The sequence below is a fragment of the Podarcis cretensis genome (assembly GCF_951804945.1).
Source record: "Podarcis cretensis genome assembly, chromosome: 7".
Taxonomy (NCBI): domain Eukaryota; kingdom Metazoa; phylum Chordata; class Lepidosauria; order Squamata; family Lacertidae; genus Podarcis; species Podarcis cretensis.
In genome coordinates, this window is record NC_137176.1 from 74,309,630 (window position 1) to 74,381,718 (window position 72,089).

A 72,089-nucleotide genomic window follows, 5' to 3' on the forward strand; every position below is an offset into this window, starting at 1 on the left:
ACATAAAAATGTTCACTTGTGGCCTAATTGAAGTTTCTTTAAGAATAATAATGAACACACCAAGCTTGTTTTGAAAATTTATATGTTTCATAGTAAAACAATATAACATTATTATTGTTATTATTATTGCTACTACTATTATATTTCCTTCATTTATGAATTGCATCCCATGAGGCAATTTACAACTTAATACTTATATAAAACAGCTGCATTTGTATAAAATAAATAAAACTGCATATAATTATAAAAACAGATTAAAACCATAGCAGCACATATATAAGATCAGATCAGATCCAAGTCAGAGACTAATTGCAATGAAAATTTTAGAAGGTAAAAAGAAAAAGGAACATTTTTAGCATGTGTCAAAAAGACAACAGAGGGACTTCCAAATGGTAGCTGGCCCTACTGTAAAGTCCTAATTCTGACACAATGCAGAACTGAAAGGCTAGCTTGTCTAGAGTGCCCTCTCCTGTAGAACATGGTGACTGATTGAGGATGAGACAATCTTTCAGGTATCTTGCTCCCAAGCACCTTGAACCTACCTGGGTAGCTAAATGACAGCCAGCACAACTTATGGCAGTGCAGTTTGAAATAGTGATATAACATTGATCAACTGATACCCATCATTCACTTACATTATAGTTGTTTCCAAAGTAAATAAACCATGACAGTTCTTACGTGGTTCCACCAAAATTGTGGCAAAATAAGTTGCTTAATTAGCCAAAGACCTGGAAGACTCTCCAAGAAGAGGAGTGTTTTTGTCTGGTGCCTAAAGATATGTTACAAAGGTGCCAGCTGAGCTTCTCCAGGGAGAGCACTCCACAATGTGTTTGGGGTCAACACATGTAAGTTGAAGGGAGGGAGGGGTGGGGTGTGCCTAGAAGCAGGACTTTTTTCCAGCTGGAACCTGTCAGCACTCAGTTCCGGCATCTCTTAGGTGGGTGCCATTGTTTTTATAAGAGAACAAGGAAGGCATTCATGGCGAGTTCCAGCACCTCTTCTTCTAGAAAAATAGTGCTTTCTGTGTTGAAAAGGATGAGCTGACAGGAGATTCTAAGCCATGTTTCAACAAATGTGCTTGGGACATGTAGGCAGGAGGGTGCTTGCCCAAACACCCCTGCCCTTTTCAAACTTTTAGTTCACAAACATTCACACAAACGCCTGAATAGGTCTATGTATGTGTGGGAGGTGTAATTTGCCAGAACCTTTTGCAAGTTACTCTCCTGTTACTGAAATTCTCAAATTAAAATCAGAGGAGGAGACAGAAATGAACCAAGACACTACAGGAAATTGTCTTCTAAAATTATCCCTGTGTCTTGTTTGCCAAAGTGGTGCTGATGCACTGGAAAGCCTCCTTGTTGTTGTTGTTTATTTTTCAAAAGGTGTACAGAGGCTTGTGCAAAAGAAGTGTGCTTAAGTTTTGCATTCCTTCAGTTCATTTGTACCTGCCTCTCACGATCTGAATTATAGATATGCATGTATTCACTGATAAAAGCTTCCTCCCCCAAAAAAGCAACATAAGGGATTGTATGTTCAGCTATAGCAAGTCTCATTTTATTTGATGTTTTACCAATGTGTAGCCCTGTTCAGTTATTTGCTACCCACAGGCAATAGATGAACGAAGACGCTCTCTAAAATGCTCCTGGCTAGTCCCTAGGCTATGGAGAAGGGCCGTCGCTCAGCAGCAGAGCATCCGCCTTGTGTGAAGAAGGTTCCAAATTCAATCCCCATCATCTCCAAGCTGGGAGAGATTCCCATCTGAATACCTGGAGAGCTGCTGCCAGTCAGTGTAGGCAATATTGAGCTAAATGGGCCAATGATCTGAGCCACTATAATGCCACTTCCTATGATACTATATTTTTGGGAGAAAAGCAATGACAAACCTAGACAGCATCTTAAAAAGTAGAGACATCACCTTGCCAACAAAGGTCCGTATATTAAAAGCTATGGTTTTCCCAGTAGTGATGTACGGAAGTGAAAGCTGGACCATAAAGAAGGCTGATCGCCGGAGAATTGATGCTTTTGAATTATGGTGCTGGAGGAGACTCTTGAGAGTCCCATGGACTGCAAGAAGAACAAACCTATCCATTCTTAAGGAAATCAGCCCTGAGTGCTCACTGGAAGGACAGATTGTGAAGCTGAGGCTCTAATACTTTGGCCACCTCATGAGAAGAGAAGACTCTCTGGAAAAGACCCTGATGTTGGGAAAGATGGAGGGCACAAGGAGAAGGGGATCACAGAGGACGAGATGGTTGGATAGTGTTCTCGAAGCTACTAGCATGAGTTTGACCAAACTGCGGGAGGCAGTGGAAGACAGGAGTGCCTGGCGTGCTCTGGTCCAGGGGGTCACGAAGAGTCGGACACAACTAAATGACTAAAGAACAACAACAACATAATACTATATGCTGACGCACAAGCCAGTGTCAAACTGATTTTTCAACAGGAATCAATTTAATGGGGTGTTATGTTCATATGGATTATAGGTGTAGAGCTTCCTCGGCAGGGAGAAGAACCCTGATAAAGCACTTATAGAGCCCCAGCTCTACAATTCTGTGATTCTTTGTGTTTGGGAGCAGGAATAGCTGGGCGTGTAAGAGCTGCTTGATGGTGGAACAGACTCCCTCAGAAGGTGGTGGACAGTTCCTTGAGACTGACCCAAAAACTCCAGCGCATGCAGAATGCCGCAGCAAGACTCCTTACGGGGTCCTCGCCGTGGGATCACATTCACCCGGTGCTATACCAGCTGCAATGGTTCCTGGTGAAGTACAGGATCAGGTTTAAGGTGCTGGTTTTAATCTTTAAAGCTCTATACAGCCTAGGACCCTCATACCTACGGGACTGCCACTCCTGGTATGTCCCACAAAGGACCTTATGGTCTTCAAATAAAAACATCTTGGAGATCCCAGGCTACAGGGAGGTTAGACTGGCCTCAGCCAGAGCCAAGGCTTTTTTGGCCCTGGCCCTGGCCTGATGAAATGCTCTGTCACAAGAGATGGAATGCTCACAAGAGACTAGGGCCCTGCAGGACATCTTTTTGCAGGGCCTGCAAGATGGAGCTGTTCCACCAGGCCTTTGGCCAAGGCACAGTCTGACCCCCTCTCTCCTTCTGTAATCCTCATAGAACTCTAGCGCAATGGTTGCCATTAATTTGATTCTAAATTGATTTTAGAATATATTTTAATTAATTGACTGTGATTTTATGTACACTGTGCTATTTTTACTTGTTATTAGCTGATCTGAGCCTGGCTTTGGCCTGGGAGGGCGGGATATAAATATATTATTATTATTATTATTATTATTATTATTATTATTATTATTTAGAGGTTGAATGGCTATACTTTAGCTGAGATTCCTGCATTGAAGAGGGTTGGACCAGATGACCCTCAGGTTACCTTCTAAATCTGCAATTCTATGATCCTGTCTTTTAGAGCAAGTGTGAGGAACTGTTGGCCCTCCAGCGGTTGCTGAACTACATACAACTTCCACTGACCCTGGCCATTCACAGTGCAGAAATGAAATTTAAAAATAAGGCATATAGTGATTTATTGACTTATTTTTGCGGCATCCGTGTGCCTAAAGGAAGGAAAAGTAGAGACAAACTGAAGGAACCACAACAGGTTCTGTGGGATTTCAGATGAAGCATGCATAGGATTGGATCATAAGCATACCTGAAATTAATTGCAAAGATTGTAACATGTATTATTATTATTATTATTATTATTATTATTATTATTATCTGGTAGTCTGAAATGTGCTGTAATAATTGATTCTAAATGAAAATGGAATTAAATTGTGGTGTGTGTGTTTTAAAAAGAAACACACAAAAATAGCAAATAGCAAAAATAAATAGGAGTTTTTGTCACCTTGTCCATGTCTCAAAACCTTATGCTCCTTGTTCAGTTTGAAACTGACTTACATCTCTTGGGTTAATCCAATCTTCCTGACTCTAGATGAACTTCAGCAGGTTTTTTTTTTCCCCATAGTCTAGTGTCACTCAAATCCACTTCAGGTGAAACAACAAAATTCTATTTTTAAAGAGTGCCATCTGTAACAGCTCCATTTTGAGAGTCAGCAATCCGCTGATACTGCAGGTTTAAAATGAATGAGACCTGACATACTACAAACCATCCGCTTTCTGTCTTGGATAAAAGTGCCCTTTATTCATAGAGCAAGCAGCTGCGGAGGGGGTTGCTCCTCTCCAATTGTTGTTGTTGTTTAAAATGCCTTTTTTATACCCTTTCATGCTGCAAATACTGGTACTTAGGCGCTGTCAAATCTATGGAATGTTATTGAGGAATTATCCCAAGAATATTATTGGAATTGTCAGATCAACTTCAGACACAGATCATTTCTGAATTACACAGTCCAATTCTCTAGGTTTCCCGTGCAGGAACTTTCCAATATGTCACATTTCAACAGCAGGAAACCATCAGGTGTCCTATACCTCTTAAACAAAGAGCGACTTCACACATTATAGACTTCCCCAGATGGAAGCCACTTCCATCTAAGGAGCAGAGTAAAAATGTGCTTCGACTGCAGACAGGTTTTTATCACTGCTTGCTGTTAACACTCGGCACAGCTAACTGTGAATAGGCACACCAATGTGCATGTATGTGCAGTCACAAATTACAAGGCATTTCATACCCATTGTTACATAAATACATATTGTCCACCACATGTGAAACAAGCCTCAGTTAAAGAGGCACCAGTATCTCCTGATTGCCTGGAGATGTCAACTAAAGCACAGTCAAGCCGTACATTTAAATCTCTATGATACTACTTTGAACAGTGATGGCTTTCCCCAAAGAATTCTAGGACCTGTAGTGTGTAGTGCAGAGCTATCATTCTCAGGGTTTCCTGGGATGAATTTTTAGTGTGTGGTGTTGTATTGTGTTTTTACTATTTTTGTTGGGAGCTGTCTGGAGTGGCTGGGGCAACCCAGTCAGATGTGCGGCATATAAATAATAATAATATAGTAGTAGTGGTAGTAGTAGCAGGGATTCTTCAGTTTGAATAAGAACACTTAAAAATGAAACTTAAAAATGGAAAGCGTAATGCTGGTGGTCAACAAAAGAGGTTCAAAGACTCTCAAGGCAAATCTAAGAAACTGTAGTATAAATACCAAAAACTGGGAAACACTGACCAGTGAGCGCTCCAGTTGGAGAACAGCCAGATGTAAACCAAAGGTGTCATGGGCTTTGAAGACGCTTGAACTCAGGATGAAAGGGAGAAACACGCCAAGAGGAAGGCATGCTTGGCAAACCCTCACCATGATCAACTCCCGCCTGGAAACCTATGTCCGCACTATGGAAGGATGTGTGGATCCAGAATTGGCCTCCACAGTCACTTACGGACTCACTGTTAAAACTGTGTTTATGGAAGACAATCTTACTTGGCTACGAGCGATCGCCAAAGAAGAAGAAAGAAGAAGATTAGGGATTGATTGCCAAACAACTCTGAAATTATAACTCTATGAAAAGCTGTTTAAACAAAAACAAACAAACAAAAACCAAGAAATTATCAGTAAAAAACAGTTTAAAACTATCTAAAATCTATCATAGAATCTTAGAGTTGGAAGGGACCCAAGGATCATCTAGTCCAGTGATGGCCGAACTTGGCCCACCAGCTGTTTTGGGACTACAATTCCCACCATCCCTGACCACAGCTCCTGCTAGCTAGGGGTGATGGGAGTTGTAGTCCCAAAGCAGCTGGAAGGCCACGTTTGGCCATCAATTTTCTAGTCCAACCCCCTGCAATGCAGCTATCTCAGCTAAATCATCCATGACAGATGGCCATCCAACCTCTGTTTAAAAACAGTCCACTCCCTTTCATGGGAGTCTGTTCCACTGCCAAACAGCTCTTACTGTCAGAAAGTATTTCCGAATGTATGAGACAGCCTTTATGATATTTGAAGATGGCTATCATATCTCCTCTCAGTCTCCTTTTTTCCAGGCTAAACATACCCAGCTCCTTCAAGTGCTCCTCGTAAGGCTTAGGTTCAATCAATTAGAATCAATGATACGCCAATAAAGCAGGTTAAAACACATGTCAAGATTCTGCATGTCTGGATAGGATTGCCTAAACAATGTTTCTACCAGGCATCGAAAAGAGTAGAATGAAGGCACCTGCCTGATGTCAATACGCAGGGAGTTCCAAAGTGAAGGTCCTGACACACTAAAATATTAATTTCTTAAGAATGTGGAAACAAGGATTATGTTGCACCTGTAAAAGTGCCAGTACCTCAGACCAGAACAGCAAGTGGGCATATATGGGGCAAGGCGATCTCACAGGTAGACTGGTCCCAGGGTAAACTGGTTTCAATTTCCAGACATATGGGAAAGTGAAAGTGGAATCCTATGCACACTCCCTAGACTAGGGGTCAGCAAACTTTTTCAGCAGGGGGCCAGTCCACTGTCCCTCAGACCATGTGGCGGGCCGGACTATATTTTGAAAAATAAAAAATAAAAAATGAACGAATTCCTATGCCCCACAAATAACCCAGAGATGCATTTTAAATAAAAGCACACATTCTACTCATGTAAAAACACACTGATTCCCAGACTGTCTGTGGGCCGGATTTAGAAGGCGATTGGGCTGGATCCAGCCCCCGGGCCTTAGTTTGCCTACCCATGCCCTAGACAGTGAACCCCACTGAACACTTACTGCTGAATAAACACAGACCAAAGTACAGCGATGTATATGAGGTGAAGCTCTACATTATTCCGCCTGCATTTCCTAGTTGTGGCAACTCCTGATGCCCCAGGAGAAGTGATGAAAAATATCATCTGTCCCTTTTTTCCTGCTTTCTAAAGTTTACCATTATTTCTCCACATCCTTCCCGCTCTAATCTCCCGGCTAAGGGAAATGGTAATCATCATTTATTTCTTTAATAATTCAGACGTAAAGATTTTCATAATGCATTCACAAAGTAACGTGGCAATATCTGCTCACTGCTTTGTAAAGCAATGAATCCCTGTAGTATTACAATTCCCTGTTCAGAAAAAATGCAATTGTCTCTGGTCTTAAAATTTTTATTATCTGCTGCTTATCAAAATGTGTGTGGAAATTGCCAACAAGCTTCAAAATGACACGTTCTGAAGAACCTGAAAGTTACTGAAACAAATATTTACTGGAAACAGACGTCAGTAATTCAGTGAGGCGACACAAGAATAAAGACCTTTTCCTACCACCAGAAATGTACACATCATTTAAAAAAAACAACAACCAAAAAACCCCAAGATGGAACAAGGGAACCTTTGCATGAAACAGAAAGGATTAGCTTCCAACCATGATTTTGAGTAAATATGGAGACTAGGATTCAGCATAGAAATAAAACCAATGGATCTATATATGGCATTAAATGTGAAAGGATCAACTTTTTAAAAACAAACAAACAGAAGAGATGAGGAAACTTTCTTCACTAATTTTGACCTGGCTACATATGCTTCAGTCTATACTTCAGTTGATACTTCAAATGCCTTGGACTAGGATATCTCCAGGATCTATTCCTATATGAGCCTGTCCATAAGGCTTTTACTTTCCTTATGTTCTTATTTAAAACACGTCAAAAGAAATAGAAGAATACAGTTCACGGCAGGCAATCCTGTGTGTGAGTTCTCAAAAGCCATATGTTAGTAGTGGGGGTGGGTAGATATAAACAGGAACCATGAGAGGACAAGCTGAGAGATGTATGGAGTGCGTAGGAGGTGTTGTCAGTGTTTGTGGTGCCGAATGACAGTTAACAGAGAAAACACAGTTCTGGTGGAGAATTGGAAAGCAGGTGGAGAGAGAGAGAGAGAGAGAGAGAGAGGGAGAGATGTTGGTTGGTCAGAGTGTTATTGGATGCCAAGTGGCTGACCCTAACTAGAATTATCAACTCAACTTTAGGGCAATTGAGAAATGCCTGCTGCAAATATGCAAGCACTTCATTGCTTCTTAATATATACAAGCTGTCTGTCTAAAAAGACATACGAAGCTAGAAGAACCCTCAACAAACCCTGAATAATTTTTCAGCTTCCTTTTGTCCATTATCATAGCACAAAGGGATCTCATACAGGTGCAAGGGAATACCTCAAAATAGGATAAAAGAGCAGGCAGTGAGAAGAAAACCTCTTGATGTACTGTTCTGAAGCTTTAGCTGGTACAGTTTAGTAGGGTTGGGTCTGCTGGAGTGCAGAACACCAGCACTCCATAGTCTTCCTAGGCTTCCATTCATTCTTGTTACACAATTCAAGATGTTGGGTAGTAGCCCTTAGAAAAGGCGTGAAGAACCTGTGACCTTCCACAGCCCATCATCCCTGACCATTGGCCATGCTGGTTTCAGCTGATGAGAGCTGGAGTCCAACAAGATCTGGAGGGCCACAGGTTCCTCATCCTTATTGAAAATGCTGTGGTGTGGGATGCCCAGGTCCTGCATAACACTTGAAAACAGGAATGGGAGCCTGTGGTCCTCCAGTAGTAGCTGAACTCTAGCTCATGTTGGAAGCTATCGAATAAGACCATTGGCCCCTCAGCTCAATACTGTCTGCACTGACTGGTAGTACCTTTCCAAGGTTTCAGACAAGAGTCTCTCCCAGTCCTACATGGAGAGATTGAACTTGGAGAGTTTGACCTTGGAGATCTTCTGTATGCAAACTAGATGCCCTACCACAGAACTACAGCCCTGCCTCATTTTCCCTGACTGTCCATGCGGACCAGGGCTGATGGGAATTGGAGTCCAACAAAAGATTGAGAGACACATGTATTTTAGAGCCCTTAAACTTCTGACACCAACATGGCATATTGTATCTGTGATGTATCACAGGGTAAGTCAAGAGTACATTATTGGCACACAAGAGGCAAAATCACAGTCCATAGACAGTGGTCCCCGTCATAAAATGAAATGGCTTTCCTTCATAGATTGGTCAAGGTGTTCTGAACTTATGTTTTGGTTCTAGTGTGGAGTGAAGGATCAGCTCAGTGAAGCAGGAGAAAAAGAGAGAGATGCCATTGTCGACTTGCCTTAATGCTCTGCTGCCGCCAACCGCTTTGCATCCTTCAACTCAACAGGGAGAACAGGGAAGGACCATGACAGAATCAAGTGCACACTTCATCAGCATGTGAAATGGCACAGAGAGGCTGACCTAAATAACTTTGTTCTGGAGTAAGTGCACGTGCATGATACAATCCTGTTTACTATGTGAAAATGATGACGCAGACATTTGGGTCAAAGATCCCTACTGTGATATCCCCCCCCCTCTCTCACTCTCTCTCTCACACACACTGCAAAGAAGCACTGAAGTAAACTTGGAAATAGCCCAGCTTATTACTAATCTGATTTCCAAACCCACACCAACCTTATGGATCATCCCTGTCAGCCCCTGAGACTTGTATTTCCAAGCTCATAAATACTAATACTAGTGGGGCATAGTGACTAGAGTGCTGGACTGAGGCCAGGGTTCAAATATCCACCCAGCCATGAAGTTCACTGGGTGAACTTGGGCCAGACACTCATTCTCAGACTAACAAGATAAAAGGGGAAAAAGTATGTATGGCACATGAAGCTTTTTGAAGAAAAGGTATGATGTAACCAGGATTTAGCTCAGATGGTATAGCATGAGGCTCTTCATCTCAGGGTTGTGAGTTCAAGCCCCACGTTGGGCAAAAGATACCTGCATTGCAGGGGGTTGGACTAGATGACCCTCGGGGTCCCTTCCAACTCTACAATTCTATGTTTTTATGAAATGCAGTAAACAAAATAAAAACAATAACATCACCACCACCACCACCACCACCACCTTCATTATTATGCTTCGCATATGGCAGAAGAAATGGAAGCCCTATCTGAATCTTTGGAGTCTCCCCAGGCCACACACACGAGGCTACAACAGCCCTCATTGGCTCTGCTTTTCACCCCCCACAAGTATTTTTACCTGGCTGGGCTCCTTAGACTCTGATGGTGCCCCTTGCTTGCCTGGATGGAGGATCAAGGAAGGGATGTGAACGTGCATAGAAATTAACTTATACTGTGGAAAGGTAAAATTTATATTTGTTGTTCCACCCACTTTAACCTCTGACCCTGCCCATCACGGGCATGTGGCCCCTGGAAGGTTGCCCAGGAGGGAATATGGCCCTCAGGATGAAAATATTACTTCATCTCTGCAATAAACAGTTAGTTAAAATGTCATTGTGAGAGAAGGCTTTGGATGTAGCCCAATCTAGATACAGGATAAAAAGTTGAAATTCTGCAGGGAAAGCTGTCATGGTCTTGGGCTTCCATTGAAAACAGCCTGCTGCTAATACTGGCTGCTTAACTAACAAGCCCATTTCCAAGCGAATTCAAGTGGATTTCAGTGAACTGTGTCCAACTGGCTTTTGTGAGAACAGTATGAAAGTACTCCAGGTGAACTCATTTGTGGATCAGGCTGAGACCCTTGTTTTGTTTTCTTTTCAAGGAGCTGTCGCTACATCAAAATTTTATGGTAATCGGTATAGGTTTGCAGTGCAGAAAACTGGAAGCTATGTGAAAATAACTGCTTTTTTCTTCTTCTTCTTCTGTCCTTTGCTTTTTATTACTCAGCAGGCTCTTTTTGAAGAAATCGCAGTCCCTCTGATCACTTTCTTCCAGTACATTAGTTTGCTAATTGGCAACATGCCTTCCAGTTACAGAGCTGGTATGTGAACAAGGTGAAAACACCAGCAAGATAGAGATATTTGTCAAGAGGTACAGCAATAACGTTTCACAAAAGAGCCAGGTGTCAAAGGCTTTAGGTGCTATTTTTTCTAGAAAAAGAGGTGCTGAAACTCACCATGAATGCCTCCCTTGTTTTCTTATAATGGCAATGGCACCCACCAGCGAGGTGCCGGAACTGAGTTCTGATGAGTTCCAGCTGGAATAAAGACCCTGTTAAGACCTTCATCTTATGTTACCATTTCTGAAAATATGTGTTTGCACCACCAGAGATTGCCTCAGGAATGTAGTCAATATATTTTGATTGGGAGGAGTTGTATCTGGCAGGGGTAGAGAACTGGATCCAGCCTGCCTACACCTTCTGTAGTCCATGCATGTCAGTCATTTGACACCACAGTGAAATGGTGTGATCCTTCCCACCACCACCACCAGTTTAAACTTGTGGGCTATGGTGCAATGCTTTCCAAGCCCTGATCATCAGCTAACTAGGCTCACATGGTCCCTAACCCTAACCCTTCACCACTAACCCTAACAATGGGTTTGATTCAATCTGGTAAGGAGTAAAGTTTCACTCCTGCTGAAGAAGGAAGGGTTCATCCTCAGAGGTAATTTTGCAGAATCCTTATTTTTGTGGGAAACCCCTCTGGAACAAGCTGGGAGGGGCTTGGAATGGTATTTTTGGCACAGCGGGGGAATAATCCCACAAGCAACTCTTCCCATCCTTGGTAGTAGATGATACAATAATAATATTTTTTTTTAAAAAAAAATTGCTCTCCTATCAGTTCAACTGCTGAGATGGCTGCCTCATTATGGCAAATGCTATAGCCATTAAGAAAGAGGAATTGGTGAAAGTTTCTATTCTGTTCCTCCAGCAGGGGACTTCAGCTGGATTCCAGATCTCTCTGCAAACAAATCCCTACTTCTCCTATTCATGGAGGGGCAATGCTGGATCCAACCCAAGATTTATGAAATTTGCAATCATTTTCATTAGTTTATTTATTAGATTTTTTCAGGCTGCCAATAAGTGACTCTTGTCAGCAAACTGGGTGCCAGTCTCCTTTTCTGAACATACAGAGTGCATTGAAATAACTCAAACAATGGCCATTTGATAGCACTCTACAATAAAATAGTGATTTCTAGGAAGCAGCTGTCAAAATCAATGCTGGCTGATATAGAAAGGTAAGGCTACCTCCCCGTCCCCATGAGTGATGAATTGGTATAAATGGGATAACAAAATAAATGAAATCATAACCATTCAGTATTCATGGCCTTGGTTTTGTCACAAGCTGAACAGAATGGGCTCTGTTGGGTCCTATGTCATTCATAGGGAAATAAATGCACAACTCAGGATACAAACCCTAATTTGAAGTAGGTCCTGCTTGAAGAGGCTGGATCCAACATGAATTGGAGTTAAATTGCTGGGGGGTGGGGAAGGTTCACATTCAGAAAACCACCCATTTAAAAACTATACCATCATTAACTATAATGCATGGGCAGGTTTTCACCCACAGTATTTTAATGTCCTATCAGAGAGTTAGATATGCAATCACGAGTTGTGGAGTTTTTTTTGCTGCCTGGGATTGTTATTCTTGTAAGCAGTGCCATAATTAGGTCACTGTATCAACATTAACATGCATTATATTCATTTTGATCTGAAGGACACACAGACAACAAATCTTGTTCTGCTATTCTTGTCATATGCGATTCTTTTTTGAATATAATGCAATCTGTTATGCCAAAGGCCTGATCTTCAAAATGGTATATTGGGAGCTACAGAGAGAAATCATCCCTCTCCGCTGGTTAGCCTCTGCAGACCACACAATTCCTAAGAGAAAACACTTCAAACATGCCTGATCATTATTTAAACTTATCTGAGACAGTCGTCGATCTCCAAAGGATACAAATTGTTAGTTACTGTGTTAATTAAATTCTTGTAGCTCTTTTCTCTACATTTGATCCTTAAATGTGAGTGGAAGTAAATAACTGAAAAAGAAATGTATAATTAGAAGGACAGAATTCAATGTTTACTAAAATATTTATTTATGTATTGAATGTATACATCAACACCCCTTTCAGGGCAAGGTTCTCCAAGCAGAATTGAATGTCTCAAGTAAAATAAAAATGAACAAGGAAACTCTAGCTAGAACTGATTTCAGTTTAAAACTTTTTGGAATAAGTGTGGGTGAAGTGGTTAGTGTGGTGGACTAGGATGTGAGAGACCAGGGTTCAAAACTCAACTCAACCATGAAGCACACCAGGTGACCTAAGGCCATTCACCACCTCTCAGACTATTCTATCTCACAGGGTTGTTTTGAGGATGACGCTGGAAAGGGGAGAACCCTGTATGCCACTTTGCCTTTGCTGGAGGAAAGATGATAATGATGATAGTAAAAAATGAAGCCTATCTTCAATTAAGGTGCCATCACTGGAAATGCTTGTCAAGATCCATAGCTTGGACCTTGACTCTGATCCGTATAAAGAGGGACAACCAGGTGAGCTAAACCAGCAGTGCTGGAGGCATAGGTGCTGTACACCTGTTGATACTGTCCCAGGGTCACATGCTCTGATTAGCCCCCCCTCTCTCTGTGTAGCTGAGCTTGAGAAGGCATCCATGTGATCTGGAACCTTGATCCCTTTGTGTGTACATCTTTTTGTTCAATAGACCCATCTATCCACCTCACTGACCCACGGCTCTTTTAACAACTATTAGCACCCTTAACAAACTACACTTCCCATGATTAAGAGGATGTGGCCATTGATTCAATTTGTGAGCCAGATTTGGCTAAAGTGGACCCTTCTGAGAGCTCTCCAAGGTCCTGTAACTCTGGTTTCCCTCTGCTATATGTGCTGCCACTTGAGGTCAGGCCGAGTAGGAGGATCAGGGATGGGGAACCTCAGGTCAAGGAATGGAAATGCAACATTCCAAGCCTCCCCATTTGTCTCCAGGAGTCTCCCCAGACCACACCCTCTCAAAGAGGCCACGCCCTTAGTACTTTTCTCTTGCTTGAATGTCTCCTAAAAACTGTGATAATGCCTTTTGTTTGCCTAAAAGGCAGACAAAGTTGTGTGCTTCTATTTGGAAATCCCTGCCTTTTTCAAGGCTAGAATATAACAAAGTTAAGTGCCATATCCATTCATCTACCCATTTCCACATCTGCCTCCACCAACCGTAGTATTCGGTCTTCAAAAGGTTGCTCACAAGTCTTAGATGTACACTGGAGGGGATAAGGAGAGAGGCATTGTTTCAAGTAACTATTACATCAAATAATCTGGATTGCCTTGACTCTGTTAGCTAGGAATGCCTGGCAGAACGCCTTCCAGGGCTAATTTAAATGTGTCTGAGTTTCAGAAAGATAACGGGCATTTACCTCGCTATCAAATTTAGCATTTAATGATGGAAGGAAAAGGCAGAGACCTTTCAGCACTGAAGATAAGATGAAATAAAAATGCTAAGTGATTCCCATCTAAATATATGCAAAAGCTTTGTTTAAGTCTTTCACCATACTGACAGAATTGTACCAAAAATATCAGGCAGGCAAATGAAATAAAACTTACTGAAAAGAAGGGAAAGTAGCAGTGGGGGTAGGGTGAAGAGGAAGACCGGCTATGCTTCATTGTTCCTGTGATTGAATTGAATTTTCTGGTTTAAAATGTCAAAATGTGAAACCAGACGCTTTATTTAGAATGCACATCACTTAATTAAACTTGTTCTACATTGTTGGATCCTCAAAACCCCTTGCCTTTTCTGAAGCTAATAAATTGTGCTTGGCTTGGGCTATGAGTGAGATAGAAAAGACTGCAAATTGTGTGACAAGACCTCATACATTTCTGGTTTAATGGATTTTCTTTTCAAAAGCTTTTCTTTTCACTGAAGAAAAAGAAAACATGCTGTTTGAATTGTATGGCCAGCAAAGCAGAGATGCGAAACCACCTGTTCTTGATGAACTTGGGGGAGAAGGCAATCCCAGTTTAATATTTACTTAGTTGGATGTTTAGTCTACCAATACCAGAAGGATAACCCTAAGAGACCAGAAACTATTGAAACAGGCACTGTAGAGGTGAGACCCGTGTCTTAATTTTCACAACCATCTTGGCTTGGAGAAAGAGATGGTAGTCTATATTCTGCTGTACTGTATTGCCACCAGTGTAGATGACCACAGAAGGCTCTGTAGCTGCCACCTCAGTAGGGATCAGGTGACTTCAGGGGCCAATAAGGTTCTACCTGATCTTATAAGAGAGAGAATCTGCTTCAATGCATTAGGAAAAGATTGAGCTGCACTTGGATCACTCATCTCTGCTCTCCTGTTTGACCCCCCAGCTTGTTCTAGACTACACATTTTAAAAAAGAATAACATTAAAGGTTAGTATAAAATGCTTATGAAAAAACACAATGCAAAATTGCAGTGTATTTATTTAACCCCAGCACTTATAAGATGTCACAGCCAGTTTTGATGAAAATGTGTTATGTTATAATCAAACTTGCACCTATAATTACCTTTATTCAAATTCAAGTCATAAAGGAAACCATCAGTAAATATGTCCTGTGCTGCATGCAAGCAAGCTACATAACAGTAAGCAAGTCTAAACTATGCATTAAAACAGATTTTCTGCATTTAAAATACATTCAAGATTCTGTGATGAGAAATAAGTATGCAGAAGGGCAATTATATGTTTCATTTTACGTGGATGCAGCACAACAATTTCTATTATCACAGCATCTGTCACAACTGGGTTTTTCTCCCCAAACACACTTCTGGCTGAATCTGTGACCACATCTTCCTGCATGTGCTTTGCACAGATGATGTCAGGAACAATATGTATTGCATATACTTCTCTTTTTCTCTAAATCTCTATCTCACTTGACAGAGAGCAGAACCACCCCAAATGTGGCCTTCTCTTTCTTAATATAGTTTATATTCAGGAGATAACTATACAGTGGTACCTTGGTTTATGAACTTAATCTGTTCCGGAAGTCTGTTCTTAAACCAAAGCTGTTCTTAAACTGAGGTGTGCTTTCCCTAACGAGGCCTTCCACTGCTGGTGCCCTTCTACTATTCAGCTTCTGTTCGTAGACCAAGGTAAAGTTCGCTAACCAGAACACTACTTCCCATTTTGCAGAGTTCGCATACCGAATAGTTCATAAACAGGGCTGTTCTTAAACCGAGGTACCACTGTATCTGAAAGGTTTTCTCTGTTCAGCTTGATTTCTGGAAAGCTAACAATATATATGTAACAGTCCAGCTCCCAATTTTCTCATTTAAACATCTGGTCTCTTTAAACTGTTGTTGTGTCCTCCATGTTCAATTCTCTCCATTTAAATGATCTGGAATTATTAGGAACACAGGAAGTTCAGTTTTGTCTATACTGGCTGATTGTGACTTTCCAGGGTTGCAGGCAGTGGACATTCCTAGCCCTACCTTGAGATGGTGGGGATTGAACCCTTCTGCATGCAAAAAAAATTACTACTGAACTACAGCCCTTCCCCAAAGGTTCATCCATATCCTGTCACATGCAATATACTATCGGCTTTAATTTTTTTATTGCCACTTAAAGAGGCAAGATCAGGAGCCCTCAAGATGACACATACTGTACAATGTAAATGAACTAGAACAACAATAACAAAAAGTCTCAATTTTTGGATCCAAATGACATAGTGGTCAAAGTGCTGAACTAGGACCTGGGAAACCAGGGTTCAAATCTCTGCTCTGCCATGAAGCTCACTGGCTGATCTTGGACCAGTCATGGTCTCTCAGCTGAACCTACTTCACAGGGTTTTTGTAAGGATAAGCTAGGGAATAGGGAAACCATGTTAGACACCTTGAACTTCCTGGAAGAGAGGTTACCTCATCCTCATCCTTTAGGAACAGATTGGTATCTGTAGTCACCTGTAGACTCTGTAGTCTAGGGCCAGAACTAGATGGACCATGAACTAGGGATAATTCTCCATTAAGATGCACTTGTTTCCTACCTCCAGTATAAGTATTCTGCCTTATGCATTTTCTACTGAGTTGTAAAGGATAAATAGTTGAGTTTTTATAAGATGTCTAGTGTACGCTGCTGCTCTCACATATACAACAGCTTTCCTTCAGACAAAGGTCTTATATCTGGCAATGCTGGAGATTGAACCTGCAACCTTTTGCACACAAAACAAGTGCACTACAGCTGAACTGCAGCCTCCCTTTCCCTCTGTAGAGGAAATTTTATTGAATAAAGGAGCATTCAGTTCTGAAAGCTCTCACTTGAAGTCAAAAAAAGATACATTCTAGACAGACACTCACTTCACCAGCGAGCGCTATGCCACAGACACTCCAATAAATCACAAAATCTTAGAATCTACTTTTATTTGTCCTCTTTACATTTTATCTTAATTTCTATTTGATCAGCTGCCTTCTTGCCTCTCTACCATGCTCCAGGTGGCTTGCACTTCATAAAACTATGAGCATCGCATTATAAACCAAACATGGCAGCAACCTAATACAACTTGAAAAGCTTAGCGACATTCATAGCCAATAAAACCACCCAAACTGCTTTCTCTCTCAGGTCATTTGCTTTTTGAAATGAAAAGCATTTTGGGTTGGGGACAAATATACAACTGGTTGGACTGCCCAGGGGTTTTTTCCTCGTGACTTTGCAGCCCCCTCACACATTCTTCGAATACATGTGAGAGTTCATTGGAACCCCACTTTTATGTCTCCCCATCACACATCACTGGCTGCCCAGATGAGGAAACATGCACAAGACAATATCAGGAAATGGATAAGTTTTATTGCATGTTATGGAAGAGAAGAGTAGGAAATCAACTCAGGAATACTAGGAGATTATTAACCCCTTTTTCTTTTAAACCTGACAAAACTTCCTTTATTCCCTTTCAGATGTTAGAACCTAAATGAAGCTTCAGTCAGTAGGATCACAATGGGTGACTCTGTGCAGTTGAACATATCACAATTGTTAGTAGCATAATCAGTATAACCCAACACATCCTGACAAATAATATCAGGAAAGTTGGAAACACTAAATTATTTTTCCATTTTCTGCCTACACATTTATTGCTTTCTATGTGACAGCGATCTTGTAAATAATGAATAACACTATTTGCTTCCTGTACTCCTCTGAATTAACTAGCAACTGAATTTTCCCTTTGCCAATATACTTGTTGAATGTAAAATCTCTGTAAAGCTCGTTCCCATTAGAGATGCCACTAAGGTTCATAATTACTCTGATCCAGAATATGAATTTGCTCAGCTTATATGCTCAGTTGTATTACCAACCAAGCAGCATTTCTTCCCATAGTTCAGCTCAGAATTTAAAGTGAGATTCTGTGTAGGGGGAGTTGACACTCAGAAGAAGTCAACTCCCAATGCTTTGTAGGTAGGTTCATGGACAAAGCGGTCTTCTTCTTCTTCTTCTTCTTCTTCTTCTTCTTCTTCTTCTTCTTCCATGCTAAATCCATTTAGATCTGCTGAAATTTGCATTGATTGCTCTGAAATTTTAGGTTGGCTTAGATAAATGAGATGCAGGGATGTATGTGTCACCCTTGTGCCCCTGCTGCTGGCTATACCTCAGCTTCCCTTGAAATGCATGTTTGGCAGTGATGAGATGGGCCCCTATATCCAGATCCCTCCCCTACAAAAGACAGCATGTATCAGGGATGAAGGCAGGTATAGTCCAACAACATCTAGAGAGCCACAGGTTCCCCATCCTTTGTGTAAAGTAAGTACTGCATACATTGCAGTGCATGGAGCTGTGTTTATTTTCAGAATGGTATGTAGTCACACATTTATAATGGGTCAGCAGCCCGCATTCTTTAATATCTTGGCGATGGGTGCAAGTGAACAAGCTGAAGTTTAAGACAAAGGAACTGTGGTTTGGAAGGTCTGATGAAAGTCTGCAACAGGTCTTGGATGGAGCTGTACCTCCCCTGATGGACCAAATTTTCAGATTTCAGATTCACCTGGACACAATGCAGTAGTGACTAGGAATACGCCAGCTGCAAACCCACCCATGTATTATTGATATCCAGGCTAGACTGCTGCAATACACTTTTGCAGGGCCGTCTTAACCATAGGCTCCAGGGTTGCGGGGCACCTGGGCTCAGGCTCTCAGGGGCACCAGGCCCAAGAGTTGGAGTCTTGGGAAGAGTCTGCCCATTGGTTGGAGTGCCGCGACGGGCTCTTCTGCTGCGGGCGGCTCTGCAGCATGAGTTTAGCAGCAAGCGAGGCAGCGAGGCGGCGTGGTGTCAGCTTCCAAAAAAAGGTCGACAACCCTGGGGGACCTTTCCTGTAAAAAGGTCAACAACTTCAGGGTCCCCCCCCCTAAAAAAAGGTCAACAACTACTCTGGGCAACCTGGGGGGGGTGCTGGGTGGATCTTTGCACCCCGGTGCCACATATGCTTAAGATGGCCCTGCACTTTTGATGACCACTTCAAAACTTCAGCTGGTGCAAAATTTGGCTGCCTGAATGTTTGTAGGGTCATGTGACACCAATATTGCACCAGTTGAAATGATTACTACTGCGTTAGTAGATGGAAATGGTTTGGGACCAAGTTGTTTAAAGGATCGCTTTTACTCATATTAGCCCACCCACATCTTGAGATCAGCTTGAGTTCCTGCTTGGATTGCTACCAGTGAGAGCAATTAAGCCAGTTGTGGAATACTATCCCATATGAAATACATATTAAGTCATGAATTCAGGCCTTCCAGTGGTCTCCAAAGATGCATTTCTTTGAAATCACTTAGGTATTGGGTGCTGGTTTTTTGTTTTTTAAAAAAATGGCTTTACAATAGCTGGGAATAGATTTAAATATTTTAAGGTTGTTATAGTGCCTTGCTATCATTCTTTATAGTTTTGTTGTCATCAGTAGAGTTTCATGATGCTGTGTTATGATAGTTTGCTATGTTTTGACGTTAATGTTTTGATGTTTAGTTGTTTAGTCGTGTCCGACTCTTCGTGACCCCATGGACCAGAGTACGCCAGGCACTCCTGTCTTCCACTGCCTCCCGCAGTTTGGTCAAATTCATGTTAGTGGCTTCGAGAACACTGTCCAACCACCTCGTCCTCTGTCATCCCCTTCTCCTTGTGCCCTCCATCTTTCCCAACATCAGGGTCTTTTCCAGGGAGTCTTCTCTTCTCACGAGGAGGCCAAAGTATTAGAGCCTCAGCTTCAGGATCTGTCCTTCCAGTGAGCACTCGGGGCTGATTTCCTTAAGAATGGAGAGGTTTGATCTTCTTGCAGTCCATGGGACTCTCAAGAGTCTCCTCCAACACCATAATTCAGAGCATCAATTCTTCAGCAATCAGCCTTCTTTATGGTCCAGCTCTCACTTCCACACATTACTACTGGGAAAACCATAGCTTTAACTATACAGACCTTTGCTGGCAAGGTGATGTCTCAGGCATATCCAATCACTTCACTTGCTTTCCAGAGGGTGAAAATATGCTTCACTTGGTTTTGGAGACTATGTACAAAATGGCAAGTTCTTCTTGGTTCAGTGGGGAAAATCTTCTTTCTCTTGAAACATTGAAAGTAAATAAGGTACAAGTTACATATGAAATGGAAATTCAGCTTGTAATTTTCAAAGGTCACATCCACAAAGAGAAATAATCAGCTTCTTAAAATGAGAAGACTCTGTTTGTACAAGCGTCCAAAGAATGAAAAGCAATCTGTGTCTAATTGCTGCCCCCTGTGACTCTGGTTATTCATGAGAGTAATTCTGTGCTTGATAAACATGACACTTGATCTGTTTTTAAGAATAAAGTATATTCTTAATGATGTATAGAAAGAAAGATAATGTGCCGATGACTAATGCATCAAGCACAATGGCAGTAACAGATTAATACAGCGGTTGCATTCCAGTTTACCCAAGAGTAAATCATATTGAAGTCTGTGGGGCTTACTTCTGAGAAAGGATGGGCAGATCAGCCTGTTTTGGTTCTGTGTCAGTTTTGCACATGCTCAATCTGGACTTTTTTGTTTTTTGTTTTAAAAAGACAAATTAAAGGGCTGTATCAGAGCCAGCCTAACTCAGAGCAGACACATTAAAATGAATAGACTTGACAGACTTACGTCATTGATTTCAGTGGTCCTCTCTGAGTAAAATGCATTTGGGTGCAACCCTAAATAACAAAATATCTTTTAAAAATGAATCTAATATAAATCCAAAACATTGAGTACAGTAATGTAGAAAAGCTGTGTACAAGTACAAAAGGAAACAGATAATAATAATAATAATAATAATAATAATAATAATAATTATTATTATTTATACCCCGCCCATCTGGCTGGGCCTCCCCAGCAACTCTGGGCGGCTTCCATAGAAACCAAAAATACAGTAAAATCACATGTTAAAAACTTCCCTGAACAGGGCTGCCTTAAGATGTCTTCTGAATGTCAGGTAGTTGTTTATCACTTTGACATCTGCTGGAAGGGCGTTCCACAGGGCGGGCGCCACTACCGAGAAGGCCCTCTGCCTGGTTCCCTGTAGCTTTGCTTCTCGCAATGAGGGAACTGCCAGAAGGCCCTCGGCGCTGGACCTCAGCGTCCGGGCAGAATGATGGGGGTGGAGACGCTCCTTCAGGTATATTCAGATACCTGAATATACCTGAAGGAGCGTATATCCTTCAGATATTCAGATAAATCGGTGACCTTTTTTAAAAAAAATCAGCCCAATAATTTTGGGACAAATGGACCTGAGTGAAAGAGGGAAGGAGGGAAAACTGTTAGACTTTGGAGAATGGGCAGCATTCTTAAAAAAGAAGGAAGGGAAGGAGTAATTAGGAAAAGGCACTCTCTATGGTTCCTCCCCTACAGCGTTCTTCTCATGAAATTGCATGCACATTTGCTTTTTTGGCATGGCAAAGCAAAAGAGATTGTAGGTTGTGTCCAGCAATGACCACATTCACACACACATTCAAATCGCTATGATAACACCTTCTTCTCCCAAAGAATTCTGGGAGCTGCAGTTGGTTGACCGTGCTAAGAGCCCCTGGGTTGTTCCTCTCACGTAGCTACAATTCCAAGAGTGTTTTAGAGTGGTTTGACAAGCCATCCCTTTTTCACAGGAAATACTGGGAATTGTATCTCTGTAAGAGGGAATAGGGAATATGCTTCCTGTAGAAATGGATCTCAGGTGGGGTATGTTGTCCCCTGGTTAGCCTAGGGCTGCTTGTCCTGGTTGGAGCACCCAAGGATGGAGCCACGGAGCAGATCTGCAGGGGTGGGGAGTGTGTATTCACAGCCCTAGTAATATAAATACATTAAAATAAATATGATGATGATGATGATGATGATGATAATAATGATAATAATGATAATAATAATAATAATAATAATAATAATTTATTTATTTATTTCCCAGCCACTCTGGGCGGCTTCCAACAAAAGCTTCAGATGTCTTCTAAAAGTCTGGTAGTTGTTTTTCTCTTTGACATCTGGTGGGAGGGTGTTCCACAGGGTGGGTGCCACTACTGAGAAGGCCCTCTGCCTGGTTCCCTGTAACTTGGCTTCTCGCAGTGAGGGAACCGCCAAAAGGCCCTCGGCACTGGATCTCAGTGTCTGCGCAGAACCATGGGGGTGGAGACATTCCTTCAGGTAAACTGAACCAAGGCCATTTAGGGTTTATTATTTTTTTTAAAAAAGTTATTTATTTATTTATTTTTTAACAGAAAAGAGAAAAAATAAAGAATAAAAAAGCATCAGGAAAATACAAAATGACATAATCAATCACATACATAGATCCAATAAGAAAAAAGAAGTTAAACAAAAAAAACCTCCAATTTTTAAATTCGTATTTACATAGCTTACTTTCTTGACCTCCTCACACCTCCCTTTTTTGTGTTCCTCTTTGTTCAATCAAATACAGCAAATCCTTACCCTTTTTCAAAACTAGTTTCCAATTATTAAAATCGCTTCTATTATGTCTCCAATCTTTTCTCTTTATGTTTAAACACCTTTAACATATTATTTACTTTGACATAATATAACTTTGATTTTTCGCCATTTTTCTATTACATTTTAGCATACTTCTTAACACTATATCCCTTGTGCCATATTGTTTATATATCCAACATCATTTTAACATTCATAAACTTTGCAGTGTTTCTGCAGATAGGTCTTAAACTTTTTCCAATCCTCTTCCACTACCTCTTCTCCCAGGTCTCAAATTTAGGGTTTAAAGGTCAGGACCAACACTTTGAATTGTGTTCAGAAACGTACTGGGAGCCAATGTAGATCTTTCAAGACCTGTGTTATGTGGTTTTGGCAGCCACTCCCAGTCACCAGTCTAGCTGCCACATTCTGGATTGGTTGTAGTTTCTGAGTCACCTTCAAAGGTAGCTCCACATAGAGCACATTGCAGTAGTCCAAGTGAGAGATAACCAGAGCATGTACCAATCTGGTGAGACAGTCCGCGGGAAGGTAGGGTCTCAGCCTGCATACCAGATGGAGCTGGTAAACAGCTGCCCTGGACACAGATTTGACCTGTGCCTCCATGGACAGCTGTGAGTCCAAAATGACTCCCAGGCTGCGCACCTGGTCCTTCAGGGGCACAGTTACCCCATTCAGGACCAGGGCGTCCTCCACATCTGCCCGCCTCCTGTCCCCCAAAAACAGTACTTCTGTCTTGCAGGATTCAACCTCAATCTGTTAGCCACCATCCATCCTCCAACCGCCTCTAGACACTCACACAGGACCGTCACCGCCTTCACTGGTTCTGATTTGAAAGAGAGGTGGAGTTAAATAATAGAAAGCATCTAAGATTCAGGGAGATTGAACCCTGTCCTCCATCATCTAATGCTCTAATTTCTCTACCACACTGGCTCTTTCTTCTCCTGCCCTTCATTGTGTTTTGACATTAATATTATCTTGGCGGTGGGGGGGGGGGGGAGATACTACAGATATAACCAAGATTATAAAATGGCAAACTTTTCTTTGCCATGGTTGCATCTACACTGAGCAGCAAAGGCTCCCTATTATCATTCTCACAGAAAGTCAAAGACGGTGATTCATACAGGAACAGGAGAGGAAAAAGGGAGGGGGGCAGTCAGCAAGTTCTGTTTGGTAGAAGTTGCCTCCTGGGGTCTCCGAGGGAGTAGAAAGACCTGCTGCTTTTCAAAGGTTTGCTCTTTTCCCCAGTGTGCTCAGTCCAGGTAACCTAGTCTGTCCACGTAGCAAGACTCCTGAATGAGAAATTGCTAATCTCGGAGCTGTTGCTATGAATCATGCTGTCATCTCTGTGCAGGAATTGTCATTCCGGAGCTGCTCTCAGCATGCAGAAACACAGACTTGACTGTATTAACTATCAACTTTGCAGAGAGAAAAGGGGGAGGGGGGGGGAGAAGAAATCTCTGCCGTGTGAGATGTTCATGTTTAGCATGTACCAATAGATGCCACCATTGCACTGCAGCAACTGCCTTGTCTCCAAGCATAAACAAGGACAGCCTCTGTTATGTTTTGTTAAATGCTTTTTTCCCCCTGAAACAAGAAACACTTATTTTCACCCATTGGAAAAGGCAATTTGAAGGCAAGAGTGTTACAACATTGATGTTTCTTTGGAACTTTATGAAGCCTTCTGAACACAAGCATCAGGAGGGTATCTGTAAAGTATCTGAAGAGTCTGTAAAGGATGGTGGAGGAAGAACATGCTGTGGTTAAGAGAAGTAGAGAAAACCACAAAATTATCTGCCTGTGTTAATTTTCTGTTCTTTTAAAGACCAATAGCCCTGAGCCTTTGCTTAGATGGTATTTAATTTTGATGTTTCAGTTTTAAGGTACCTGATGAAACTAGCTTTTTATGAAGGTGCCGGAATGCTGTTCTGGAGAGTTCCTGCTAAAAAAGAAAAAAAGAGCCATGACCTCATATTATTTTAAGAAAATGGCTGGGGGGAGCCTTGGCAAAGCAACAAAAACCCTTCTGCTGTCATAGTATCATAGTGAGGTACCTACTGAATCGGTAGGTTACAAAGAAGAGAGAGAGAGAGAGAGAGAGAGAGAGAGAGAGAGAGAGAGAAAGAGAGAGGTTGAAGGGTCACCATAAAAACCATTTAGCATCACTATATCACAGCATGAGGCACATCCTTTGGTCTGAAGAGTGTGTGTTTAGTTGTGTGTGTGTGTGTGTGTGTTTAAGTGTGTTAATCTGGGAGACGGCTTGAGGACACGACAAAGCTTTTGGCATTGTAGCATTACAGTGGGGGACCCGTATAAATAAATCAATAAATAAATCCCTCGTTTTATTTATAATGAAGAAATGGGGATATTGGAGGGTATATGTCTGCACTCACATATGCGTCCACCAAATGTATGAACCTATTATTCACTGCATAGTGGAATGGGATTTTTTGCATGGTATCAGGATGTGCATCTGTTAAATATTGTGTGTATATCTTTTACCCTTATGCCTATTTTTTTTAAAAAAAAAAACTTGTCACAGCAGGATGTAGAAAAAAGGACTAATTTATTACACAGGAATGAAAGACAGAGAGTATATGGGTGCTGCTTTGGACAGCAGACTTACAATTATGCAGGCAGCAAATATTATTAGCATTCACATCTCATAATCCTAAAGAATAGAAGAGTCCCTAGCTACCCAAAAGCCTAGAGAGGGAGCGAAGCACTTTGCCACAGCCTCATGTTGAAAAGAAAAGCAAGAAAACTAGGGGGTGGGTATACCTGATCTTGGAGCAAGCAGAGCACAGTCACGAGACCATTTCCCCCCCCCAAACCACGCCCACACCTGATTACAGTTCCTGCAGAAAGCTGGATAGAAGTCTGGTCACCACCCACCACCTGATCAGTGGTAGCTCAAGTCTTTTGTAACAGATGCTCAAGGGGAACTCAGTCATGTAGCTGAGCTCTATAGGAAGCAGGGTTGAATCACTGCCTATTTGCTGATGGAGGGTGAGTTCAGCCCTGATGGATCAGATGGGCAGCCAAGTTCCCCATGGCGAATTGGGTCATGCAGCTGATTCCTTCAGAAAACTACTTTGCCCACCATTGCTTGGTGCTTTCCCAAACTGCAGTTCTTGAGAGCTCAACAACCAGCCGGCAGTCACACACCTGGGAAAGGTTGCACAAAAGGCCTTGACAACAACCCACCTGTCAACAATCCAATGTCATGGTGGCATCAGGTGATTGGCAGCTGTGTTGTCTACCCGCCTGTCAAAGTTGCCCTGTGGAAGTGGACAAATAAAATGATTTGGCTCCCAACTTTGCCTTACAGAAATAAACCTTCATATTGCAGAGCCATACCATCTTCTCAGCATTTCACAAATGCTGCAATAATCCTCAGGACACACACACAAACACACACACACACATTTGCGATTTACTCCAAACTAATTCTTCACAAATAACCGAAACAAGAAACTGTTGCACAACTTTTCAATATTGTCTTTCTTCAGACATCAGGCTCTGATCTTTCTTGAGGACTTCAGATTTTATTCTTATTGCTAACTCCCATTTCTATGGAAATATTACAATCATTTCTGAAGATAAGGATATGTCAGATCAGATCACCAGAAAGCACTGACATACTTTTGAAAAGGAAGGAAACACAGTAATATATTGAAACATAATATGCACAGAGGGCTGCTCCTCCTGGGCAGATGTCTTACACAAATATTTGAATGACTACTGTATAAATTATATTTTGGGGTATTTTTATGTTGTTGCTAAGCCAGCTGTCACATCAGATGATAATCAGGCTGTGAAGAAAAGAAAATCCACCCTGTTTTCAGTACTATCCACTGCTGTTTTTTTATGATATCTGCCAGACAATTTTAATCGTTTCTCTTTCAATCTTCTTATTTCCATTATTTTCAGTTCTTCTTGCATTTAAAGTTTCTATGCCACTTTACAGTAACCTTCTTAGGTCTTTAGATTATTGTTGGTGGTAGCAGCACAACTGGAATTTTCTATACCATTTAATAAGGTTATTGTAAGTAGGGGGTGGGGAACTACAAGCCCAGGGGTCAATTGTGGCCCTTCAAGTCTTTCTGTCTGGCACTCTGGACTCTCCTCATGCTGTGTTCCTCATCAGCCCTGCTTTGCACCCTCCTTTAGCATCCTAGTCCCAAGCTACATAGGGCTTTATATACTTTAAAGGGTAAAGGGACCCCTGACCATTAGGTCCAGTCAAGGACAACTCTGGGGTTGCGGCGCTCATCTTGCGTTATTGGCCAAGGGAGCTGGCATACAGCTTCTGGGTCATGTGGCCAGCATGACTAAGCCACTTCTGGCAAACCAGAGCAGTGCACAGAAATGTCGTTTACCTTCCCACCGGAGTGGTACCTATTTATCTACTTGCACTTTGATGTGCTTTCGAACTGCTAGGTTGGCAGGAGCAGGGACCAAGCAATGGGAGCTCACCCCATTGCGGGGATTTGAACCGATGACCTTCTGATCAGCAAGCCCTAGGCTCTGTGGTTTAGACCACAGCACCATGTAATATACTTTACCTGGTAGCTAATTGGCAGTCAGTGCAATTCTTACCATAATGGGGAATGTGTTGGTGATATTCAGCTCCAGTGAGAAAAGGAGCCGCCACATTTTGCACCAACTGCAGCTTCTGGACCAGTCTCAAGGGTGGTCCCAAATGAAACATGGTGCGCTCATCCAGCACAGAGGTTACCAATGCATGGGTGGCAATGGTCAGGTTATCCTGTTCTAGAGATGGCTGTAGCTATTTTACCAATACCAGCTCAAACTAGTAGAAGACACTCCTTAGCCATTATGGTGACCTATGCCTCTGGCAAAAAAGGCATAGGAGCAGCCCCAGACTCACTTACTTTGTAGTGTCTCTTGAAAATCACAATTTCAAAGGCACTGGTTCCAGAACAGAAAGAGAATGAACTCCAAAATATATGGAGAAATTCAGATGAGATTACTCTCTTTACTATTGACTCCTATTATGGTTTTATTCTGTGAATAAACAGGACTGAGTTAGTTTAAAAAGTGAAGCTGGGTTTGAAGCATATTGGAGAATAAATGAAATTAACAAGGTTAAACTAAGGATAGCGGGGGGGGGGGACACACACATTTTGCATCTGTTTGCCAAAAGGCACAATATACCCCACTGTGCAGAACTGCCACCAGACAGATACAGCTTGAGGCATCCCTTAGGCTTCGATTTTTATCTCTATCCTCTTCTCTTTTGCCTCATTTCTTTTTTTCTATAGATTGCATTAACATATTGACTGAGAACATTAAGCTATATTAAGGCTGCATCCCAGAGGCTTGGTAAGGTGGAGGTTGGAAATAAAGATGGTTCATTGTTTCATTCAGTGCCCTGCTGGGCTCTCATTGGCTGAACAGGAGAGGACCCTTCTGCTCCTCCACCATTTTGTGGACTTGTATGTCAACCATTTCCCTCCCCTTTTTCCCAATGGGAGGAAAGCAACAATGGTTGATTCAAAACAGCTCCTGGACTGGTGTACCTTTCTGCCTGGTTTGAGGTCATATAAGGGGCTAGAGAGGCTATGGACCCTTTGAAGTCAGTAGAGCAACATTGCCCCACCACAATAGTTATTGTTCTGCCTCCACTGTCAATATACCTCCGAATAGAAGTTGCTGGAAATATCCACTGTGGGGAGAGCTATTGTGCTCAGCTGAATGATGGCAATCCATTATGCATGTTGCTGGAAATGAGTGTAGATCATAGGTGAGGAATCTCAGGCCTCCAGACCAAATGTAGCTCTCCGGGGCTCTCTTTCTGGTCCTCGGGCTACACTTCTCACAAATGCTGCTTCATGTACAGCAGTTTGTAGCTGCAGGGTTTCCAAGAGGGGTGTTGGTGGAGGAGCAGCTGTTGTTTAGCAACCAGACCGAGTGCCATGGTCATTGTTCAGTTAGGACATATTCTGTTTGGTTGTATAGTCCTGAGGGAGTTTTTCCACTGCATGTTTTGGCTGAATGTCTCTCTGCTCAAGAAAGACAAAGTCTCTCTGTTTATTGCTCCTCAAATTATGCACTGTTTTTGTTCAGTTTATAAAGTCTCACCACCAAAGGAACACAAGTGAAGAGCAGAGAACCTGCACAAGCAACGCTGACACAAACCCCCACATATATTAAGTATAATAGAAACATCGCCACCCGACCCCACCCCCACTCACCTTCCTCCATCTCTTTCCCCCTCTTCTTCCTAATGTCTCAACAAATGAAACTGATCTGTAAAAAATGTTACTTGGAAAAGAGAGAGAGAGAGAGAGACATTGCACATATTTTTGTAAACCAAGAAAATCTTTAATAAAAATACATAAAAAAATAAAATAAAGTCTTACCAGAAACACCTCTTTGAGAAATCCATCTGTGCTACATAAATGACTTGGCTAGCACTCCACATTCTCCTTTTGCCAGGCCGGAATGTGCTGTTGGACTGTTATAATGTTTCTGCTCACCTGGACAGGGAGAAGTGTGCATGTTTAGAACCTTCTGAATTTCATGTAGTTGAAATGTAGCTTACTGTTCACATCTATTGTCCAGGCCAGTTTTCCTTCTTGCCCTGCCCACCTCTGGAATGTGACCTCTTAAGCTGACAAAAAGCTTCTCCCCAGATGTTAAGGAAAGTCTTGGGATGGTAGGGAGATAGCTGCGCTTCTTTTTTACAACTTAAAAAAAAATAAAATCAGATATTATCTCCAGAGCAGGACAGAAAGAGTACAAAGCCTCCAAAGAACGGAATTAAATTAAGTGAAAAAGGGTTACAAAATGGAGAGACATTGCTTGCGGAGGAAGGAATGTCCCTGCTAGTGCTCTCAACACTTAATAAAAAGATGGTTAGATAAGAGATTCTGCAGTAGAGTTGTGTGGTGAGGACTTTGCAGCCAGCAGAGAAGGGAAGGGGAGATTTGTGTTGTTCGTGGCTAATTACATACCACAAACAAAATATGTATCTTGTAAGTGCCCATAACACTTGCAGAATCACACACCCCTTTCATGGTGATTGCAAGCAATATGGATGCATCCCCCCCCCCCCAAGCTACAAAAATATTGGCCTACCAAGCGGTTGCAAAATGCTTTATTGTCTCTGCAAACAAAGTTCACCCTTGCGGTAAAATGTGTGGATTGTGTGCAGCCTGTGGAAAAATGAATGCACATTGATTCTACAACAAACTGATCCTGTGGAAAAGGCCATTAGATTACAGACCTGGGTTGAAGTCTCAAAGGAATATGGAGCGTCTGTCTGAGTGCAGTATGTTTCGGTATGCCTTACTGACTTTAAAATGCATCTGTTATATGTAGGGTTGTTAGATGTGGTTGCGAGAAGGTGGGTGACATTTCCAAATGAGGTTTAACTATGCAATGAGGGGGCTGGCAGAGGAATCAACTGCAACAGGGCATTCCCCTGGGAAATATGAAATAGTGAGTGCAACTGTGTGCTAGGGAGCAGGCCATTTTGCTTCTACTTGGATGCACTGCTGAAGAGTGGAGCTCTGAAAAAGAAATCTTTACTCAGTGCTTGCAAAATGTATACCATCTTTCCAAAACTTGGTGCTGAACACCATAGTAATAATTTAATTTGATTGATTTGATTGATTGATTGATTGATTTTTTTATACTTCTGTTCACCTGTAAATCTCTGGACCATTCACAATGTAAAACTACATGATAAAAATACATAATACACAACAACAACAACAACAACAACAACAACAACAACAACAACAACAGATATCACAAACCAATAAAGCCTCTCCACCCCTCCTTCCACAAACACATTTAAAATGTTATAGGATGCTAACCAGATAAAGGCCTGTTTGAATAGGAACATTTCCACCTAGTGCCTAAAGGTGTATAATGAATGTGGCAGCTGAACCTCCCTAGAGAGAGCATTCCTCAAAAGGGGAATCTGGTCTGCGCAAGAACCCTGCCTGTCAGGATGCTGTCAGCGGCTCCCAGCTGGTTTCCCAAGAAAGTATAAAGACAAGGAGGAAAGGTTTCTTACCAGTGAAGTATAAAGACAAGGAAAGGTTTCTTACCAGTGAATCTCCACTCCCCAATCTCTCACCCACTTCCTCATTTGTCACTTCTATGGGTGCTGCTACGTGCCATCTGTCTTTGAGCTCTTTGCTCTCCTACTTTCAAAGTTTGCCGGGTTCTGGGAAAGTGGGTGGTGGTGGTCTGGAATGCTTTGCTCATTGACTTTGTGGGTGCCCAGCCCTCACAATTATATTATTGTATGTGCCCAAGCACCCACAACCCCTTGAAGTTGGCTCCTATGGCAGCAGCCATAAAAATGGTTGAACCTTTTAATGTTCTGAAAGTACTATCTAACCATGCATTATGGATCTATAATGGAAAGTTACCACTTTGTTCTCTGCTTTGCTGCTTTGTAAAATGTTCACATTATTCAACAAAGTATTTAAAACTGGAAAAAGAAAGAATTTAATGCATTTAAGGGGTCTAGTTTAAGCAGTTAATAGCTTTTGGTAAACAAAATTAAGTAGTATTAAATGTTTTGTTTTGTTTTGTTTGGATTGTTTTTAAGCTTTCAATATACTTAACTATTATTTTTTGCACCACCTAAGGAGCTTTATAAGTAGAGTAGTATACAAATGCAATATATAATTTTTAAAACAAAAACAAATCCATTATGCAAAATGGATACAATTGAACCAGCCATTCTGTGAGCCCCCCTGCACAGAAGATAAATGAACTTTGTACTGTTTCAGATTTACTAGCCAAATCAATGGCACCTTAAAGCATTGATTTCAAGTCAGCAAAGGTCACCATCAGCTGCAAAGATTCTTCATTTAAGTAGTATTGACTCTGAAGTTCAATCTAATGACTTTGGAATCTCCATTTTATCTACCTACAGGAACTGCCAATCATTTAATGCCAACTGGAAAAAATTATCTCAGAATTTTGCATATGGTTTCCTTTGCATGTTGCATTGCTTTCTGTAAAAGCATATTGCATAGTAACATACACTCGTATTAAATAGTAATATTGTTGCACTGTAATCTATAACAGAAATTGTAGTCATGCAATTTTAGGCTGAACCTTTTTGCTTAATATAAGGCTGTCCATTTCCACAACCATCACCTCTGCCTTCTGATTTTTCTGATCACTGCTCAACTATGAAGTGCAGTCAGTAATCCTGTGGCTGTTTTGACAGTCTAGCCTACCTCACAGGGTTGTTATGAGGATAAGACTTGAGGGCACACGGAGGGAAGCTTTTTATACTTCCCTGAGCTCTGCAGAGAAAGGGCAAATTAATTCTGGAACATCTGGTTTATTCCAGAGTTCTTCTTCTCCTTCATTTTTTAAGGCAACCCCTAGGTGGTGTCTAATGATTTCTTCAAAATGTATAAGCCGTCTAATTATGCAAGGCTTGGGAAAGCAGATTGCTCATTTTGCTGTTGGTGACCACTGGAACAGAAACAATCTGATGCCAGCTTCATTGGGGCTGCTATAATCAGACCTCATTACAGAGGAGTGTTTTCCCATTGTCCTTTGAAATCTTAATCCATCAACAACTATTAAGAAATCAGTCAATTGTCTGAAGACAGTTATAAAAGCCTTTTTCAGGCGGCCTTACTTATTGCCTTTGACATGAGATATAGCTCAGGGTGAATTAATTACACTTTGAAGTCTATTGATGCTGCTTAGCAATGTGCATTGCTAATTTGGTTTGAGGAGGCTTTGCTTATTGCAAAAATGTCAGCCACTCCATCATAAAACACACCCTTTCTCTGACTCGGGATATTCAGAAACTTGTACTATCCTGTAGACAAAATGTAAGAGAGAAAACCAAGTTGTGGTTCTCTACAGGAGAACCCATTTGCTCCCATCTTTGGTTTTTATTTATGGGACCAATACACCGTTCTCTGATGAAACAAATTATACAAGTTTGGACAGGGGAGAAGGAAGGCTAATCAGCACCCGGTGCGGGGTGTCGGGGGGCGGGGCAAACTGCCTGGCAGTGCATGTGCATGCGCTGTATGTACTGTGCATGTGCCGTATGTGTGGCACATGGGTGGCACCACTACGTGCCATGCATGCGCCGACGGGCGGTTTGCCACTGGCACTGCTCAAGCGCCGTACTGATGGTGGTGGGCTCCTCTGCTCGAGGCTGCAGCTCTGAGACAGCTGGAGCTGCAAGGTCACGCACAGCCAATGGCTAGCGGATAGGCTTGCCTTGCGAGCCGCTTTGCAGCTCTCCCCTTCCCCTGGCTCACTGTAGGCTTGGGAGTTGAGGGCAGGCGGGGGACAGAATGTCACCCCCACCAGGATGGCACTCGGAGCACGCCACACCAGCAGCCCCCACCTGGCTCCTCTTCTGGGTTTGAATTACTCCCACCCCCAACATGCTGAAATAAAAAGCTAGGGTGGATGAACTAGACCTGTTCCCCAATACCAATTTGCCCCTTGACCATGCCTTCACCATCATCATATTCCAGTCGCATTAGAAGGAGTTCTACACAGTTCCCCGGGTGCCTAGGTGCATAAATCGGAATGTAGCATTGGCCAGCCAACGCTCAGTGAAAATTATGACTTTCTTTTGTTAGGTGGAAGAATGTTGTTTTCTATAGGGATGGAAATGGCATTGACATCCACTCCTGATGGGAGATTGGCCACAACACCCCCAAGCTTGGGTTGGGGTCTCTGCCTCACCTCAATCACTCAGTGAGACCTTGCCAGTTTAGTTTGTACCCAACAATGTTCTAAGCTAGCTGACTCTCAAGGAATGTGTTTGGTATGCTCCAACCACAGCTAATTCCATTTCACCAGCATTGGATAGGTGGATTGATAAATTGATCCTGACCTTATTGCTTTGCCAACCCTTACTCTGCCTGCTGCACTCAATAGATCTTGTCTATGTTTCTTCCTCTTCTTCTTCCTCTTCCTCTTCCTCTTCTAGCACCTGGAGTCTTGTCTGCTTAATTGCTGCTTTTCTGGGTAACATAATGTACCTCACCAGGGCAAACAATTTACTCAGCTCATTTTTACTGTACATGTCAGAGCACTCCTTGTACCTAATATGGAATCGTTTTTCACTCAACAGTCTGCTGCTCCACTTTAACTGGTTTATACCAGTTTTGTGGTTAGGTAATGTTCCTGTGCATATGGCACTCGGTCCCAATAATAATGGTTCCAACACTAATTCCACTTCAATTTCATGTGCTTGGTATCAATGCATGAGTTGAATTCTTTCATTGATTTCTATACATCTCTTGATGACATGACTTGAAAGGTGGGTTGAACACAGCTGCTAAATCCCCCATTAGATGTATTATTTAGTATGCCAAATCAATTTTATTCATTCCCTTTCTAGATGCCATCAGCTTGTCAATGGTTGAAATATTCTAGTTTGATTCTTTCTTTTTGCTTTTCTAATTATCCCAAATAACTTCCTCCTGCTTGTTTTATAGATTTCTCAATATTTTCCCTTTTCACAGACCTAACAAAGTAATTACTGAGCAAAGTAAGGTCATATAAAACAGGATAATGTAACAAAATTAGAAATGTCAGGTTCTGAAACACTACAGCAAGGAGGCAATGCAAATAAGTGGTATGGAATGAATCTAATAACAGTGCATGAGTATAATGCCACTTAGTTTTTTGGACAACAAATCAGTCACACACAATGAAAACAATTGCAGTGCTGCAGATTTAGGGATTAAAATTCCATGAATTCATAAATACTAATTTCTAAGTCAGTTAATGTCTTTGAATCTTAATATATGATGGGCTTAAGCTAGTCCCTTTTCAATTAGGAATATGCAGGTAAATGAAAAGGCCACTTCAGAAATAAATAAAAAAACTGGAAATCTTCTGTCTCTCCCCTTCTATAGAATGGATTGAGGATTTAATAGATCTAGTGATTAATGGTGGAACTGCCATATGCTTGATGGTACACGGTCTCTAAATCAATCTGCACTAGTAACATCAACTTTAGGATTCCCTCTGTTCCTTCATTGTGGTCCTAAATTCTGCAGATTGGAAGAATGTGTTCAAGAATTAGAAGAATTTGTGACTAAGAACTTGTACCTGAATTGTCCTATTTATTCCTCTTTCCCAATCCACTTTCCTTTTGTGCCGTGCCTTTTCAAATACCAAGCCCTAGGGTAGTGCTGTCTTGTTTATAGGGATCTGTAAGCCACATATGACGTATAGACCAGGATGAATAAGGATTTGGCAAATATTTTTAAATTATTACATTTGTATCTTGCATCTCCTCTAATGATCTCAACGTAGCCTGCATGGTTCCCTTTCTCTCAGTTTTATCCTCACAACTACACTATGATGTAGGTTCAACTGAGAGACAATGAGCTCTGGACTGACTTGGGATTTGAACTCTGGGTTTCCTAGTCTTGACACGCTACCCATTCCTTTAGTTTGGCAGTGCCTGTGCTTTAGAAACCCCTTCCTCCCTATATTGTTTTAGACACCTGCTGAAAACCTTTATTATTATTTCCATCAGTCCAGACACATATTTTTGTTACCTGTATTCATGGTCAAAGGTTTTACTTAATTTATCTGTGTTAATTATTTTATGTATATTTGCTTTCCTATGTACACAGAGTAATATTTTATGAAGTGGTTTGAAAATCTTTCTTTAAAAGGTACAATAATATCCACCCTAAGAGGCTTGGATCAGAACTTTCTCCCTTGGTGACAGAATCGGAAGGGGGGGGGGGACATTCCACTGCATTGTAATATATCATGTTCCCCAGCCCTGCCTATGACTTGTCATTTCCTTTCTAATCCGTATATATCAGATAGTTTTGTGGCACCACAAAGCCGTCGAGCGGCTGCAGTTTCAAATTTGGAAAGGCACTTCCAGAATAGTTTGAAGAAACATTTGATTGTGTGAAGTGTGATATAAATCCCTAGCATCAAACTCTGCAGAGATATTTTAAATCCTTCTCGGATTACCCAACAAAAAAGTTATATAGTCTATTTGTGGAGAGTCACATAGCTGTATGCTTACTATGCTCTGGACATTTTGAAATGTGGGTGTATTGAGCATTGAACTGTCACTAGTGATACAGTGCAGAAAGAATTAGATCAAAACGTGTCCGGAATCTATTCAGTCTTTCTAAACTATACTGAGTGAATCCATGAATATTATCAAAAACTTTTGGTTATACCAGTGACTTTGGGATATCAGTATTAATAAAGTGTAGACTGTATTTAGACTCTGATTTAACACTGGTTTCTTTTCTGCTTCTGGTTTGAAGCGATTGGGGAATGTCTATAGTTCAGTTGCATGCAGACGTTCGTAGGTTCAATCCCTGGCATCTTGAATGGGAGAAACTCCCTGACTGAAAACCTGAAGATCCTTGGACCCTTGGCTTCTTGACTCCTTGCTTCCTGATCCTCGGACCCTTGGCTTCATGACTCTTGGCTCTCTGACCCTTGGCTTCTGGACTCCTGGCTTCTGGACTCTCATTCCTGCTCCCACCCCGCCATCTTGCCCCCAGTCCCAACGTCCTCCACCAGGACTTCAACAGCCCGTAAAACGGACTGTGACACAGGCAGTGTAGACCAGGGGTAGTTAATGTGGTGCCCTCCAAATATTGTTGGGCTCCAACTCCCATGAGCCTCAGCCAGCATGGCCAATGGTCAAGGATGATGGGAGCTGTAGTTCAAAAACATCTAGATGGCATCATGTTGACTATGCTGCCATGGAAGCAAGAGGCAGAGTGACTAGTGGGAAGCAAGAGGAAGCAAGAGGAAGAGTGACTAGTGGGGTGCCACAGGGTTCTGTCTTGGGCCCGGTCTTATTCAACATCTTTATCAACGACTTGGATGATGGACTCAGGGGCATCCTGATCAAATTTGCAGATGACACCAAACTGGGAGGGGTGGCTAACACCCCAGAGGACAGGATCACACTTCAAAACGACCTTGACAGATTCGAGAACTGGGCCAAAACAAACAAGATGAATTTTAACAGGGAGAAATGTAAAGTATTGCACTTGGGGAAAAAAAATGAGAGGCACAAATACAAGATGGGTGACACCTGGCTTGAGAGCAGTACATGTGAAAAGGATCTAGGAGTCTTGGTTGACCACAAACTTGACATGAGCCAACAGTGTGACACGGCAGCTAAAAAAGCCAATGCAATTCTGGGCTGCATCAATAGGAGTATAGCATCTAGATCAAGGGAAGTAATAGTGCCACTGTATTCTGCTCTGGTCAGACCTCACCTGGAGTACTGTGTCCAGTTCTGGGCACCACAGTTCAAGAAGGACACTGACAAACTGGAATGTCAGGAGTGCTCTGATGGTGTTTCCTGCTTGGCAGGGGGTTGGATTCGATGCCCTTGTGGTCTCTCCCAACTTTATGATTCTATGATTCTATGACTGAGGAGCTGCCAAGCAGGAGTAAAAGTAGTTATTTATCCATCTACAAGCTGGGTGTTTGTATTGATTGGGCAGTTTGCATTCCTCAGATTGTATCTTGGAAAATATATTGTATTTAATAACCTTTTAAATGCAGCCCCTCAAAATGTCAGTAAACAATGGGTCTGTTGTTTGATGTATTCTAGGAGATTTGTCCACAGCTTGGATATTTGCTCACATCATGAAATATTATCAGCTTTCAAAGGTATAGAAATCAAATGGTAGAATGATGATATTTGTCAAAGTTAAGGGGTAAATAAGCAATTGTTTCTTTACTTGTCAGATGTAATGCTACACGAATGTGATGTGAAAGGCATTTTTCATTTCGAAGTGAAGTCAGTTGCTGATAGGATCCAACTTCTAAAAACCTGTTTCCAGTAGCAAACTAGGCCTGTTGTATCTAAAGAAAACTGAAATATCCCTGAGAAAGATGAGTGGGATTTGTTTGAATGCCTTCTCACACCTGATGGTTTCAAAGCGATTTTAATGTCACTCATTTACACTAGAAACATGCTGTCAAGTTGAGCTGTACTTTGAAAAGGGTTCGACAACCTGGTGCCCTCCAGCATTTTTGGGTCTATTGCATCCCATCAATTGCAGCTGATGGGAGTTGTAAAAATCAGAAACATCTGGGGAGCACCAGGCTGGCGGTGCCTGGTTTAAAATGATTTTGAAGCTAAAGGACCAACCTATGTCTAGGAAGGGTGTACACGTTGTGTGGACAGCTGATGGACCAGGCTGCTTTTACTTTTCCAATTGTACAACTTCTATACCTCCACCTGGAACTTATTTGGCTTCTCCCTTATCGTTCCCAGAAATATTGTTCCCAGAAGCAATATTGTCACCAAAGATGCAGCTGTAACAAAAGAAAAATGTTGATTAACTGGTACTGTGACATTATTCCCGTAAGTGGCACCTGTGGCGCTTAAGCATCCAGTTGGTTTGGAGGTGGGGAGGATATTTTGGACGTTTTTCAAGTCCTTCACTCACTGAAGATGACTAATGTGAAAACTACAAAGGATTGCTGGAAGCTAAGCCGCAGGGTTGCTGGAGAGTACACATTTTAGCTGCCTGTTAATCATCTGACCATATTCCTAAGTTAAAAAAAAAAAAAGATTTCTGATTGTTTGGGGATAGGCAGGCAGATGTATCAGCACAGCCAGTGTGCATAGAAGCTAGTAGCAGAAAGACTGGTGGAGTGTCAAAATGTTTTCATACTTATTCTTTTATTCTATCCTATTTCTTTCCTTTCCTGTCCAATTAGGCATATATACATGTACTGGAAAAATGGACCTGGATTTCACCTAGCCTAGTTACCAAAGTTCAGTGGTATAGCACATGTGTTTGCATTCAAAAGGTCCCAGATTCAATCCCTGACTTCTTCAGGTAGCGTAAGGAAAGACTCCAATTTGAAGTAGTACTGTGTCAAAATAAAATCCTTAATTTTTTTCAATCACTGTCATTGAAAAATAAAAAAAAAGAAATTGTGTTTTAAAATTATCAAAGGGAAAGGAAACTTTCCATGAAATTCTCATGCGTGTGCGCTTTGTTATACTTACCGGTACTCTACTTTGAAAGAAAGGGGTGTTTGTGACTGTCTATTCTTTCATTTTACAAATCATCTCATCTGTGCTCTGCAATCTGCAGCCTTCCAGGTGCATTTGCTTCAATTGAAGCCCATTTGGTAAGCTGCTTTTATGGGCTGCTCTTAACTCTGCTCAGATTGTTTTTGACAAGACCTTATTTACATTTGTGCTCTGCACACTAATGTCACACATGGATATCTTCCATTGCTGGGTCATAATTGCCCTGCCATGTCCTGATTCTGTATGTGTCCACGCATATGTATTCATTAAACATCATGCTTGATGATGTGGGTTCTGGTTCACCTATACCAGTCTATACCATAATAGTCTTTCAGGTATCATATTGTCATTGATGGTGATATAAAGAGGACAAAGCATTTCAGAAATCATAGAATCAGAGTTGAAAGAGACCACAAGGGCCATCGAGTCCAACCCCCTGCCAAGCAGGAAACACCATCAGAGCATTCCTGACATATGGTTGTCAAGCCTCTGCTTAAAGACCTCCAGAGAAGGAGACTCCACCACACTCCTTGGCAACAAATTCCACTGTCGAACAGCTCTTACTGTCAGGAAGTTCTTCCTAATGTTTAGGTGGAATCTTCTTTCTTGTAGTTTGGATCCATTGCTCCGTGCCCGCTTCTCTGGAGCAGCAGAAAACAACCTTTCTCCCTCCTCTATGTGACATCCTTTTATATATTTGAACATGGCTATCATATCACCCCTTAACCTCCTCTTCTCCAGGCTAAACATGCCCAGCTCCCTTAGCCGTTCCTCGTAAGGCATCGTTTCCAGGCCTTTGACCATTTTGGTTGCCCTCCTCTGGACACGTTCCAGTTTGTCAGTGTCCTTCTTGAACTGTGGTGCCCAGAACTGGACACAGTACTCCAGGTGAGGTCTGACCAGAGCAGAATACAGTGGCACTATTACTTCCCTTGATTTAGATGCTATACTCCTATTGATGCAGCCCAGAATTGCATTGGCTTTTTTAGCTGCCGCGTCACACTGTTGGCTCATGTCAAGTTTGTGGTCAACCAAGACTCCTAGATCCTTTTCACATGTACTGCTCTCAAGCCAGGTGTCACCCATCTTGTATTTGTGCCTCTCATTTTTTTTCCCCAAGTGCAATACTTTACATTTCTCCCTGTTAAAATTCATCTTGTTTGTTTTGGCCCAGTTCTCGAATCTGTCAAGGTCGTTTTGAAGTGTGATCCTGTCCTCTGGGGTGTTAGCCACCCCTCCCAGTTTGGTGTCATCTGCAAATTTGATCAGGATGCCCTTGAGTCCATCATCCAAGTCGTTGATAAAGATGTTGAATAAGACCGGGCCCAAGACAGAACCCTGTGGCACCCCACTAGTCACTCTTCTCCAGGATGAAGAGGAACCATTGATGAGCACCCTTTGGGTTCGGTCAATCAGCCAGTTACAAATCCACTGAGTGGTAGCATAGTCAAGTCCGCATTTTACCAGCTTCTTTACAAGAATATGATGGGGCACCTTGTCAAATGCCTTGCTTAAATCAAGGTAGGCTACATCCACTGCGTTCCCTTCATCTACCAGGGTTGTAATTCTGTCAAAAAACGAGATCAGGTTAGTCTGACATGACTTATTTTTTCAGAAATCCATGCTGACTATTGGTGATCACAGTATTCCTTTCTAGGTGCTCACAGACTGTTTGCTTAATTATCTGCTCCAGAATCTTCCCTGGTATTGATGTCAGACTGACTGGGTGGTAATTATTTGGGTCCTCTCTTTCCCCCTTTTTGAAAATAGGGACAACATTTGCCCTCCTCCAGTCTGCCGGGACTTCGCCTGTTCTCCAGGAATTCTCAAAGATGACTGCCAGTCATCTGATGAACATAGGTTACTGTTAGATATATAGTGTTGCCACATCCTAGACTGTGCATGGATCCTTCACCTCTGGAGTGCTCACCATAGCAACTTGTCCCAGATGCTTCTTGCCCACTGTTCCTTCCAATTGTGGACTGGGGAAAGTTGGCAAAGCCCATCAGTCAAACCAGATTACATACTGTCAGTTGTAAACTTTACTGGAGAGTGGTGAGCAAACCACTTAAATGAAAACAAACTCTAACATGTTTTAAGCATGAGAAAAGGGGAGAGACTCCATCTGGCAAGGCCTCTTTCCACCTGCCTTGCTCCACCCCCTGGCCCTGGGAGTCCTCATAAGGAAGCTGGTCCTGGAGGAAGAACTGTGAGGGGAGAGACTCCATCAGGCAAAGCCTCCTTCCACCTGCCTTGCCTGATGGAGTCTCCAGTCGCTGCTTCTCAATTTGTATTGTATTATTCTGGTGAAGTGAAACATGCAAAACATGGACTGGTCCCCCTAATGTTACAGTTATCACCCTAAGCGAACTGAAGTCATAGGATGGTATAAGCTTAAAAAGGCACCCCATGGGACAACTGAGAGAATAACCCGCATTCATATTCCAACTCCCTAAAGGGAAGATAGCTAATCCTATTCTGCCAGGAATGGCTCAGTAGCTGGGATATCATGCTGTAACAAAGAGACCAGAGACACCATTTTTAACTGCCATGGCTTTCTGCAAAAAATTCTGGGATTTGTAGTTTGCTAAGGGTGCTGAGAGCTGTTAGGATACTCTGAGAATTGTAGCTCTGAGAGGGGGAGAGGGACCTCCTAACAACTCTCAGCACCCCTAACAAACTACAAATCCCACAATTATTTGTTTGAAGCCATGACTGTTCATAGTGCTTGAAATGTAGGGTGTTAAGGCATCTTGTTTCTATTCCATGCTGTGATTGCGCCAAAGGCCCAAACCACTCTCATGTCCCTTGGAATTTTGTTTTGCTTCATAATAGTGAACTCACTCCAAGACAAAGCAAGTCCAGGGCCGAGTGCATGATGTTCTGTGTTCTTGATATGCCTACTTCCCCACACAGAATTGTTGGTCAACTTCAATCTATTTGGTGGCTGTGACTTTTGAAGTGGTGCAGGAAAATGGTCCTAGTAAGTTACTAGAACAGAATTGAATAATGAAGAGTTTGTAGGCAATTTCAGGCAGCTCAAAAGGATCTTGCTGCATCTCTGCCCCCTCAATCCCCTTCAAAGAAAAGTGTTTATATATTTCCCCCACTCACATCTCTTTTAACCATATTTATTTTCCCCTTCTTTATATTACTCCTTAAGCAAATCAAGCTCTTCCTTAAAACTCAGTTCCATGCCAACACTAAGTTCAGAAAACAAATAGGATATTTATTTCAAAAACCGTGTTTCTAAATCCCTTTGAATTCCTCTGCATTCCTTGTCTCTCTCCTACTCCAAACCTCCTCATTACAATACATTTTATTGCATTCCTGGAGAGAAATGCTGTTGACAATGACAGCAATTTCACAATAATTGAAAGATGAGCAAATTTGTCTGCAGACATTATCCAAAGAACCAGCAAAAATGTATGCACACCTTTGAACTCTTATCATGGGACCTTTTAGACACTTTTTTTTCTCCTTCTCTGAAAACAGTGCTACTCCCCATACACATATCCAATGGCCAGCTCAAGTAAACTCACTCCTAGATTTCTAGCTTGTTAATGGCTTTCTAAAATATTTCAGGAGAGGAAGCAAATATATTTCTGAAGATTAGAACATTTCTATTTGCCATGGTCTCTTTTTCAGAGAAAAGTTAAATTATGCCAATCTCAATATAGATTAGGACTACCCAATGCAGTGCTCTCTAGATGTTGATGGACTACAACTCCCATCATCCCTGACTATTGGACAGTTTACCTGGGTCTGATGGGAGTTGTAGTCCAACGATGTTTAGAGGGCACCACATTGGCACACCCTGATAAAGAGCCTCAGTTCATATCCCTCCATTGTGACGCAAAAAGTTAATTATTTCACATGAGAACAATTGTTGTTGTTTAGTCATTTAGTCGTGTCCGACTCTTTGTGACCTCATGGACCAGAGCACGCCAGGCACTCCTGTCTTCCATTGCCTCCCGCAGTTTGGTCAAACTCATGCTGGAAGCTTCAAGAACACTGTCCAACCATCTAGTCCTCTGAGCACTTCAGAATGGATAGGTTTGATCTTCTTGCAGTCCATGGGACTCTCAAGAGTCTCCTCCAGCACCATAATTCAAAAGCATCAATTCTTGGGCGATCAGCCTTCTTTATGGTCCAGCTTTCACTTCCATACATCACTACTGGGAAAACCATGGCTTGTACTATACGGACCTTTGTTCGCAAGGTGATGTCTCTACTTTTTAAGATGCTGTCTAAATGAGAACAATGCCAAGGGTTATATTCAAAGTTGTGCAAATTGAAGACAGCTCACAAAGCAGATCTTTCCACTTCCTTTTCCCCACCTGCAGGTCCCTGTATCTCCTGAGAAGTCCCTCAAGAGGGTCAGGGGGACTTGTCAAACATTATGTTGCCCAGGCCTGTAAGAGAGGAGGAAATCACTCAAAATTGAGTGGCTCAATCCTGTGCCAGTGGAGTGTGAGATTCCTCATCCCAATTTCAGGCAATTCCAACTTTACTCAAGGAGGAAACCTGATAGTGAAAAGGAACTGCTTTCTCATTTAATGATCTTTGTCAACCTAGGACCCTTTAGATATTTTGGACCAAAAGTCCCATCAGCCCCAGCACAAGACAGTTGTAATGCTTTTGGCCTGATTTAGCTATACTTTTCTTACATTCTTAGTGAGGAAAGGAAAGAGGCATAAAAAAACCCTCATGCAATTTCCTCTATCAGTAGCATAAGTCTATCTTGTCTAATTATGCAAGCACAAGTGTTTACTGGTATTAGCAAAGAAAACAAAAGTGTTTTGTTTATTGGATTGTTGCATATTATATAATTTTTGAAAGAGGGATAACTGATGGTCATAAAACAACAGGGCCACATAAATTACTTTCTTTACTGCTGTGTAAAATATCTCGAGAGACAATTTGGCTACATTGTGATGCCCAATACTGAAAGCAAAGCGCTTCATATTATAAAACAATAGGACTTGAACAGGGATCTGAGTAAGAATTCAAATGTTATAGCACGGACAAAGAAAATGACATCTTAAACAGGTTATGCTATCCTTGGATGCATGGACATCTGTTCCTCTGAGAAGGGATGTAGTGAAATTAAGTCATTCCCCACAGCCATTTTACTCCAGATGTAACCTTTTCTTTCTTTCTTTTTAGGTAAATTTGTACAATTGTAGTAATGGTTGCTTTTAGACTCTGTTTTTAGACTCTCATTTTATCTTATTGCACATAGCTTTGGCTATGAAGGGGTTCATAAAACTATAAAATAAAATAAAATATCTAAGCAGCCCTGCTCACACTACTAGTAGAAATATATTTCAAACTTAGGCCACCAGCTCCTTAATATGGGACACATGCATGTTCTTAAGGATGTGAGAGCATGTGCAAGTAAAAGAAGCATAGGAGATTATAACTGAAGGGCAGATTCCATCCAGGACATATTTTGGAGATTTCAGTGTGCATGCAAAGTTGGGAAGATCACCATCCTTGGGAAAATACAAAGCTAGGCTACTACCTGCCAGTATTTGTTTCTATGTTACTCGTCTACTCAGATTTTCTTCTTTAAAAAAATAAAAATAAAAATGGCCTGCATCCCTTCCTCTAACACAGCGGTTCTCAACCTGTGGGTCCCCAGATGTTGTTGGACTATAACTCCCATCATCCCTGAGCTCTGGCCTTGCTAGCTAGGGGTGATGGGAATTGTAGTTCAACAACATCTGGGGACTCAAAGGTTGAGAAAGGCTGCTCTAACAGAATAATGGATGGTCATACACAAACCTCAAATAGAAGCTCATTGGACTGTGAGCAGGCAAGCAGGCAGGCAAGGCAGGGTTTCAGCACATTGGAGAGCATCAAATGAGCAACTTTCTCAACAGTCTGACTAAGGTCATTTAACACTCACTGACAAGTGTTCCTCTTCTCCAAGTGTAGCTGGCAGGCTAGATGGCATCAGCCTCTTGGCAGCAGTGCCACTACTGCTTACAGGGATGGTGCAATGATGGCAATGAAGTTGGAGCAACAGGCACATCAGTACAATCAGGCACTTCTAACAGGACTTCACTTCCAACCCAACCCAACCCTGCCCTGCCTTGCCCCATATCAATCTTGTAAAGGTAAATGGACCCCTGACCATTAGGTCCAGTCGTGACCGACTCTGGGGTTGCAGCGCTCATCTCGCTTTATTGGCCAAGGGAGCCGGCGTACAGCTTCTGGGTCATGCGGCCACCATGACTAAGCCACTTCTGGCGAACCAGAGCAGCACACGGAAACGTTGTTTACCTTCCCACAGGAGCGGTACCTATTTATCTACTTGCACTTTGATGTGCTTTTGAACTGCTAGGTTGGCAGGAGCAGGGACCGAGCAACGGGAGCTCACCCCATTGTGGGGATTTGAACTGCCAACCTTCTGATCGGCAAGTCCTAGGCTCTGTGGTTTAAGGGGCAGCAATATCACTGCCAGGAGGCATTGCCCCTTCTACTCATAGACTCCTCCCATCTCAGGAGTGTAACATCTCAAAGGAGCAGTCTCCTGGTCTACAGGTAAACATGTCTATGCTTCTCACATGGGGTGCTCCCTCAAACAAAGGAGGAGCTGTTTGAATCCTCATCAGGAATCAGACTCTGAGATGTCTGTGAGGGTCCTCATTTCAGGACTGCAGGTTCTGAAACATACAGGCACCCTTCAAACCTAGAGCAGGTTCCCAGCTTCAGACCTTCCTCTCAAAGACATTGGAAGGAGGGATAGAGAGGAAGAGCAACAGAAATGGGGAGAGGATTGAGGCCAATGAGAGCAGTTGATTTCCCCCCTGACTGTCAAAATAAATAAAAAAATAAAAAAATTGTCCAGTAGCACCTTAGAGACCAACTAAGATTGTTCTGGGTATAAGCTTTCATGTGCATACACACTTCTTCAGATACACTGAAACAGAAGTCACCAGACCCTTATATATACTCTCATTTTATCCTTTTTGCATTTCATCTTTATATATAGTGGGAGGGTGGGGTGGGGTTTTTCTCAGAAGTGTAGTAGGAGATGGGTGATTGACTCAATGGGTATGGTAAACCTGTTGACGACTGTTAATGACTGCAGTCCGTCCTACAGAAAAAAGCAATGGATAGTATGCAGATGACCAAAAATAGCTTTAGCATATGTAATGAGACAGGAATCCAATATCTCTATTCAGACCAGGTCTCTCCATAGTTTTCAGTTTAGCAATAATTCAGCAACTTCTCTTTCAAGACTGAAATTCTTTTGTAATAAGACAGCTGACTGTGTTAGGTATAAGTTGTTATACAGTGGTACCTCTAGATACGAACGGGGTCCATTCTGGAGCCCCGTTCACATTTTGAGGTAAACGTAACTAGCGACGGCATGTCTGCACACGAGCGCATCGCTTTTTGCCACTTCCACGCATGCACGTGACGTCATTTTGAGCGCCTGCACATGCACAAGCAGCGAAACCTGGAAGTAACGTGCTCCGTTACTTCCGGGTTGCCGAGGAGCGCAACTCGAACACGCTCAACTCGAAGCATATTTAACCCGAGGTATGACTGTACCTATTGTTGTAACATAATCATTTAAAAAATGATTTTCAGAAACAAAGGAGGGGGAGACCTGAAGAAGGTATATGTAGTTATGTTGCAGAACTGTTGATAAAAGGGGAGAAATCAACCTGTATGCACATGAATAGCTTAAAGGATTAAAGGGCAACTAGCACTGCCATATTTTGTCATGCTTCTTCCTAGCTGAACATCAGGCTCTTCACAAAAATATTGCATCTTAGAAGGCTGTAGAGGGGGCTTAAAAATATTATGCATGGATGATTTACACATTACCAACTGCTATACTGAATGATTCAATTCCTTTACCCTGTGGTGGTGGCTATAATGTGTAATCAGGCACTACTTCGCCACTATTGCTAGGCAACTACAAGCAATTACAATTTCCCCAGGTGAAGTGAAGGAATGCTTTAGCATTTTTCACACAGTCAAATGCATACAGCTGGTTTGGATAGGCAGGTTGTGGCAGCGAGTCCTAATCCTCACCACACAGAGCTCAGTGGTAGAGTACCTGTCTTGCTTGCAGAAAGTCCCAAGTTCAAGCCCCAGATCATCCAGATAGGGCTGGGAGATAGATAAGCTTGCCTGAAACCCTGAAGAGCTGCTGCCAATCAGTGTAGACAATACTGAGCAAGATGAAGCAATGGCCTGAGTTGCTGAGTTCCTGTTTGCACATCTGCAGTGTTCATATGCTTGTACAAACTGCATGCCTTTGGGACTCATTTTGGACTCACAGCTGTCCATGGAGGCACAGGTCAAATCTGTGTCCAAGGCAGCTGTTTACCAGCTCCACCTGGTACACAGGCTGATACCCTATCTGCCTGCGGACTGCCTCGCCAGAGTGGTGCATGCTCTGGTTATCTCCCGCTTGGACTACTGCAATGCGCTCTACGTGGGGCTACCTTTGAAGGTGACCCAGAAACTACAACTAATCCAGAATGCGACAGCTAGACTGGTGACTGGGAGCGGTTGCCGAGACCATATAACACCAGTCCTGAAAGACCTACATTGGCTCCCAGTACATTTCCAAGCACAATTCAAAGTGTTGATGCTGACCTTTAAAGCCCTAAATGGCCTCGGTCCAGTATATCTGAAGGAGCATCTCCACTCCCATCATTCTACCCGCCGAGATCATATAACACCAGTCCTGAAAGACCTACATTGGCTCCCAGTACATTTCCAAGCACAATTCAAAGTGTTGATGCTGACCTTTAAAGCCCTAAATGGCCTCGGTCCAGTATATCTGAAGGAGCATCTCCACTCCCATCATTCTACCCGCCGAGATCATATAACACCAGTCCTGAAAGACCTACATTGGCTCCCAGTACATTTCCGAGCACAATTCAAAGTTTTGATGCTGACCTTTAAAGCCCTAAATGGCCTCGGTCCAGTATATCTGAAGGAGCATCTTCACCCCCATCATTCTACCCAGACACTGAGGTCCAGCACCAAGGGCCTTCTGGCGGTTCCCTCACTGCGAGAAGCCAAGTTACAGGGAACCAGGCAGAGGGCCTTCTTGATAGTGGCACCCTCCCTGTGCCACTCGCCCTCCCACCAGATGTCAAAGAGAACAACAACTACCAGACTTTTAGAAGACATCTGAAGGCAGTCCTGTTTAGGGAAGCTTTTAATGTTTGATGTATTATAGTATTTTAATATTTTTTTGGAAGCTGCCCAGAGTGGCTGGGGAAGCCCAGCCAGATGGGCGGGGTATAAATAATAAAATTATTATTATTATTATTATTATTATTATTATTATTAGCAAACATTGGAACAGGCAACGTCAGGCCCAGGAATTGAATGCTATCATCACGGTCTTTCTGTATGGTGTTTGGGACTCTCTCCAGACCACACCCCTCACTGGTTCTGCTTCACACCCTCTTGGAGTGATTTTGCCATGGTGGAACTCTAAGAATGCCTCTGGAGGATACAAGGGTGGGTTGAGGGCATGTAGAAACTAGCTTACTGTCCAAAGGTAAAATTTGCATTTGTTGTCCCACCCACTTTTGCCTCTGACATGTCGCCCCTAGAAGGATGCTCAGATGTGGCCCTAGAGCTAAAAAAAGGTTTTATACCACCACAATCAGGCAGTGTGCAAAAGAAATGCCATGGTGCATCTGCAGCAGCACAACTGGACACCTCTATTTGCCCAAGCTGCAAAAGAACATGTCTCTCCCAGATAGGTCATCTTCCACAGTTGTTTGAGTTTGACTTCACCCCCAAAGGCACTGTCCCCCACCGTCTCCTGAGACAGACAGATGCCAACCAACAAATATACATACATTTGGAGGGGCAGAGATTGCAACCATGGCCCCATCTCCTACCCAATATACATGTTCTTTTGACTGTATCAAAAGTGCCAGAGCAGGTTTTTGGCAGGCAGGATATATGCGATGAAGGTTATATCTGCAAGGGAGTCCCATCTTTTCAATGTCGCCCACATTACCTGGCTGCTGGCACAGGCCATGGATTGAATGGGTAGCCGCTGTGAAATCTAATGTGACAGACTGCTTTGCAAAGTAATGGGAGCCGCCATGCCTGCTAATTTCCTGACTGGAAACTCTGCTGGTTGCCAAAGCGTGAATCTGCACATCTAGAACACAGCATATTGGCAGCAAATGCTTTCCTTCCAATTCCGGCTGTTTGGGGTATTATAACACCATCACTTGCAATGTAATCCGTCACAACCTTCTTACAGTTGTCAAAACTGGTAACTGTTCTAACAAAAAATAAAGATAATACAGAAAAGAGGCCTCATCAGCAAAGAGACAACTAATGTTTCCTGATGCAGCCCGGCAAGCACACGACCATCCCCTGCTGCATTGAGATGTTTTCCAGCCCTCAAAGCTTCCATTGCTGAATGCTGAATGCATTGGAAAAAATTCTCTTTCTAGACATAAATGATAAAGGAAAAGTGCTAAGAATGATGACCATGATTTTATTTGTACCATATTGCGCCCATCTGACTGGGTTGCTCCAGCCACTCTGGGTGGCTTCCAACATTATAAAAACGTAATAAAAGATTACACATTAGAAAGCTTCCCTATACAGGGCTGCCTTCAGATGCCTTCTAAATGTTGTGTAGTTATTTATCTTCTTGACATCTGATGGGAAGGTGTTCCACAGGGCGGGTGCCACTACCAAGAAGGCCCTCTGCCTGGTTCCCTGTAGCTTCACTTCTTGCAGTGAGGGAACCACCAGAAGGCCCTCGTTGCTGCATCTCAGATGCCCACTTAACTTTTATGATCCTGTTTGCAGACTGTGAAAGTGGTGGTGATGATGCATGTTCTCATATTTGAATGTGGTGTGGGGTGCAGTTTTGTATGCCTACAAAGGAGAGGGCTTTTTCAGTAGTGGCACCCAATCTTTGGAAGACATTTTAATATTACTCAGAACTTTTAAATTTTTTTTAAAGTATGCAAGTTTTAAAAATTATTTTCTGCCATTTATTATAAGAATATAAGAATCCTAGAGGAGGTCAAAGGTCCATCTGCCTCAGCAACTTGTTATCACAGTGGCCAACCAGATGTCTATGGGCTGAAAGGGCAAATTTTACTAAGGTGTGATCCAGGTTTTATATATTTTTTAAAAAATAAAATATGTTATTATTGGAATATAACTGATCGTTCATATTCATAACACAGATTGTTGTACCTAATAAAGCTTCTGAATATCAATTGTTGGAAACCACAGAAGAGAAGAATGCAGTGTAGATACAAAGCTGGAGAGTTGAGACAAGTGCTGCCAATTACAATGCATATGTTTACATTATCAAACAGACAAATAAAAACATTGCACTGCTCTCTTTCATTTTCCCTGGACATTTTGGTCTTCACCGTCCCCTTCAGTTTGCCTTCAGTATGCTATGTTTACAGAAATCCAGAATAGAATATTAGCAGTTAAAGCGCACTAATAGTTTCTTCCTAGGTAGGGCAATGAGAAAAAGAAACACAGAGACTCTAACACTGATGTTTGAGCATGGAGATTACATTATTTCTTCTTTCTTAGAGATCTTGCTCAACTCAAAAGGGCTTTGGAAAGAAAGCAAGCTAGATATGACACCTCATAGCATGAAGAATTTCCAGAGGCCATTTTTGCTCAGCCCTCAATTATTTCATCGCCAGTAAAAGTTTGTGACATGAGATTACACAGAAATATAGAGTACCACAATGTCCAAATGTTGTTGTGACAGATCCCAGACAATCAGAATAACTCTCCTCCTCATATTTAGCCATTTAACCAAGATCCAAGGTCTCAAAGGACAGTCAAATCTTGGAGAATGCCAAGTCTGAGTGTTACTTTGGTGCTTGGTGGGAGAAGCAATCAGCTCAGCCTGGCTTCATGAACTGACTCGAGTCCCAAATGAGATTGTAACCTAGTAACCCCAATGTTTTTGTGCAGGCTGGATGAGAGCAAGAGAGAAGGATATGAGATGGGAGGAAGAAACAGATTGGTGTGTCCGTGTTTTGTAGATCTCCTTGTTTTTTTCCAAAATCTTCCTGCTTTAAGATTAATATCAGCAGTAGACAACACGGTGGGGCTGTGCTGGTCTCCTGATCTCCACTCAGTTGCATCATCACAGCATACTGTGGTGAAGAGTAGGGAGGAACACAGCAGTGGTGAGGTTGGTGTGGTGCAAACACATCATTAGGAGTGCCAGATTGGCTCCACCACTTCTTTTGCACAGCACTGGCACTGTGATGCTGCTTCCACTCTCTATTCCAGTAAGATGCAGGGTCTCAGACTGACATCTGCTGCTGATTAAGATGCTGGGACTTAAACAGAGAAGGGAAATGAATTTAATGGACTATTGCCTTTTAATCCATCATTACTTCTGACCTTTATGATCCATCGTGTTTTATTAATATACAATAAAGTCTAATTTTTATCTTAAAAGAAGGAGCTGACCCTTGCATTTAATTGCCTAGGCTCTTTAGAAGGCCAGCATTATCTGTGAAGAGAGCTTTTGGAGCTATACACCTGGAACCCATTTACCACTTTCCAGGGAAAACCCCACCTCTCAGGTCTTCTTCTTCTTTGGCGATCACTTGTAGCTGAGTAAGATTCTCTTCCATAAACATGGTTTTAACAATGAGTCCATCAGTGACTGTGGAGGCCAATTCTGGATCCACACATCCTTCCACAGTGGGGATATAGGTTTCTGGGTGGGATTTGATCACGGTGTGGATTTGCCAAGTGTGAATTCCTCTTAGCACATTTCACCCTTGCGTCCTGAGTTCGAGTGTCTTCAAAACCCATGACACCTTTGGTAAAGGCTGTTCTCCAGGTAGGAAGGCTTTGGCCTCTGATAACGTATGACACCCTGAAGGTAGCAACTGTGGGGTAGGATCTTGCACATTTTAAATAATAAATAAATGTTCCAACTGCCTCCACAATACAGTTTATATAGAACAACACCATTGCAAATTGCCCAGGGAGATCCACCACTGCACTAAACTTGTCATAAGCTTCTCCACTAGGTGTAGCTTTATAGATATGGCAAGCTTTTGCTATGCTGAGAAGCTAATTGTCCCACTATGACTCAATCTGCCCGTTCAGGGATATAAATATTAATGCAATCCTCTGCTTCAACAACTTAGCGTAGTTATTATACATTTGCAACCATTTGTGGCCTAATAGATCACCAAATCAATTATCTGTGCATCTCATGAATTTTATGATTGCTTGATAGAGTGAAATGGAAGCAAAAAGGTTGCATTGTGGCCTCCCCCCCCATTTTATGCCACCTTCATACCTCCTGCAGGGAAGCCAGTAAACTTGGCAACTTTTTTTTTATTAAAAAAAGGATAAAGTGGGTTTTCAACAAAGATTCTTCCTAGTGCACATTATTTATCCCAAATGTCCCCTCCCCCTCCCTTTTACATTTGCACCATTTCTGAAGGTGTTATCAAATAGGACCCCCCCCCCCACCGCTCAGAATTCCATCAGCCTTTATGGAATGTGATGCTGCCTGACCCAAGTTTCTTTGAGGTCAGCCAGAGGAGGCAAAAGCCTCACAATTTTCTTGCTCCCAGCTTGCTCTGAATTACTCAACCACTGTCTTAGCTGATTAATTACACACTCAGGGAGAATCCTGTGCACAGCATTCCTGTCAAAACTCAATCTGTTCTGCTGATCTGGGATGACCCTGGTTTTATAAACTGCCACTTCCCAGAAGTCACTGAAAAGGGAACAAAAAGGGGCTCCCAGGAACCTAGTAAAACAGTTTCTTCCCAAAGCACCCAGAATGAAGGGATCAGCCCTTTCCTGGAATGATTGCTGAAGGGGTTTGTGGGAGAGGAGGGAAGAGGAAGAGCTGCTATGGTAGATTCTTGGCAGATGGGTTATTGCCTCTTAGCGGGAGGGAGAAGAGGAGAGGGGAGGTGGCTGGCATCCATCTGTATTGGGAGACAACAAAAGACTGAGCCTCTGTGGATGAAGTCAAACAACTGAAGACATTGCCTGCTTTGGCAGTAGAGACCGATAAAGGAGAGACATGTTTTGTTGCAGCTGGGAGAGATGAAGATGTCTGGTTGTGCTGTGACATTTCTTCGTTCTGTACTATGACATTTCTTCTTTCTGTGCTCCTCCCAGTGGTCATCTCTCCTCTGGTCGCTGCTGTGGATACGTGTCCTGTCTCCAGGCACTGCGGTTGTCTGCAAGGGATTCCCATTGGGGACCTTCAGTTCTTGTAGCTGCTTCATCAGGGCAAGACCTCCTAGAGAGAGTTTCTGAGATCACTAGGCCTGAGATGTGGTTTGTTTCCTTGAATAAAGATTTAACTTCACTGACCTCAAGCGGTTTATTGTTTTTGATGCTGACCTACACCTGACTCAAGCCCTGACAGCAGCAAGCTAATGAAAGAAGAAGGTGCACCATCACACCCATCATGGGGAACCCAAAAGATTTCCCTGAATTCATGCCCTGAATGAGCCACTAGTATATTTTATAATGATAATGGGCAGGCAGGCGGGAACATACACTGAGGTATGTTTAGCACAACCTGGGTTGTGTTATCCTAAAAAATGCCAATTGGGCAAACCTGGCCATGTGACATCTGGACTCATTTCCAAGATGTCATATAGACCATCTAATTCAGTTTAAGGCAACTTCCTTTGGTTCTATAGCAGCATTTTCTGGCTGGGGCTGATGTAAGCTATAGTCAAAAACAGTCGTAAGGCACTGGGTTGATGATATAGGTTTCTAATTTACCTATAGATTGTGATCATAAAAGCAGAAGAGTAAATGTGAAGTGGGGGATAACAGACTGCAGTCCGAAGCATACTTATCTGGAAGACATCCTGTTGAAATAAGTTGTGGCTTCTTTCAAATATGAAGCATAAGAACACAAAATGTTGCATCTCAGTGATGTTACAAGGCTTTCTGGAAATATGGTCTTCTGTTCCCTGGTTTTTGGAAAGTGAAAACTAATGCACTGGGCACGAAATGATTATTTGGCTTACACTGTAGCTATTTTAACTCTGGACAAATTAAAGTGGATCTTCCTGACCCCTCCGTGTGGTGAGATGTTACGGCACTATTGTCTGCAAATACAGTAGAAGTGGCAAAAGCAATGCTATTTCTGTGTCTATTGACTGAAAAAGCCTAGGAGGTCGATACAGCATCTTGCCCTTCTCCCTTGATGCCACAATGCCTTTTCACATACAGTTTGTCGAACAAACATTAGGTAAAGGCCATTGTGATATGGACAGCCCAATCCACTACCTAGTGAGTCTGGAACACTGCACAGACATAATAGCCCATGTCGTCAATACTCCACTGGCAAGAGACACCATTACGTGATGTGGTGTAAGGGTAAGAAGTGGCCTTGTTTCAAATCAGGCCATGGACTTATCTAGCTCAGTGCTGTCTCTACACTAACTGTCAGAGTCTCTCCAGAGGTTTACACAGGGGCTTTTTCCCAGTCCTACCTAGAGATGCCAGGGACTAAATCTGGGAACTTCTGCATGCAAGAATGTGCTCTTCTACTGAGTAAGTATTCATAGGGCTGCCATGCGTCCTAATTTTCCAGGACATGTCCTGGAAATTGCTCCGAAAATGGCATCCTGGATTATTTTTCGGAAATTGGGCAAATGTCCTGCAAAACTGGCAACAGGGGATAAATTGTACTGAAAATGCCTTTAAAAAGCTCCAAAGCTCTTTTTTTCTTTTGTAGCTCTTATTTTAAAAAGCTCAACAACTTTGGGGTGTCCTGGTTTTTACTTTTTGAAATACGGCAACCCTAAGTGTTCATTTAATTGGTGTCTGCTGAGTCTCATAGACAAGCAGAGTCTCCACTGCTGCTGACCCAAGATACTAGGCTGATTTCCCATTTCTCGGTGGAATAAATGTCAGGCAGCAGCAGAAGGAATGGAGCTCTGCTTCAGCTGTTTACACAACACACCTTTAAAGCACACTTAAAGACTATGGCTCCCTTGAAGGATCCTGGGAATCATAGTTTTCTTCCCATTCAGGAGCTTGTCAGAAGTGGAAGTGACTAGAAGTGTGTGTGGCCACACCTCACAACCCCACATGCACATATGCAGAATACACATACACAAACACATATCCTTGCTCCTCAGGCAATCAGTGCAGCTTTCCTACTCATCAAATGATCAATCAGAGAATCAGCAAGACAAGAAATTGCACTCCCATTAGGGTGCCAGGCTCCATCTGCTCCAGCACCCTGAGTGCTTTATTTTTTGTCACTGCTGCCAAAACCAATAGAGTACTGAGGGTGGAGATAGAAAGGAAAACCCAACCCCCCAAAATAGCCACTCCTATTCTAGAAGGTTCAGATTGATAACTTTCTCATGTTTGTTCTAAGAGTTTGTGTATTATTCTGAAAGGTCTAGAAGATGAAATTGATGGACAACATGCCCTGCCAATGTAGAGAGTCATTCCCTTCCTTAAATTGCCACTGGGTAGTTTTCAAAATGTGACTCCTTGTCTAATGAAAACTGACACATGTTTTTCCAACACATTTCCCAGTAATCGCTTTCATACACCCCTCGCTTTTGCTACATTTCTCTGCAGGTGGCCATAAGGATTTCAAATCCTAAACCCAAACAATCTGTCATGGCGTATTTATCTGGATATGACTTCCAGTGACTACTTGTTGTCATTGCGGAGAAATAATTATTCCACTTTTATCATACCCTTCCCTCCCATACTTCCTGTAAAACTAAACTTTTAGAACATTTGCCTATTCTGGAAGACATTGTTCCTGGAGTGGCAGTATAGAACTTGATCTGACTAGAGGTTCAGAGCTTTATTCCCCTGCCCATGAGCCAAGTTTGAGAGGTGGGTGGGGTCACTAACCTGTCACTCACCTGATGTCACATTTTTGCCTAGCACGTCTTGAAAATGGAATCCCACATCTCCAAACTTATTACAACACCTTCCAACTAAAGCATTTTATGTAACTGATCCACGGGCAAAAAGGTAGATATAGAAATTTCAGATCCTGTATAAAGAGCCTATCACTTTCTACCCTCCCCACTCATTAAAATCCATACTATTGTGAACCTTTTCCCCTACACCACTCTAAATATGTGAAAAGCAAAGTTTAAAAAACTGGCTCCCCCAATATCTTATCCCTCTTTGCTTTCATCCATCTTTTAAAGAAGCAGGGCAATGCTTAGATTGGAACAGTTGGGAACAGGGGGGTCTTTATAAAATCAAAAGATTTTATGCAAACAGTATCCCACTACAAAAAGAACAATTCATTGTGGCCATACCAAACGTTAAATGGTCATGGTACCACTTCAACCAGCTGTAAAGATTCTTAAGAAAACTAACAGCAATAGAGCACATCTTTGTTAACTTCTCTCCACTCTCTAAGGGCAATTTATAAAGTTCCATTAAAACTAGAATATGGCAATCTATTGTACAAAAAAAATATCATGGGAAATGGACCTAGATATGTAAATACCAAATGAAAAATGGATGGCTTTGTGGTCTGGGAGACTGTTGAAATCAGTTTCTGCAAAAATAAGGGACGCCTCTTTAAAACCTCTACATAGGTGGCATTATACACACGTGAGTGTATCCCACATATGTAAGGAAGTCATTCCCAATTGTTGGAGAGGATGCACAGTCAAAGGTACATATTTCTATATGTGGTGGTGTTGTGACATCATCAAACCCTTCAAAGAAATAGGCTTGATATACAACAAAACAACTGGAATGTCCCCTGCACTAGAACTACTTGGGCTAAGGAACCCATCTGCTCATGATTATCCTAAAGATGACCTCTGAGCCTTTTTATTGACTGCTGGTCATATGGAGATAGCCATGATGCACTGGATCATTGGATGATGATGCACTGAACATTAATTCTTGGTATAACAGAGTATGATCAATAGCATTGGCTGAGAAACTAACCTGCCAGGTGAGAGTGGCAAAGGGCAAAAAACAATCCATATTCCTTTTATAACATATAGGAAATGTCTATTGAATACATAAATTGTTCAGACTGTGGCAGGAATCCACCCAGCACTCATGGGAAAATGTGGCATGATCTCTTAGAGTAATCAAATGAAACTTTAACACATGGCATGATAAAAGTCTGGAATTTTGTCAGGACCAGTTGCTTGTTGTTTACTCTTGCAGCAATTGTTTTCTCAAAATTTATCTTCTGTACCATGAAAATAAATACAAACATTATTTTTTAAAAAATAAATAAATCAAAGTGTGTGGGCACTCTCTGGTGGCCCAAATAAGAGGCCTGGAAGATCTAACTAGAACTCACAGGCTAAAGGTTCCCCACATTGCGGGCTTACGTGCGTGCGTGCGTGCGTGCGTGCGCGCACACACACACACACAGCAGCAGCATGGAAGTTGCTCTCTCAATTTACTATCCATGTGGCTGCATTTTGTATGCAGCTACACTGATGATGACCCAGATTGCATGAGTCTTTTCTGCCCTTAATAATAAAAATCAGGAAGGGAAGTTGAATGCAACTGTTCCCACAAATCCACTCCACTTCCCAGTGGGGAGGAGTTGCGGTGGACCGTGTGGCCACCCACTCCCCACCGGTGGTGGGGGACCTTGTCCCCCATTGCCTGGGGGATCCCAGCCACGTCAGAGCCCGGCCAGCCAACCTGCTGGCTGGGGGGGCGTGGCCGGGGCCGTTTAAATGGAGGAGCGAACCAGAGGACTTCCTCTTTGGCTCGCTTCCTCAATCAACCACCCTCCCTCCCTATTTTGCAGTTAGGCAATGGCCTTGCTATGGACTTCAGTTGGTCACCTTGGTTGTCCGAGGGGCCTGGTAGGAATTTTTCCACTTGGCAAATTGGCACTGGCCACTTGGTTTTCGCCTACCTCATAGCAATCGTCACAACTTTGTTAGGCTGGTTAGGCATTGTTTGACCTTGTGTGTGGGAGGTGAGGTGTGGCCATCACCTGCCCCTCCATGCTTAAGGGTATTCCATTAAAGGAATCCGGGGGTGTTGTTCTAGTCTGAAGCCCAGCTAGGGGGCTAAGGCCTTGACACAACCCCAACGGGAACACCAGGGGGAGCTTGAGTTGGTCTGCATTGACAGGGCTCCCCCTACTGGTGGCTTACCTTTACTGGGCACTTCCTGCACAATGGGCAGGAGTCAGATATAGTCAGGTCCAATCAATGCCTAAGCCAATACCACTCACATTCTGTAATTTCAATAAAGTTGTGGCCAAAATTCGCCCAATAACATAAACCTAATATCCGTGTCCTTGTGTGAGTTATTTCCAATGAGGGGGTGGCTGCGGGGTCTCGACATGCAACACATACACATATCATTATGGCACATACACAAATGGACCACAGATGCACGCAAGAGCATCATGGGAAATTGCTTTGGAGCCCTAACAAAGTGAAGTGAAAGTGGGAGTGTTCATTTTTAATTTTGTCTATGTTCTGTAATTGCTTGCAAGTAGGGAAAGTTAGGAAACCTGAGGCTCTCTGTTGCTGGCAAGGAAATTCAGGACAAAAGAAAGATTGAGGTAAGATTTAAAGGAGCATTTCAAAAAATTTCAAGACTAATCTTTACCTGGGGGCGTTAAGAAAGCAAATTACCATTCGTTTTGCCAAGTGGAAATTGCAGGAAGCAGAAATGGCATGTTAACTAATGTCACTGCGCTATTCTTAAGCAAGTGATCACTTCGAGAGGTAGGTGCAGGTAGGTATATTCCAAATCTGCCACCTGACATGGTGCTTTGGAGGGATGAGCCTTCAGATTAATGTCTTATCTGTCGCAGCTAGAAAGCACACACAACACATTGTAATCTACCCCCCCCTTGTAATCTATCCCCCCTTGACAAAGAAACAAACACTCCCACCCCAGAATTGTACTCCTAATTCTGGAATCTGCCCACAAAAAAAATCTGCATGGCGAATGCAGCCCAGCTCTACTTAGAAGCGACCACTTGAAACGGCAAATTGTTTATTTGCATTAGCCCTTAAATGATACTCTTACAGCTGCCTTTCCTTAACCTATAAAATTCCCATTTTAATGGCAATGTTAATGGTATAGTCACCAGCAGGTGCAGTCTGGTATTTAAACAGATCACTAGACTGAATCCATTTTTCAGATTCTTATATATTCTGTAGATTAGGAAATGTCATGCATGCAGTAAATGCCGAGATAAACTGATAATACAACTGTGTCATTCCTTTCCTTCTATAGCCTACACTCCAGCCTGTGTTACCAGTTTTGCATACTGCCTCCTTGCACCTCATTTGGCTCTTGGTCCAGATGCATCTGAACTCAACAATTTAGACACAAGAAGTAGCCTTTTATGGTCACATAGGAGGGGGGGGGGGAAATGTCATCTTTCAATAGACTTTGCAACCACTGCCTGCCTGCCTGCCTGCCTGCCTTCTTTGATGGTCTGGAAAATGTGGGATGCTGAAGAAACAAAGAAACTGGCCTTTTGAAAGATTAAAATGTATTTTGCAGCAGTTGACAATGCTGGACTGCTTTGTAAACAAGTGGAAAACCCTGAATAAATGCTCATTTTCATGTACTTCACAAAGGCTGCATGTAGCACTGGCCGCAGTCTGGCACTGCATGAATCTTTTCCTTTAGCTAATCATATGCTTCTGAGGTTGTCAGGATCTCTTATTATATAGTGTAGCATTTCAGATGTTTGAACTGCTATTACTGCTAACCTTTTCTTCCTGTCTGTCTCGTCTTTTCTTTCTCCTCTGAGTCTAGCTCTTCAAGTCTGTCTCTCAGCATGGCTTGTCAATAAAAAGAAGCACAGGCACTTGATAACCATTAAAACTCTCTCCTAGACATTTTGAGACCATTCTTAAGAGAGAGAGAAAATGCCCACGTCCCTTTATTTCTGTGGCTGGGATATGAAAGGGACGTTGCAAAAACCAGCTTCAAAGCTCTAGACGGTTTTACTGATCTCAATTCTTAATCATTCATGACAGACAAAGTGGTGGCTTCAACAAGGACTCCCCCAATAGGTCATTCCTTCTCCCCCCCTCCCCGTGTGTCGCTCCCACACCCACCGGGAGAACCCTCGTAACAGAGCATGGGGCAGCAGGGAGAAGATGGGAGATCGTTTTGTCCAGCAAGCAGAAAAACATGCCCTGACTGAATTACCGTATGTATTAGCTCAATATATTGTATTCCACCCAACACTTTTATGGGGACATATTTTTACCATGCAACAGAGCACTACTTGCTCCCGAACTCATTCTATGTCACTCAAAAGCTGGAGCAGCCAAAGTAGTGCCCCACACATGTTTTGAACTCCATCTCTCACCAGCCCCTTGCAAACATGGCCAATAGACAAGGATGATGGGAACTGTAGCCCCATCTGTTTCTGAAGGAAAACACTGGCTGCACTTCCTGCAAATTCTTCCATTTTCCTCCTGCTCTTCAACAGCCTAATTAGCAACTGGAAGCAGAAAAAGGTATTGATCTTACCAAGCTGATCTAACAGGTCCATCATTGAGCTGGACTTTCTGCTTCTTTTTCCCAATACTTTTTTTTTTTTTTACAGTCCTCTTCTGCAGCCAATTATTCGGTCCTCTAGATATAGCGAGACTTTCTTAATAATACCATATGCTCCTGAGGTTTATCTTTAGATTAGATTAGATTAGATAAATTTATTGTCATTGTCCCTATATACACAGTATACACAACAACGAAAATCAACGAAAATCTTATGTCTATGGATTGGTGATATATTTGGTACAGTGGTACCTCGGGTTACATACGCTTCAGGTTACATACGCTTCAGGTTACAGACTCCGCTAACCCAGAAATAGTGCTTCAAGTTAAGAACTTTGCTTCAGGATGAGAACAGAAATTGTGCTCTGACGGCGAGGTGGCAGCAGGAGGCCCCATTAGCTAAAGTGGTGCTTCAGGTTAAGAACAGTTTCAGGTTAAGAACGGACCTCCAGAACGAATTAAGTACTTAACCCGAGGTACCACTGTACTTTGTTTGTGAATATAGTTTCATTGTTGATTTTATGCCATTCACTGCCACAATTCCCCCCCCCCCCCATGTTGGCAATGTAAGAAAAGCTTATAAATAAATGCCTCCACCAATTGACAGCCTAGCTATGGTGGTATCTCCCTTGGTCATAGCAATCCATAAGGAGGGTGGATATTGGTAGCTATTATGAAAAAGACAGAGGCCACAGGATACAAGGCAAAGAAGACCATTGGCATCCATGATATGCAACAAGACGGTTAGATGTGGAAATGCCACAATAACTCTTGGCCTCAACACCACCAACTCCTTTTGGAATTGGAGAAAGAAGGTTAAGGGGAAGAAGAGAAACTCCTCTCTGGAATATCTTCCATTGCCTGGGTGCTATGGTGACATTCTCTATATGGAATGACTGTGGCCTTGTTCCTGCTGTTTGACTTTGGAGAAGTGGAAGACACCCTCAATTCTGCACTTGCTGCTCCTTTTGTCAATCCTTTGAGAGAGGAATTTTTGATCTGGCAGAGATGGTAATTTTGCCTGCAAAGCTCATACGTACAGATTCAAGAGCAGGTGATTGTTAGCCTTCCTTACAGTGTGTTTCTTCAGAAATCTTTAACAATGAGTTGACAGGTTGCATCAGTTCCTGTGTGATATCGATATAGTGTTATTATGCAGGTGGCACTGTGGTCTAAACCACTGAGCCTTTCGGGCTTGCCAATCAGAAGGTTGGTGGTTCGAATCTGCACAATGGGGTGAGCTCCTGTTGCTCTGTCCCAGCTCCTGCCTACCTAGCAATTTGAAAGCACGCCAGTGCAAGTAGATAAATAGGTACCGCTGTAGAGGGGAGGTAAACAGCATGTCTGTGCGCTCTGGTTTCCATCACAGTGTTTTGTTGCAACAGAAGCGGTTTAGTCATGCCAGCCACATGACCCGGAAAGCAGTCTGTGGACAAACGCTGGCTCCCTTGACCTGAAAGTGAGATGAGCGCCGCAACCCCATAGTCTCATTTGACTAGACTTAACCGGCCAGGGGTCCTTTACCTTGACCTTGACCTATAGTGTTGTTATGGGCTTGCTTTTTTGTCTGTGATAAGATTTGTTTGCTTTATATGTACTTGGTGGCATGGTGGGTTTTGTTAACCCACTGCACCCAGCCCCTGGTCCCGCCTGGTGCGTGTGTGCCCCAGGCACCAAAAAAAGGATGCAATGCCACTGGTAAGAGCAGAATGCTGGACTACATGGACCTTTGGCCTAGCAAGTTCTTTTTATGTTCTCATGGCTGGTGGGTATAGCTGAAAACTCGAGCCCTGCGTTTTGGATGCTCACCCACCCACATTTATATTATATTCATTGTGAAACTTCAGGATTTCTGTAAGTAACATAGTTTAAATCAGGGATTCCCAGAATGTCTTCTCCTTTCACATAATATTCAATGGAAGACAGGAATTTGGAGCAGTCAGAAATAAAGGGGGGCAGAGGCAATGCACAATACACTTCAGCTGCCCTTTATTATGGCTTCACCTCAAGATGCAAAGCTCATTCAAGGCATGTTTGAAGCATCCTAGGGAGTTCAAACCAGCAAGGAATTATGTTCAGTTCTGCACAAGCCTCTAAACAATCCTGAAATGCACATTAACCTGCTGTTACTTGGCTTAATACTCTTTCTTCATTGATATGCTTCAGAAGCAACAGCAAGAAACAACACACAGGGAAACCTGATTCGTCTCTCCAGAATCCTGAATGTATGAAATATCCTGAATGAAGTTGCTTAAAGTGACGGAGTTAAACATCAAAAGGAGATCCCATTTTAATGGCTAAGTGAATGGATCTAGCAATCAAACTTCTGCAAAAAGATATAGCTGGCATGGAAGTCAATTTGTTTAAAGAGCGTGCATGGTTAATCATACATATAACCAAAAACAAGCTGCAAGCTGCTGGTTGGCCTCACTTTTGCTGTATTATTCCCAGCACAGATGGAAATTGTGTGTGTGTGTGTGTGTGTGAGAGAGAGAGAGAGAGAGAGAGAGAGAGAGAGAGAGAATGGAGAGAGAATGGAGAGGATGGTATAGAAAGTAGGTATCAGCATGTGACTCTATTTATTTTCTTTGTGTGTGTGTCCGTGTGCACACACAATGTATGTATGATGAATCTGCCTGTCTGTAATTCTGATAATGAGTGAGACACCAGCATGCAAATTTGCAATGCAGCCTGCAAGCTGTGTGTATATCCGGTGGATTCTTGGGATCTGTCATTGTTGAGAGTGTGTGAGTGTGGATGTGTAGCTGCAGGTTGATGGAGATGCACTAGTAGATGTGAATAATAAGAGTGTGTCAGTAAATGGAATGAATGGGGTTTGATGTTACAGAACTTGATGTTCTATTTATTGTATTCTTTCTGACTTTGATGCTTTCAGGAGTGTAATTTTTATCGTTCGTCCTATTCGTTTTTTTCTTTTTCTTTTTGCTGTTCCTTTGTAAATCTCTTTGTGATCTTTCCAGGAAAAAAGCAATATATAAATCTTCAAAAGAAATGTGTGGTGAGTGTGTGTGAGAGAGATCTGACTAACTGGGCTGTATGAGTAGTGCAGCATGATTGTGAGCATGTGGTGCCCAGGTCAAAAAACTGTTAGCTGCCCCTGTTCTGAAGGAACCTGAAAGAGCTGTCTTATGGATCCTAAGCAACCAAGTGTCTGAAAGGGAGATTATCTGAGAAACCCATGCATTTGGCCTTGAACTGCATAGAAGAAAAGTAGAGTATACAAATATCTGTTGCGTTCACTTTTTTTTTTTAATGTGGCAGGAATTTGGCTTCTGTGAATACCAGTGGGAACTGACCTAATTTGCCCCTCCTGGAATGATGTGTGAATCAATTATATTTTGGATTGCGCACTTCTCTGAATTTTTCAGGGCATTTCTCAACTACAAAATGTACAAAAATGCAAAAAAATATGTATTTCTGGATGAATGCATTAAGATAAATTGTACATTTAAATACATATTTTGTGGTAAAAAATTAAATATGAATTTACACTGAGGTTTTTTTTAAAAAATCACACAGAAACAGAATGGAACGAACTTGTGGATGATCTTGCTATGATCAGTATTGTCTTTTACCAATAAACAACTGAGATAAGGATGAGTTCCACTGATTTATTTTTTTAAGTTAGTTATCATAATATACGCATGCACTTCAAAACAATATTCTTTCATGGGAGATTTTCTCCCTTTACTGTCAATTGTTTCATTACTTCCAGGGCATGAAGCTCTGAGTCATTTATTTTGCCTAATGCATTTCTCATTGTTGTGCATATGAGAAAACTATTTCCCCTACTAGCTCCCCTCACCACCACATTCTGGGCTTATTTTAGGCAATTTGATGAGCAGCATTGCCTTACATGACCTGTGGCTAAAGCGCCTTTTCTTCTCCTGCTTCTTTGCCAGATGAACTTTTGCTAATGTCTTGCAGATATCATTGTGATCTTAAAGGCTGCCACTCTTTCCTTTCCTTTGTTATGTAAAAATTATTTAAAAACAATATTTTTTTAACCGTTTATAGATCACTTCTTGTTATAGCGTTCTGTTCTGCTGTGAGGACAGAGAAATGAAACAACCAGGGTCCCTGCTCTCTTTTCTTATGTTTCTAAATTGAATTTGGTCTGGACAGTTTGATCCTCCCAAGTGTCTTCTGAATGGCACCCAGACTTCTCTGAAATTTGGTTGGGAAATATCCTGTGCTATGCCCAGTGGTGTAGCATGAGTTGCCATTGCCTGGGGCCATGCGGAGGTGGGTGGTTGGGAGGGAGGGAAGGAATGGAAAGAGTACACAAATGCATTAAACTGCATAACAGCATCTGCATCACCCAAGAGATCACAGCTGCAGAGATAAGAAGACTCATTCCATTGTCTGGAGAGGTCACTTCCTTGGTTTGCATGGACAGAGCCCAGTGACAGAAGCATGCTACTGTATTGATGCAGCAATAGGTGTTGAAATTTTGTGCCCCTAACAATTTTGCAAACTGCCCTGCCCCCCCCCCATGTTACACCATTGCAATGATTCTTCAACATCAACTTTGTTGGACTGGTCATGTTGTGCATCCTCACAACATCCGCCTGATTATTGTCTTCCAAGCAACTACTCTATTCTGAACTTTAAAATGGAAAGCGTAATGCTGGTGGTCAACAAAAGAGGTTTAAAGACTGTCTCAAGGCAAATTTTTAAAAATGTAGCATAAACACCAACAATTGGGAAACGCTTGCAAGCACTCCACTTGGAGTGCTCGAACTCAGGACGAAATGGAGAAACGTGTTAAGAGGAAGGAATGCTTGGCAAACCCTCACCGTGATCAACTCCCTCCCGGAAACCTATGTCCCCACTGTGGAAGGACATGTGGATCCAGAACTGGCCTCCACAGTCACTTATGGACTTGTTGTTAAAACAGTGTTTATGGAAGACAATCTTACTCAGCTACGGGTGATAGCCAAAGAAGAAGCTACACCATTGGCTTTGCCACTTGCTGAGGTCTGTAGATCAGTGTTAGACCATCTGGTTTGCATACAGATGGTCCCAGGTTCAATCCCTGGCACTTTCAAGTACTGTAAGTGAGGGAATGTTCTTGTCTGAAACCCAGGGAGTGGCTGGTAGCCACTGTAGATGAAACTGAGCTAGGTGGACCAATGGTCTGTGTCAGTATGAGGCAGTTCCCTATGTTCCCATGTTCTCTGCTACCACCTCACTCTTTCCCAAACTTTTGCCTCAAAAAGGGAGCGCCGTGGCAGAAAAGTCTTGTGGCAATGCAGGCCTCGGTGCAGCAGTAGCCAAAGAGGTGTCTTACAGATGTTGTTGGACTACAGTCGCCATCATCCCTGATCTTTGACCATGCTAGATGGTGCTGAAGGTAGTTGGAACCTAACAACATCTGGCGGATGCCATGTTGGAAACCCCCTAACTCAGGTGTGAGCCACAAGCATACCCCAAAGTGTCCACTGGTACAGAAAAGCATGGGAAACAGGGTTCTCTTGCAAAATGTTTGATTTTCTCAGGAAATATTTGCACTACTCAGAATTGGAGCTTCACACTGGAACTTTTAAAGAAATCCACAGGGACATCTTAATATGTTTGATCTCTTGTCAGGCAGAACAAATTATTTGGCACTGTGAGTTTCATGTTGTGTAAATGATTGAACAGAGTGTATTTAGGAGGAACATGTTTTTTTAAAAATACATACCCTGTTTAGAATTGGTGAGAAAATGCCTGAGTGAAAACGCAGCTGATTTCTTTCAAAAGCCTAAGGTGACTTGGTTCTAGCTGTATCTGATGAAAACCCCAGGTAATACATGAAATACGTGAAAATGGTCCAACAAGGGCTATGTGCAGCCCCCAATCCTCATGCTGCCCACCTGCATTTTAGGGGAATAGCTTGGTTTTATATGGCAAAGGGAGCAATTAATGTGCCACTACTTTCCTGGGATCTTTAAAAGCCTGCTTTTAAAATCCATTTATATCCAGAATTGAAGTGATGATGGTGATGATAGTATTCAAACACACACTTAAAAATGAAGATGTTCCAACAACGAAGAAGATGAAAAACAAAACAAAAATGTTGTTTCAGCTGAACCCTACACAGAAGATGGCACAGCAGGAGTGATCTGTATTGTTTTATTGGTACTACTGTTGCTGGTTTATCAAGGCCTTTAGCTAGAACAATGAACTTATTTTGATTGATTGATATAAGAATCTGATGCCCTCCAGCTGTTTTGGACAACAACTCACATCAGACTCAGCCAGCACAGCTGGTTGGCAAAGGCTGATCTTTGAGATCCTATCCCATACACAGAAATGAAGAGGCCTCTGTTCAGCTTTGTAATCTGACTCTCCCCACCACCCAAATAATGTTTTATAATAGAGTTTTATGCATTGACCTAAGATGACAGGCGATAGGGGAGTTTATCAATTCATTCCCTCTATTTTTGATGCTCAGCTGTGAGTACCATTGCTTGCAGAGCCAAAACAGCATCAACCATTCATAAGAGAGAAGTATCTGTAGGTTTGGGGGAACCTAAAAACGGCCTGAGAATTTAGAAGCGAACAAATATGAAAAACACTTTCATGAGATTATGGGGGTGGGAGGTGGTTATACTGGGTAGCAAAGACAAGAGCATTATTCAGGAGGAACGATCTGCATCATTAAATATATGCACCACTTCAAAAAAGAGATGCCGACTACTTTGCCTCAGGATCAATAAAGCAGAGCCAGAGAATGAGTCCGGAAAATATTATTCTGAGCACTGATACTTGCATTATACTAATGCTTTATTTTCTGAGGCAGCTGAGTCCAAGTGGTGAAATGGTTATGGAGATGATGCAAATTCTGAGAGGTTTGCAACACAACAGATATTATCCTGTGGATTTCCCCCCCATAGCTTGAGGACAGGATAGAGCTAGATATGCTCTTGAAAAAGCAGCCTCCCTACTCCATCCCATAATTGCATTGCTCCACGATTCAAATTAAGATTTTCTTCTCACATGGGATGGAAATGGTTTCATTGGGAGGGGTGGGAAGGATAATTCCAGTGCGAGAGTATTAATTTTTTATCGTAGTAATGGAAATCATCCCTAACGGTCTCCAGTTGAAACACTGCTCTCTTTTTCCTGAGCACATGCTACATGACATCCTCAGAACAGAAGTTGACGATTTCTGATCTGTTGAAGTAATTAAACATGTTCTCACATTGCAATAAATCCATTTAATTCAAAGCACATGTGTGCATATCCACTCACAATAAGACCTCCGCTGTTATTGCCATTGTCTGCCTGCCTGAGTGTTTGTTTAGATCTACTTAACATCTATTTGCCAGACCCTTGAAAGAATAAAATATTCACTGTGAGAAAGCAGCCCTCACTTTAAGTGAGACTTGTTAAGCATTGTGTCAATTAGGAATGAATTCCCAATCTTTCTTCTCACTGTGCGCTCATTTTCAGACTGTGAGCCATAACTACTGAATGGTAATGAAAGTCTGTTTATTTAGGTGACACCAAGCAATAAATGGAATCCAAGGAGGTAAATAAAAAAGAATGTGAACTGTAGAGTCAAACACTTTGTTGACTAATTTATTATAGGACTGAGGAACGATAATGGATTCTACAGGTGTCTGGGAAGGACTAACAGCACAAACCTTTTCATATTGTTGCATTGTTTCCCTTCATACTTAACCTAGGGAGTTTCTACACATGAGCAACCTGCCCTGGAAAGCTCAAAACCAAGGCATGATGAAGGATACTGAGCAATAGACACTGTTTCCTTCCATGCAGTTTTTACAATGGGGGTTGGGGAGAGAAAGGGGGGGGGACTTGGTACAGTTCTATGGCTGACTATTGCTACTCTGTGGCAGAACAGGATGTGGAGCTGAGTCCAAACTCCAAAGCAATTAGTTGCACACAGGAATGGATGAATCTGTCATTTGTTAGTTTCTCTTTATTTCACTTTCCTCCCTAATCTAATGCAGCCCACCCCATTTCTGCATCAGATACACACACACACACACACACACACACACGGGGAGAGAGAGAGAAAGAGAGTGAGTTTGGAAGGGAGGTATTACTGCCTCTCAAATTCAGTTCATTCAGCTGAAAAATAGAGGAAGGAAGGAAAAGTTCACATCTCTCCCTATTCCTTCTGTGGGATTTCATGCAGCTTTCTAACACCTGCCTACAACTCAGTGAGCAGTGACATTCAACCTTTAAAGTAGACTCTTATGAATTGCATTTTTAAAAATCCCTCTGCCATTGAGATAGAAGGAGGTTGCCTGGAATTTCGATTAAGAAAATGAGAAGTTGCACAAAAGAAAATTAGAAAATGATCTATGGCTGTACTGACACTGCAAATTACCGGTAATTGAGAAAAAAAATAATACATGTATCATTTCCTTTCTTGAAAAAATAAATAAATAAAATATGTTGTGTGTAAAAGCAAATATAGATTAGCAAATTTGTCCTTCTATCTGTCTGCATGGTTTCTCTCTATAGAACTGGTCCTGATTTGGGGGAGGTGAACCATCAAAGTTTATTATTGCCCCCAAAGTCATAACAGAATGTCACTCAGAATTTGAGTGGGGATAAAGGAAGAATCTACTTCAAACAGATTTATATATGAAACTGGGTGGCGGTTCTGACCTGATCAAAGGTTGTATCTTGGATCAAGTGCCTGCTTATGTTTGAGCAGTCAGGTTTTTAAAAAACATAAACAAGAATATAATAAGAACCTCCTGAATCAAGCCAGTGGCCTATCTAGTTCAGTATCCTGTTCTCACAGTGGTCAGCCAGTTGCCTGTGGGAAACCGTCAAGAACATTGCTACAGTTTCCAACAACGAGCACCCAGAATCATTATTCCCTCCAGCTGTGGGGGCAGAGCATAGCCATCATGGCTCCTAGCCATTCTCCTCCATGAACTTGTCCAATCTTCTTTTAAAGCCATCTAGTTTGGTGGCCATCACTGCCTCGCGCTGGACTGAGGTCAACTATACTCTGCAGGAAGAAGAACATACTTTTATATTGTATGTCCTGAATCTTCCAGCACTCAGCTTCATCCGTGAGGTCCAGTGTTATGAGAGAGAGAGAAAAAAATAAATAAACTTTTTTTCTATCTGCTTTCTCCATGCCATTCTTAATTTTATGAATTTCAGGTGTTACCTCTTTCTTGCCTTTTCTCTAAAAAGTCCCTAATATCACAACTTTCCTTTACAGGGCAGTTGTTCCATCCCCTTGATTATTTTGGTTGCCCACTTCTTTTTTCAATACAACAACTAATAATCTGCAAAATTAAATACATTTTTGCATACAATATATGCATAATCTTGATAAGAGAGCCAAGGTCCGAACTGTACTATATTTTTGCATTATATTATTTTGTAGGGATATTAAGACAGACAGACAGAGAGAGAGAGAGAGAGAGAGAGAGAGAGAGAGAGAGTCTATATGTGTTTCTGTATGTATCTATGTACTGCTTACTTTAGGAAACTTGGAGTATATATGCACATAATATTATGAGTTATATCCAACATTGCTCAAGCAGAGTTCCACTTCCACAATGGGCTATCCCCCTCCTCTCCACCAGCATCCAAAAAATCTGACCTGAGGAGGGTTCCCCAACCCAATGGAGCAAATTTGGAGAGGGATCTGGAGGGGATTTGAGAAGAAGGGGAAGTTGTCAAGCAGAAGTCAACTGTATAAGTACAATGGCAGCACTGGATGCAATCCTTTATGTATAATATTGTGTACAATAATGCCAGAGATTGTACTTTGTAGCAGAAATTGGGGAGAAAAAAAACCACTTTCTGTTAAGTAGCAAGACAGGAATTTAAAAAAATGAATGCAGATGGATAGAGAATTTCAGAAGATTCTACCCCCAAGTATAGTTAAAAGCTCTTTCACAAAAAGCTTCCTCAGATTGCATCATGCAGATTTTGAAACTTGAATATATCCTTACAAAACCCCAAAAGTCCAGCTGTCACCAGCATTTGCATTTCTTGATAAATCACACACTCAGGAATCAGGCTTTGCTTTTTCCTTCTTCTGCCCCAGACATTCCCAGCTACCCCATTTACATCTGTGGCTTGAAATTCATGTTATGTATTCAATTTAGCTCAAATGCTGTAACAAATTTCTAACGTAAGTAATGTTCTTGTTCAGCAGGATATAAATGTGCCGTAAATAATATAATGCTCAGAGGGTCAGTTGTGCCAAAGTAGAAAAGTGAAAGTTCTCAAGCACTTCTACAATGCCATATATACTGTAAGTGATTTAGAGGTTGGGGAAATTCCACATGTTAAATAAATGGTCACTGGACTGGAGTATATAGTAAATCACTTTGGTACAGAGCTCTCTTCTTATAGCATGCAATCGCTCAGAAAACCATAATTTTCAGTCATTGACGTTTTCTATTTATCTAGTTCTTGCTTCATTTAATTCTGCATTATCTGCAAATAATAATAACAATAAAAAAATAGGCATGAGACTAGCCAAATATTTTTGTTTCTTCAAACCAATCTATCAAACTCAAGATATTGAAGTGCTTAATTAAAAGGGAGGTTGAATATATTAAATTTGCAAATAGGGTTGAATTCTAGAAGTGGATACCCTAAAAGGTTTTCATGAAGATTATGATGATGGTGATGATTAACTTGAGTTGTTAGTTGCTTTTACCTACAGGTCTCCAAGCTGCTAACCACACATTTAAAACATTAATATAAACACATTGTGACATCAAAACAAAATAAAGCAGCCCCCATAACAGAAAGCTTTGGCAGCACACTAGTAATCAAACAAGTGCATCTTAGTGATCAAAAGCCTAGAGGAAAAAGATAACCCTTTACCTGACACTGGAAAGATGTCAATGAAGGTGCAAGGTGGACCTCTTTGAGGAAAGCATTCCACAGATGGGGAGGCTGGAAGGGAATTTGACCCCACCATCTCAGCCTTGTTGTGTAGAAGGGTCTTAGAAGAGGATCTAGGGCTCATATCAGAAAATCCATTGCATCAAAACCAAGGCAGAGTTTTGCTTGGTTTTTCCAAAGCTTCAGATGTCATCCTCAGTCAGTGATGTGCTAAAACCTGTCTTCCAAATACTCAGAACTTTCCTTCTTCTACAAGACATGTTTCCATTTTTCTTCCTCATTCTCAATACACTGAAGAATGCCCTTAGACTATTGGTATGTATGAGGTTGGCTTATTGTTATTCTCTGAACTGCCCTGAGACCTCCGGGTATAGGGCGGTATATAATAATAATAATAATAATAATAATAATAATAATAATAATAGGTGGTCATGGGTGGCTCTTTGTTTTTCTTTCCAGTAAACATTGTTTCAGGGTTCTGCAGCCTCCCTGGCAGTCCACACTTCCTTGCCCTGAGCTTTAATAGAAGTGCTGAAAGGCTACAGCATGTGGACTAGTGGTGAGAGGATTTGTAAAATGAAAGAAAAGGCACTCACAATACCCCTCAGCCACCTAAAAAATCCTACACCCCACCCATGAAATTTAGTTAATTAATAGCTGTTGCGGCTATTAATTTCAATAAATCTACTGTGAGGAAAAGTTAGTTGAACACCACCCTTGGAATTCCACAACATAAGGAGGGTCCTCACCTCTACTTTAGAGGCTCCAGTCTCCACTCTGGTACCAAGTAGAGCAGGGCTTTAGAAACTAACTCCATCCATCAACCAGCCTCTTTGCTAATACTGCACAACATTTCTTTGAAAACAGAACAGAGTCTGCATACATACAGTTTTGCCTACTTAAGGATGTCTCAGTCACTGTGTCTTGTGAAGGGAACCTATACATTTTTCCCAGTTTATAGGATGCAAGGTTACAGGATGCATGCATACCTTATGCACTTGTGGTTTCTGTACCCAATAAATGCTGATCAATGTTTTGAGATAAGTGTGTGGGGCCAGCTCGCCCAATTCCCTTTCCCACAGCTGTATAT